The sequence below is a fragment of the Nelumbo lutea genome, chromosome 5 (genome assembly GCF_056320005.1).
Source record: "Nelumbo lutea isolate HS-2025 chromosome 5, American lotus-T2T, whole genome shotgun sequence".
NCBI classification, from domain to species: Eukaryota; Viridiplantae; Streptophyta; class Magnoliopsida; order Proteales; family Nelumbonaceae; genus Nelumbo; species Nelumbo lutea.
This window is the reverse complement of record NC_142688.1, coordinates 55,357,719-55,420,387: the sequence shown is the minus strand read 5'-3', so window position 1 is coordinate 55,420,387 and position 62,669 is coordinate 55,357,719. Positions and strand designations below refer to the sequence as shown.

Genomic DNA, 62,669 nt, shown 5'->3' with positions numbered 1-62,669 from the left:
TAGCTATTTGGATTTGAATTTAGATATGACCTAACTTGATTTGATAAACATCTAAATTCGATCGATTATTTAATTCTTATATATAATAAATAAAATATTTAAATATTTTATATAATTTATATATAAAATAATTAAATTATATAAATAATTTATATATTTATATATTTTATATACATATTTAATTATCTAAAATAATTAATTGGTCAAATTCGAATCAAATCAAGTATTCGAATATTTAATCAGATTTGGATTCGAATATTAATTTTTAATATCCATTGCATATCAAATTCGGATATTGAATTTTCTAATCGGATTTGAATTAAGATATTGCCTAACTCAATTCAAATTCTATATGTTTACACCCTTTATAAAACCCAAGAGATTTTTCACTTTTTGTGATACTATATCCAATATTTAAAGGGCATGTCTTTTTGTCTCTTGATGGACTAACCCACTCTTAAGTTACTAAATTGACCCCAAGCCTTTAAATTTTTATTCAATTCCATTGGAATTTAGAAAGTATCATCAATATGGATAAATGGCCCAAAATAATACCTATACCTAGCATTTTTTTTCTCAACTTCAGTGGGGTCAAAATTGATTCCACTCGCACTCGCATAAATCTAGCTCTGTCCCTGCCTACAACAGCAAAATAGTCTTTGGTTCTGTTTGTTTGTAGTGCAAATCGAAATCCAATGCAAACTTTGCATCAGGTTTAATTTTGCATTTGTTTGTTTTTAACCATTATGGTTTGTACTCTTACCTGATACCAAGTTTTCGCTTTTGTCTCATTTTATGTGCATTCATTGGAGTGCAAATTCAAAATTTGCACCACCTTCTCTCTACTAATGTAGGGATTACACCATTTTTCCCCTAATTTGCACAGGTGCAACTCCCAAAGATAATCTTCTTACTGCCTCTATTCTCTTTCATATAAGGTGGAGGCTACATTATTTTAGGGTTCATTTGGTTCACGGGAATAGGGGTCTAGAATTCGAATCAGAATGGACCATTCTGATTCCAATTGTTTGGTTGGATAGAACTGGAATCCTATTCTCATTTGAGGGAATGACCATTCCCTCTCTCTCCCTTGGGAATAAAATCCCATTCAAGCCGATTCCAATAACTCAATTCCCATTCCGATTCTAAAGGATTTTGATTAGGATTCCAATTCCAACTGTAACCCTTACTTCCTATTTTACCTATTAAAAGAAAAATAGAGGCCAACGTTAAGCAAAAATAAAACAGAATTAAACAGCCCATTTGCACTCCCCTGCATTACATTGGTGCAATTGAAATTTGCACTGAGGACAAATAAATATAGCCTAATGTCTAAAGATAGTGGTCATCAAATCAAAACAGAGGAGGCCACAAGTTGACCTTGCAAATTTTCTAGAATGCTCAAAGAAGACGTAACAATAGGGAGCTCAACAATAGGTTGTGATGGGAGAATATAGAAATTGATATATGAAAAGGTGAGGGAATGAGGACTGCATACTTGATATGTTTCTTATATGGTCTTAATGCTGCAATTGGTTGCAGTGTAAATCTGAACCACTTACAAATTTTGCACCTGTTTCAATTTTTTATCTGTTTGTTTGTAACTATGATTTTTACTCTCACCTGATATAAAATTTGTATTTTGGCTTAATTTCTGAAAGTAAATACAATTTTATTCAGTGCGAAACCTTGACTGCCGTATGTCTAAACCTTATATTTGCACTCTTTTCAAAATTGAGCCTCTGTCTCAGTCGCACTCATTTGGCAGTGTAAGTTTTCCTCTTACCTCAATTCTCTCTCATATAAAGTGGGGACCTCATCATCCTGGTTGGTACCTCACTCCTAAACAAATAGCCTTCCTCCTACTTCCATTCTCTTGCATATACGGTTGGATCATACAATTTTACTTCCTATTTTATTTTTCACAAATAAATAAGACAATGTCAAAATGTTAAATCTGAAGTTTGAAGTAAAAGCAAATCAGACTTTACACTCGGCTTCTTTTACACTCCCATGTATTTACAGTTGGATTGGCCCAAATTGGCATTTTATACTGATTTGTACTTGGGCCATCGGGCCAGACGCAGTGAAATTTTGACAAATTAAAACCCCAACCCAAAGCCCAAGTTGCACCCGTAGTGTCTCTTGCAGTCATAAAAGTTAAAATTGTAACTCTATTACCAATAAAAAAAAAAAAAAGTTAAATTGAAACTCCCCCCCATTAAAAGTGACCCATAAAAGTCGCATGCGGTTTGAATTGTTTACAAGCTTTTTTGAAGGGGTGGTGATTGAACACATCAAAATTTTCATGAAGAGGTTCGAAAGTTACTCCTAAAAGTAAAATGAATAAGTATTGGTATTTTTGCTTTCTAAAAAAATTTAAGAAGTGCCAAAATCAAATATGTAGGTTTTCTCATCTCAGCTATAACTTCTATTTCTTTTGTGGCCAAAACTTTATTTTTTGCCCTCTTAATTATTTTGACTAATACACATGGAAAAGAAAACAAGTGTGATACAAATGAAGCCTATAAAAGAATCCATACACCATGAAAAGAATATAATTATATAATAGAGAAATTTTAAGCAAACAAATTTGTTTCTGTATGCCTTGCAAATGCAATATACACCACAATATTGAAACATTGTGACAATTCAGGTGGCTTTTCCCAATTGTCATTAACCTTGTGTTTGGTATAAAGGATAAAGTAGGAAAAGGCAAGAAAATTTTACAAACCTTTACAAACCTTGTATAAGTTTCCTTATCTTTTTCTTCAAACCAAATATAAAGTAGAGTCCTATTTCTAGGTTTGTCGTCAAGTGTATGATGGATTTGTGGACCAACCCAATCCAAGGTTTTGCATTGATTGGGGTGGATTTTTTGGGACCTCAGATGGGCTTAAATTAACTCGAGTTGGGCTTGGGTTGAGGTCATGGGTAGATTCAGCCCGAACCCATGCAACTTGAGCCCTATAAACCCAAGCCAACTGACCTATAAAATTTTATCACATGTATATATGTTGTTTTTTGTAATGTATATATGATTATGCTATATTTACAAAATTACTCTATTGCAACCCATATCTGCACTCCCGTGCAAACATGTAGACAAACTCACACACGCATTTTCTTATGATAAAACAAACTGGCACGCATATATATTATTGATCTATCTATCTATCTATCTATTAATGAAATTTGTAAATATTTTTTATTTTTATTTCTAAATTGGGCTACAAAAGAATTTGATTGGTACATCGACGACCAAATGGTGATGCAGTTTGTTCGCTCTCTCAAGTCTAAAGAATTTGATTGATACATCGACCTCCAGCCCAGCTCCATTGATAGTTAGGACCAGCTTGAGAGAGAATTCCTCACTCGCTTTTACTTACATGTCGAACAATTGGATTTCCAGAACTCTCCACTACAAGGCAAAGAAATGATGAGTCCATCATCGACTACATCGAGCGGTGGAGAAACCTCGCCCTTTAGTGCAAGGAACAAATCAGTCAATCCTCTACCATAGACACATGCGTCCAAGGGATGCACTAGGGACTACTCTACAGCCTCAAAGGAAACATGCCTACCACCTTCGAAGTGTTAGCTACTCGAGCTCATGACTTGGAGATCCAGATAGCCAATGGGAATTCCCAACTAAGTGATCATCATGAAAAGAAGGAAGGTAAGAAGAAAGTCAAAAAGGACCTTAAGACTTCCTCCTCCTCCAAAGGAAAGGAAGTCATGAATATTACCACTGCACCAGCTAAGATCTCCAACAAGAAGAAGAAGACGGAGATCAAAGTGAAATCTTTTGCCAACCAAGACCAAGAGAAGTCTAGGCCTACTCTGAAGGAACCAAAAGAGAAGGAGTATCCATTTTCTGACTCCGACGTTCTAGAAATGCTCAACCATTTACTCCAATCGAAGTTGATTGAGCTTCCACCACCCAAGCGACCTAAAGAGCAAGGACGTGTGACAAACCCCAAGTATTGCCAGTACCATCGGATGATAAGTCATCCAATTGAAAAGTGTTTTGTGCTGAAGGACAAAATACTTCATCTCACGTTACAAGGAAAGATCGAGTTAGATCTTGGTGACAATTTCGCTACTACTAATGTCACCATGGTGACTTTTGGGTCTTTTGACCCAGTACCATTGCAATCCTCTACAAGACCTTCTTCCTCTGCTCAAGCTACACTGCGTGTCCAGACCTCAAGGAACTTTACACCCACAAAAGGGAATTCAACACCATAACACAACTCAGTAGATTCTCCTCAAATTATGGAGAAAAGGGGCAAGGTAGCTGGACCCCCAACGGTGTCTTTTCCTACGGTATCCCTCCCACAGGGACAGTTCCTATCCAATTTATTGTTGATCAATAGGTGACCACTGTCTATGCCTATCCTGACATGCCAAGGCTTAGGAATCCCAACATCCCAACTCTCTATGAGTTGATGACTGATGACTTAGACTACTGGGAAGAGTCATTTATTTTAGAAGATGAGATAAAAGATGGGTAGTCCACCTTCACTAGCAAGAAACTCAAGGAGAAGTACGCTACTAACCGGAAGGAATCATTTCGAATGGGGGCAAAACTATCTCCATCTACTCTAGAGACTCAAAAACATCTCCTCAAGACGAGATCGGATGGATTGTCGTCTCTCGGCATAAGAACAAGGCGCCTCGTCTCGTCGTCCCTGGGCTAACCAAACCAAAGCGAACTAGAAGACGACGAGTACACAATGCCTCCAAGAAGAAGAAAGTGCCAAAGAAAAAAGCACCTCAAGTACCACAAGCTAGTGAAGAAGAAGCACTTCAACAGCCTCATCCGACTCCAATAACCCTTTGGGAGTTCATGCTAAGAGAACTTTTCCCAGATGAGTGTATAGTAACAAACATGGTGATAGTTGACGAAGAGGAAACATCACCATCAACAAAAGAAGCTTCATCCGACGAGGACGAAGACATGACAAGGCTTCTTCAAGAGCACCCCATGTGTGATGAAGAAGTAAGAAAGCAACTAAAAGAAGTTTCATCCCACCTGAGCCTTACCCAAGCACTACAACTACCATAGAAGGTTTGCATTGCAATGGCAAAGACCCTGATTCTCCCCAACAAGTACCAAAGCAAAGTACCAAAAGGGGACGACTGCGCGGATTGCATGGCAACAATTACCTTCATAGATGGGGATCTACAACTCAAGTCACGTCCACATAACAGACCCCTGTATGTTGTTGGATATGTTCATGAACAAAAGATGTTATGCATCCTCATTGGTTGTGGATCTATCGTCAACGTCATGCCAGTAACCACTATGAAACAACTTGGGATTGACAATGATGAATTGATAAAGAGCAAGTTGACAATCCAAGGCTTCAATCAAAAGGGACAGCGTGCTGTATGCATGGTGTGTCTCAAGATAGAAATAGGGGACTTAACAATTTCGGTCCTTCTACATGTCATCGACACCAAGACATCCTACCAGCTACTTTTGGGACATCCGTGGTTGCATGAGACAGGAGTGGTTCCTTCAACATGGCACTATTGCTTCAAAGCCGAGCTTAAGCCTTTCAACAAAGCCGAAGCGCATTTTGCTGATGCGAGGTTCTATGCTGACACGGTCATCTTAGAAGCTCTTCCAGTCTCTATGCCGAAACCTTCTATAAAGAAGGTCTGGAAGGAAAAGGAAGACACAATGCATGAAGAGGAAAAGGCATCTTCAAGTGGTGACAAGAAGCCTCTACAAAACCAACATGCATATGCTACCTTGCCAACAACTCTACCATTGATTTCCTCTCCTTGTAACCAATTAGCCCCCATGCTTCGTTACACCCCAAAGTCGAGGAGAAGGGAAGGGCAACTACCTTTTGAGGTAATGGCTGCACCAAGCACTGCACCAATATCAAGGAGTGACATTGAAGCTCTTGAGAAGAATCTTGTGCTCCCAATCTCCGCAACATCGAAGTCACTGGTTTTTGAACCTCCACTAAAGGGATTTGTTAGAGCTCCATCAACCAATAAAGTAGGGAAACATCAAGAAGGGTGGTTTGACCCCAACGCTGAGAAGCTCCTCAAGAAGGTAGGGTACAAAGAAAGTGAAAATTGTCAGTTAGGGGACTTTGAGCCAGTTCTTACAAGTGGACAAGCCCATGGCTTAACAAAGACACAAAGAGCTTTACAAAGTGGAGGCTCCCACATCCCTCAGCAAAAGGTTGGCTTAGGATACCATCAAAATCCACCAACTCAAATTTCACAGAAGAAGGCGTCATCCAACCACATCACTATAGAAGTGGTGGACAAGAAGGAAAAGAAGCATAGACAACAGAGTTTAGTATTCAATTGGCTAGGAGAACCAAGAGAAAGACAATCAGTGTTCGACATGCTTGGAGGACTATATGCTGCTCCAACGTCTTCTGCGCAACTACAAAGGACTTCGGTACTCTCCCACATAGGGTCCAAGGGTGTCAACAGACTATTGCCGTCACATCTCCATCATCTTCTCAATCAAAGTTAAACCTTCAACCAAGACAAGACGTGGAATAGCAAAATGAAGGGATAACTAAGGATGAAGACATTGTCTCAGTTAATCACATCTCCATTGAGGAGGAGGAGGATGAAGATCAGTCAAACACTTCTTTAGATGAAGAACTTAAGCCTGCTCCACCTACCTTTGAAGAGAGAGGCCAAACAATAGTGGATGACTTGAAGGAGTTGAACCTTGGAACTAAAGAGGAACCTAGACCAATTTACATCAGTGCACTCCTTATCCCTAAAGAAGAAGCCAAATACTTCAAACTACTTCATGAGCACAAGGATGTTTTACTTGGACATACGCGTAATGCAACGAATCTTCGATGACATTCTTCACAAGAAGGTCGAGTGCTACCTCTCAAATGTGCATTTGGAGCCATCTTAGGCAAGTTCCTCGGGTTCATTGTTCGCCATCAAGGGATTCAAATCAATCAGTCAAAGATTGATGCTATCCAAAACATGCCAAAGCTGCGGAACCTACAAGAGTGGAAGAGTTTCTAAGGACGATTGGATTACATTCGATGGTTCATCTCCAACCTGGTAGGACGTTGCCAACCATTCAACAAGCTGGTGAAAAAGGATATTCAATTTGAGTGGGATAAGACCCACAAAAATGCCTTAAAGAGCATAAAGCAATACCTTTTCAAACCCCTAGTACTTGTCGCACCAATTCCTGAGAAACCGCTTATCCTGTACACCGCTACACAAGAGCAGTCATTGGGAGCCTTGTTGGCACAAGTCAATGAGGAAGGGAAAGAAAATACACTCTACTACCTCATTCGGACACTAATAAGAGCCAAGTTGAACTCTTCACCCATAGAGAAGACTTGTCTTGCTCTCATTTTTGCCACGAAGAAGTTACGACATTACATGTTGGCACATACTGTCCACCTCATCTCAAAGGTAGACCCCCTCACATACATCATGACACGACCTATCCTTTCAGGGAGACTAGCTAAATGGGCTCTCCTCTTCTCAGAATTTGATATCATCTACATCCCACAAAAGGCCATGAAAGGATGGGCACTAGCAGACTTTCTTGTAGATCACCCTATTCCAATAGATTGGAAACTCTCCGAACACATTTCTGATGAAGAGGTTTTCTACATAAACATCTTACCAGCATGGATGATGTTTTTTGATGGAACAACATGTAAAGATGGTGCAGGTGCTGATGTTGTATTTGTCTCGCCACAAAGAGAAATCCTCACATACTCATTTGTCTTAACTGAGCTTTGCTCTAACAACATGGTAGAGTATAAAGCTTTAATCATTGGCTTAGAAATGGTCATTGACTTGAAAATCCACCACCTCACAGTATATGGGGATTCAAAGTTGGTAATCAACTAATTGAAGTCAGAGTATGAGATGTACAAGGATGACCTAGTTCCCTATCACCATTGTGCAATCCAATTACTGAAAGAGTTCGAGCATGATACCATTGAACATGTACCCAGAAGTGAAAACAAGCAAACAGATGCCCTTGCCAATCTAGCAACAATCTTAGCACTCATGGGTGATGAAGTAACAACAATACCCATTTGTGCAAAATGGGTTCTCCCCCCAAGTCACCTCAAGAACAAATAGAGCAAGAAAGCAATGTGGCTTCTATATTCATTATAGATGTTGAGGACTAGAGACAACCCTTCATCGGCTACTTGTAGCATGGGAAGTTGCCTGAAGGTCCCAAGCATAGAGTTGAGATACGGCATCGAGCACCTCGTTTCCTATATTACAATGACAACCTTTATAGACGCTCCTTCAATGATGTCTACATGAGGTGTACCCATGGAGACGAAGTCCAAAGTGCACTTGACCAAGCACACTCTATAATTTGTGGTGCTCATCAGTCAGGACCTAAGCTTCATGATCGCCTTAAGTGAAAGGGCTTCTATTGGCCAACAATGGTACAAGACTCGACCAAATACACCAAAAGATGTCAGGCATGTCAATTCCTTGGGGACTTTATTCGCCAATCACCAAAACCTTTACATTCTACAGTTGCATTGTGGCCATTTGATGCATGGAGACTTGATGCGGTTGGTCATTTGCCTAAGTCTTCTCGCTAGTATCTTTTCATCCTAGCAGCAACGGATTATTTTTTCAAATGGGTTGAAGCGGTTCTTCTTCAAGAAGTAAAGAAAGAAGATGCTGTCAACTTCCTTCGGACTTACATTTTCTACCGCTACGGTGTTCCACGTTACATAATCACGGATAACGGGAAGCCATTCTCAGCAGCACTGGTGACACAATTTTGTAATAAGCTTGGCATTAAACAGAGGTTTTCAACCATGTACAATGCAATAGCCAATGGACTTGCAGAGGCCTTTAACAAAACTCTGTGCAAATTACTTGAGAAGATTGTGTCCAAGTCAAAGAGATATTGGCACGAACGCTTGGATGAGGCCTTATGGGCATATCGAACATCTTACCGCATTGCTACAAATGCAACTCCTTTTGCTTTAGTATATGGTGTAGAAGTTGTACTTCCCCTAGAGAGACAAATGAACTTTCTAAGGATGGCTATTCAAGATAGAATTACAGAAGATGAGAATTCAAAGCTATGACTAATTGATCTCGAAGCGCTAAATGAGAAAAGGTTAGAAGCTTAACAAATAATAGAGTGCTACCAAGCTCGTTTGGCTCATGCATTCAACATGAAGGTTCGTCTTCGCTCCTTTTAGAAAGGAGATCTTGTCCTTGTTGTTCGATGACCTATCATTCTCTCACACCATTTAGGGAGGAAATTTGACCCTAAATTGGATGGGCCTTACGTGGTGGAAGAAATCTACACTAATAGTGCTTATCTTCTTGTCATGCCAGAGGGTTTACGTCTTGGGCCCATTAATGGAAAGTAACTTAAGAGGTACTACCCCTAGTCTTTTGCATTGTAATGCTCTTAGCCCACATGACCCTAAATTGCGAATGGCAAAAAAAAAAAGTCTTTTTCATTGTAACGCTCTTGGCCCACATGAGCCTAAACTGTGAAAGGCTTAAAGTAAATGTCAAATATAAAGGTTTCTTCTTTCTTTTTATAGATAGAAAAAGGGAACTTTAATTTTATTGCTCAAGTACGGCATTTACAATGCAAAAAAAACAAGAAAGAGGAAAATTGTCTCTCCAAAACATTCCCTGCACTTGGGACCTTGGTGAATCCAATATGCTTCCGAGAGAGCTTCAAATGCCTTTAGAAGTTCAGCCCTCATCTTGTCTATTCCCTACACTTCTTTGCTTTCAACCTTCGCTTGCTTTAGGTCATCATATCGAGCCTTTGTAGCTGCAATTGCCACCTCAGCCTCTCGTTGGTCTTGGGCAAGAACACTATCTCGAGATAATAAGGAATAATGTTTTTCCTCTATTTTTTGCCTCTCATCCTCAAGTGTTTGAAACTTTGCCTTGATTTAACATTGTCCATCTTCGACAATGGCAAGATCTACTTTAATTTGATTCCTTTGACTATTGATAGAAAATGTGTTCTTTGCATGTGCATCCACCTTTGTGGATAAAATTGATAATTCCTTCTCCTTTTGCTTTTCGGTTGGAGCATTCTTAATGGTATCTCTCTAAGCATGGTAATCTTATACGCATGATAACAATGAATCAACTTTTTGAATCAAGAGAGAAGTATTAAGGTGGAAAACGTCCTCAAGGGCCTCTACAACCGAAGGAAACTCGGTTGTCCGCCAACCCTTCATGTAATTGAAACCTTTCTTGCTTATAGGCTCCAATTCATCCTTCAGGAAGCTTTTTATTCCTTCCACTTTAAGGAAGCATGCACGTGCTGCATAATCTCCAATAGGACTAGTTGACCACTTGGAATAACTTGAAAACTCTGGCACTACTTGATCTGTAAAAGGACTTTTTGAACAAGGAGAGAAAATTTTATGAGAATTGGAAGATGTGACACTATGAGAATGGTGGGATGAAAGGGATTGTGCTTCCTCAGTGTGCTCTCTACCTTGCATATTAGAATATGCATGCCAAGTGCTTCATCGTCAGGAAGAGAAAAGTCATTGATGTTATCTCCTAATATATCCAGTATATTCTCTATGACATCTGTGCCGATAGTGTCATTATGAGGTATCTTTGGGAATGGCTCCAAGTGATGATCCTCTAGCACGGGAAAAAAGGCTGCAAGATAGAGAGGCTGCATTAGTGAAAAAACTAAGGAAATAGAAACAAGATTAAAATACAAAGTATAGATCTTACCACTAGCAATGGTACGAGGCGACAGATCTAAGGTAGGAGCTGAAATTAAAGAAGGCGGACTAATCACTGATGATTGGTTAGTTACTGCATCAGCAGCTACTTTAGTCTCTTTGTCACGGGTTGCTGTGGAGGAAGTTTGTCTGCTTCCTAGATTCTGAGAAGCATCAACATCTGTGAGTATATGTTGCTAGGATGTTCTCGAAGTTGTTACCTCTTTGGGATCGCCATCCAACTCAACTACATTTTGGGATTGTGAGAACAGTGCCTTAGGTCCATGTATCTTCACTAACTTCTGGCGATGATGCTCACTATTGGAAAGAGAAGTGGCAATAGGGGTCATCATCATGACCTCTCTTTAAAGGAGGACCTGGAGGCTGCTTGCTTGAATTCACTATCTTTCCTTTCCTTAGGATCTTTCTAGGCACCTTTACAAATTTACTGTGATCTGTTGTCCCACTTAATTCACTCAAATATAAGGTCCTCACAATAATGTCCTCTAATGCTTTTCCTACACCTTACATCCACCAACTCAAATAACTAGGGTCACACTGGTGATCAATATGTCCAACAAGCCCTAGAATATAAAATGTAGCATTGGTATTCACCTGAGTAAGGGATAACCATAAGCCATAGAGCTGGTGAGGACTGGCCTTATAAAATAAGTACTTTGGAGACCCCGAAAGTCTTTGATGGAAACCTTACTAACGAGAAAACCTATATGGGCTCTACATTTCCAAGAAACAATGAGACGCTTGATGCAACATCACATAGCTAGGGCGAATGTTGAACATAAATTCTCTAAACTCTATGGAGCAAGAATCATCGCCTAAATGATTTCCAAGATTCTGAACATTATATTACAATTTTCTGGGTCTCCAACTAAAGTCATTCTCTGACATGGCTCCACGAATGAGGTCTCGAGCTGACTTGGCCTTTGCCTCATAGAAGAAGTAGGCATTCAAGAGACCTTTGAACATCTCAACGAGAGGTCATCCGTAAGTCGACAGAACATCAATGAATACACATTTAACAAAGTATACTCCAGCCCAAGCATACAAGTAATGTCCAGGAAATGCAAACGTCGATGCCCCAAGGGAGTTAGATGACCCCTTTACTTGTGCATATGTATCGGAAAGGCCCCGATAAATGCTTGTTAGCACAAGAAGAACTAAGCTATATGTAATGCCATGAGACATTCATGATGTTTCCTTGAATGTTCCGGGACAAAGAACGTTGAGATCATTTGAGGGCAAAACAAAGCAACACAACCACAAAGCTAAGTAGGCTGCTATCCAGGCTTCATTCTCAATTGCTTGATCCTTAGGAAATCCTAACCTGACAAATGGATTTTCTTTGCACCTCTTCGAGCTGACTTGTTTTCCTCTCATTTGCAAAGGCCTATTAACTTTCCTGATTGCATAATATTCCTTGGTCTTCTTGTTGAAGTCATATCCAAACTTGGCGTCTTTATAATCCTGGAGAAAGTGAGGATTTGGAATCCTTTCATTTGTTGTATACCAGAACTCGAGCCAATCTGCATGAGTAACTCAGTCGGATCCTTTTTTGAAGGCAAGTTGAGCATAGGCTTTGAACAAATAATGGCATGAACGAGGCAAACCATGTGGACTAGAAGACATTATCTCCTCTAAGCTGGGAATCACTTCCTCATAATATTCTCCACCAATGTAAAGGCCTAAGATCGGTTGGATGTCCCAAAGAGATATTCCGACTTCACCTCGATTGGTCACAAAAGTGTTTGTGTCAAGGCACCAAACCTCACATAGGGCTCTATAAATGTTGTCAGGCTGACTATACACACGAGTAGCTGCATGGACCACTCGACTCAATTCTTTCATGTTCCCTATGTCTCGAAGACGGTTGAATACTTCACGACCCCAATCCCAAAATTGGCTAAGATACTGAATCTCCCCTCTTGGGCTCAAATTAAAACCCCATTTCATGGACCCTTATTGTATCTTCTTTACAATATAGGGAAATGGATGGTTATTTGTAGCGGTATGGTGGAAAGGATGTTTTAAGCATGGTTGCCAAGGCATAGTAATATAATCCCCTTAGTATATTTCATGGCACCCGGGGTACCAACTAATCTCTATCAACCTTGAAAGTGGTTCTGGTTTAACTCCACTTCAACCATAAGGACCTATCATCAGAAAGTACGAGCTCAGTGTGATGAGCATTCCTTGACCCTTGAGGTTTTACCAGTATGCTAGGAAAGCAAAGGAACTGTCCCTTCAACGCGGGATCCACATGCTCCATCACCCACCCTTCTTGAGGTAAACTCCTTGACAGAAAGGGTGTAGGAGATGATGAAGAGACATCGTGACAAGGTGAGCCAGAGGAAGCCATTACCTGCATAAGCAAAGTAAGAGTGTTAGTACCATATGAAATGTTTACCTTAAACTGAAGAAACAAGACATTTGTGGCACTCTCTGGTGAAGAAGCTCTATGCAAGCTAACCCTTAAATCCAAGAGACCTCGGACCCAAAAGTCTACAAAGCTCTGGACCTAGGGACCCCAAACCATTGAAGGTCTGCGAGGGCTCGCTAATGATGAAGCTTCACATGTTGTGGCTCTCTGGTGAAGAAGCTCTATGTAAGTTAATCCCTAAATCCAAGAGACCTTAGACCTAAAAGCCTACAAAGCTCTGGACCTAGGGACCCCAAACCATTAAAAGTCTACGAGGGCCTACTACTGATGAAGTCTGAAGTCGTATAAGTGTGCCAATTGAGTTAATGTACCAAATCTATAGTCCTGTAGGAGCAAAATTACAATTATGAGATTTCATCTTGCTAAGAGGAGAAAAATAACAAATATAACTAATGCAAATATCACCGATGCAAGTCCCTAACTAATTTTAAAGGAAGGGAATGAACATGAAATACCAAAATCTTCTTACAAAAACAGTCATTCACCACAAGACCCTTGTTCAGTTTCGAACTCAACTGCAATACAAATTTTCTACTGCCAAGAAGTCCATAAACAAAAAAAAGGGAATTGACACCTTGCACCAGGTGACAAAAAGATGAAGTGAATGAAATCTTGATGAAGCATATCCTTGGAGAAGGAAATGCATTGTCAATACCAGAGCACAAGAACACCATGTATGACAAAAGCAACAAGTCACTTCCTTTTCATTGACACAAAGTGACTACCTCGAAGGTTAAATCCAATATTACATTCGGTTTCAACAACTGAAAAGGAGCACCATGCCAAGAGAGTCCAGGCATTGTTTATACTGATGCTAGTATCAAGTGGGAGCTTTAGTATGGCGATATGATGACTATCTATCATTCTGTTAGATGAAACACCTAAAACGTCTATAGGAGCTTTAATCAATGTGTTTCCATTATGATCATTTCTGTTGCGATTCAAGTTAGCCAAAAATAAATAAATGATACACAATATTGGTATAATTGCTACCTATGTATTGGAAAGAGGCTTAGAAAGTGACATGTAGCAAGTCAACTTCATACAAAGCAAGGCATACATCATTTGCCAAATGAGTCCATGCAAGAAACATAGCTCCGGAAGGACAATAGATGCTATGCTATGTATGTTACATCCCATGGTGACGAGGTGACATTTGGTTAGCAAGATTTCAATGTGCCTTTAATGCTCCATTTTAAAAGAAGAATGCCAAAGAAAAAAGGAAAAAAAATCATAAAAGCAAACAAAATTTGGTAAAAAGCAAGAAGAGTCATGCCTCATTGCATTGTTGAGTCTCAATTCGTTGGATGTGCAAGGTCAACTGGTTGATTTAGAAGGAATCAAGGGTAGAGATAACTACATCACTTCTCAAGTTACTCTTGCTTATTGTCTTAAACATCATACAGGTCATTCTCATTACCTCAACAACATTAATTAGCAGCTCAATTTCTTAAGGTATAATGGGAGAGCATCTATCGGGCCCTAGAGGAAGGAAACAAAAACTAACCAAAACAATATAAAGAAAAGGAAGAGGACAAAGAGTGCATGTAAACCACATGGTTAGCTACATGGTTGAATGGATATCTAAGTAAGAAAGTCAAATACCTAATTTCGATGGTAGGCTACCAGATTTGCAATAGGAGAGCCCACTACGAGTACTACCCAATGGCCCCAACTATATTTCAATAGGAAGTAACAGTTGAAAGCACTAGTGTAAGATCTGATGGTTTCGATGAACTTGTAATCTTCACAGCAAAAGACGATAACAAGGAAGACTTTTGTGGATCAAAAAGGGAAAGTTTGCTTCAAGACTTGCGGTCAATAGAAAATAAACAAAGATTCGATGGAAGGTTGGGTATTTATGAAGAAGGAGATTCGTGTTGTACTAAGAATCCAATGACCTATGAGACTCTGATACAATAATAGAAAACCCCAACTAATGGATTGACTAAGTAGCTAATAGAGTAAGAGAATTAGAGAAGCAAAAGAAGTCTATGGAAATCGAACATTACATAAACCAACTTCTGTAGAAGGAATATTGGTTATGAGACTTGCAAATTCTTTTGGGGTTTAGTTAACCAAGGTTAGCCACATGTCATGACATCTCCTCAATGCCTACAAGCTGAACAAAATCTCCACAAACATTCAAGTCAATTTACCATCCAACATGGATATCAACATTGTTGAGGACATCGGCGTCGCACCGAACTTCGTCACCTCGTCATTGAGGGGCATTTGTAGACATGTGAATTTTTTTAAGACAGATAAATGGGCTTAATTTACATGACAGCCTCTAAATAATATGGGCCTCCATGGGGCCAAGGCCCAAGTCTACATAAATATGTCTTGGTGGCTTAAGGTTCCAAGTGTATTAAGTCCAATTTGACCCATCTCCTATTATAATAGGGTCGTCCCATAGGCAAGACCACTAACTCCTACATAATGGTGCATGTATAGGAGTTAATGCTAACCCAACACCCCACTCACATGGGATTGGTTAGCTAAGTGGGTTGAGGTGGCAACCTTAACCCTTGGCTATAAATAGCCTTGCCTATGAAGAAAGATGGTTCTTTTTCCTTTTTGGAGAATCAGATTGCAAGAAGCTCTCACACACCAACACTTGAGTGTTGCAAGCAACTACAAGCTCCTACAAATTTCAACAATTTCAAGATCAAAAGAGAAGAAAGAAGGGAAAAACTTCTTAGTTCTTTGCAACTCACTTGGATTCAAGCTCTTCAAAGAAGATCAAGCCACCACAAAAGGGCCTTCTTAGAGAAACATCCTTCACAATTGATCAAGTGCGAAGCCCGAAGTGAAGAAATCTACATCAAATCTCCCGAAGCACCAAAATCAAGGAAATCTACGTCAACACTTCAAGAAGTATGAGGAATATGTCAACGGCCCTCATCTTCACCAAATTCGACCTTCAATCACAGATTGCTCACATCATTGAGCAGAAATCAAAGAGAGTTCAAATCCTTTGTATTTTTTATTACAAATTTATTTTTGTAATTTGTCTACATATTTTGTGTTAATTGAAATACACAAAATTTATGTTGATACTAAGTTATATTGGGTTTAGCACAGGTCAAACTTTTTTTTTATTTGCTTGGCAAACACAAAAAACATTCTTTCAGTTCTTTGAAAAGTTACATAGTTCCTCACTTCCTCTACTAACAAATGAGTGCAAGATAGATTTCCCAACCATTCCTGAGGATTGGTCTGAGACCACTATTTTATAGTTGGACACATGGGCTTGGTTTGAGCCCATCATTAGATCCAACCAGGGTTCCGATGGTAGGGTGATTCTTCCCTCTGGTTTGATGACATTTTCAGAGAAGTTGACAAGTGGCACGTTGGTCGGATGTAGCTGCTTTGGAGTCAGCTTCATCTTCTCAAAAGTATCGTAGAAGATGATGTCAACTGATGATCTACTGCCAATGAAGATTCTCTTCATCATGAAATTGGTGATGGTCATCGACACCACCTATGTATCATCATGGGGGACCTAGACCCCCTTTAGGTCATTGTCCTGAAAGGAGATGACCTCGTCTTTCTTTGTCTTCTTGGGAGTTGGCCCCTAGATGTTGAGTTGCCTAGCGTAGGCCTTTCAGGCCGATGCCAAGGCTCCACCCAAGGTCGTGCCCCCTACAATAACATCGATGACCCCGACCAAGTTGTTGTGGTGTTGTTGTTGCTATTGTGAGGACAAGGCGTCGGCATCACCCTCTACATACTCCTTCATGTGACCATGGTAGATGGGGGACTCGATTTCATCTTTGAGGTCGTAGCAATCCTCTATGTTATGGCCAATGCCGTTGTGGTACTTTCAATACTTCATTGGGTTGCCCCTTTTGGGGTTACTCTTTATCTTTTTTAGCTATTTCATGTAGTCCTCCTTCCCTACTTGCATGAGGATTTGCGTTCGGGTGGAGTTGAGTGGTGTGTATTTATTGAAGGATGGGGTTGGTGGCTTCTTGTTAGAGTCCTTGTTGTTGTTGTGGCCATGGCCGCGACTGTCTCTATCCTTTCTTTTCTTCTTTGACCCCCCTCGGCTAGGGTTAGCTTCACCTTCCTAGCACTTGCTAGCCAAGGCCTCCTAGGCGGCGATGTACTTCTGTGCCTTCTTCAAAAATTCCACCTTGGTCTTGGGCGGTCTTGGCAACGATCACTTGAAGGGTTTTGGCATGAGGCCATTGATTGCTACATGCATGTAGACCGAGGAGTCGAGGTTTCATACCTCAAGTTCTTCCTTCTTGAAGTAGTCAATGTAGGGCCGCAAGCTCTCTCTGCACTTCTGTCGGATGTTCATGAGGGAGACGACTGTCTTCTGACACCTAGTGCAGTATCATAATCGAGTCTAGGGGTCGGGTGTAACTTTCCAGTTTTACCCATCAATCTCCAAGGTCCAGGGCAATACTGAAAATGTGGTCCAGTTCAAAGATTCAATTAATCCTACACTGTATGTGCCTAGGGTCTCACCCTGGCAGCTGAGACAGGCCACCCCAACCGACTTGGTGGCACAACAGTGTCAGCCTTATCAGGATAGGTCTCCCCAGACCGACCCACTGGCTGTGAACATTCTAAACTAACACGAGTCTCATTAAGTGTCCAGTTTAAAGGTATTACACAGAAACATACCAAGGGAGCATGAATCAAATATGCACTTTTATTCATTTACAATAAACTCATAATGTACATCATTCTGATTGAAACTAAGGGCATACAAAACTGTCCAACACTTATGGACCGAGGTGGGAGCCTGAAGAATCATCGGCAGGTGGCTCCCTTGAAGGTCGCTTGGAAAGCTTAATGCATCAAGGCACCGGAATACCTGTAAAGATGCATGAGCGCTCGAAAGATTTCAAGGTGGTCATTCAGGTCGGTGGTTCTATCGTACATCTCTAAAGTGGGAGCCTTAAAGTGAGGTGGAAGAGGCTCCGATGTGGTGGAGTTCATGAAAGCGTCCATTTTGTTGGACGAGGGGTTCTAACTTGTAGAGGCATCACCTCATCCCTCCTTAACCTGCCAAAGTTCATCTTGCATGGCGTTGATCTGCGCCTGTTAGTCAACAATCCTATGATTGATGGGAACCTGGGCCTCATCTTGGTCCTCTCAGACACAGAACAGGTTGGATCCGTTCCCAAAGTTCTCTAATGCATGCACGTCTTGGTTCCTTTGGGCCTGTTAGTCGTTGAGGAGGTCGCAAAGGTCTAACACATGTGAGGGAGAGGCGTGGCGTCGGCCTCTAGCCCTTGGAGAGGGACTATAGTGGCCAGAGTGTCCGCCTTCATCCCAGGGGCTCTCCACTTGGTAATGTTGTTCGTGGTCCCGATGGTTGTCGCGGGACCTTGTTGGATCTCCCCCCCCTATCAACTGTGGGAAGGCAAGAGATCTTCAATGGCTGGCTGGCGCATCAGCTGCTACTATTGGATACAGAGGGGTCGGCTTTCTTGGGGTCGAAGGGGCATTGAACTAGTGGAGCATGTGTGGAATGTCCACTTTGATGCCCATGGTTCCTAGTAGGGTGGCTACCTTGAGGGCAGCGTCCTACAGGAATCCCACCTTGTCTAATCGTTGAGTGATGTTGTCGAGCTAGTTGAGGACCATTTTGAATTGGTCCATGGTGACCATGTTCTGAGCGTTTTGAATGTTGTCATGGTTATCAACCATTATGTTGGAAGTTTAGTTGTTCATAAAGCAAGTGTTTACTTAGGAGAAGTCTTAGCAATTGTTCCCATAAACAATGCCAATTGTTGCTGCTAAGGATGGGCCTAGAGCAACAATGTAATTATGCTTTAGTAGACGATGGCTAGTTGAGTCTGAGGGCTAATGGATCCGAGGGCTTCTATGCCCGACTTGTAAGCAAGGGAACACGTTAGAGGTTTCGGGTGTTATCCTAGGGGTGGAGACTCCAACAATCAAATTAGTAAGTTAGTAGCAAGGGGTCGGATGAGGCCTGAGTAAAGATAGCTGAAACGAGGTCATGAGAGAGTTAGGGAGCTTAGAGTAGTAAAAAAATATATATTATATATTTTGTTACCAGTAGACGGCCAGGATAAGATCCGACCCATGTACATCATAATATATATTATAAAAAATATATAAATATATAAAATATTATATTTTAAATAATAAATAATATATTATATATTATAAATATATTTATATATAATGCATATATATATATATATAATATGAAAATATATGTATACGGGTCGGTTCGATTAATCGCCGATTTTCTATATTGGTTAACTGAACCAATACCTTCGGTTCGGTTCGGTTTCGATTGATTTTTCGATTCGATTCAGTTTTTCGGTTTTTCTTTGCTCACCCTATTTTTCATCGCAACTCCAATTCAAACCGTAGTGACCCCGTTTCGCGACGCTCAGAGGCGCACCTGAACGAATTTGCGAGAGGTGAATGCCTCAACCCAAATCCGCAGCTCTGTACCGCTGAATTCTCATAGAGAGGAAGAGGTTTGTTGTAAGTTGTAACATGGGAGGCGATCGTAGCAGCAAAAGCAGTAAATCGAAGAAGAAGCATTTGGACGAGGCCAGTGGGTCTTCATCTTCATATTCGAGCTCAGAAAGTGATCGAAGTTCCGAGAATAGGTCGAGTCGACACCGGCATAAGAAGAATTCGAGTAGGAGGGAGAAGGAGAAGCACGAGAGGGAAGAAAGGCGCTGGAAGAGAAGAGAAAGGAGGGATAGGAAGGAAAGAAGGAAAGAGGAGAAACGGAGATTGCGGAGAGAGGAACGAAAACGAGCTGCTGAGAGAGATGATTCAAGTTCGTCTGAGAGTGATGAATTGGAGCTCCCAGAGTCTGAGAAGTCTCCTGAGGTCGTTGTTCGATACATCCTGGAAAAATTTCCTGATGTTGCTGATGACCTGAAACAGGTACAGTTATGTTCTTGTTCTTCATGTTATTTTCTTTTAAATTGAGGGCTTGATTAGTGCTCTGGTATTGATTTCGTGTTTGGTTATAACATTTGACACATTTCTTATCTATTTAATATTAATATGCAGAGTCTTTGATAATTTTTATTGGCATGCCCAACAATGCTTATTGGTTTACAGTCGGTGGCGGAGCCAGGAATTTTCTTTTTGGGGGCCAAATTAAACAAGAAAATGAAATAGGGAATAGAAGAGGTAGGGTTTTGAAAGGTATGGGACGGGAAGGTTTGGGTCTATTACAGTTTTTTTAAAAGGAAAAATGAACTTTTTTTTTTTTTTTTTTTTTTTTTCAATTTTGGGAGTTGGAGGAGTGTTAGAGAGTATCTTAATATTTCAGTTCAAGTTTGTCATTAAGATTGCTAATTTTGGGAGTTGGACCCTTGGGTGATTTTTTTTTTCTCTGTTAAAAGAGAGTAGCAGTACTATTTGAACCCTTGATGAATTCAGTTAACATAACCTCATTGCCTCTTCATATAATTTTGAGGATAGATATTTAACTGAAATCTAATTAGTCCATTTGATTTCAGTATAACATTATTTTTGGTCAGTTGTTATTAAATAGCGATAGATATTGGAGGGTTTGAAGCGAGGTTCAAAATAAGTTAAACTTGGCATTACTAGTATGATCTTGATTGTAACCTTTGTTATCATTATCACTTCCTGGTGCTGGGAAAACAAACTTTTTCTTCATTTTCTGTCAAAAGGCAGTTCTTTCCTGATACTGTCACCATGAATTAGAGTTACAGTTTCAAAGAAGAACATCTTCAAGAAACTGGAAGAGTGACTCTGACTGCCAGTTGCAAATGTTGAATACAAAACTATGATTTGCATTTTTTTTTTTTTTATGTTTTAGATGAGCAAAACTAGGATTTGCATTACGAGAAGGTATCATGAATTACAGAACATCATCAGTATCTTTTCTTCTTTGCATTACAAGTACTAGTTCTTACTCATCTTTTGGGTAATGGACATATTGTTGGTAACTTCAACTGAAATACTTTTTTTGATTGCTGTAGCTTTTACAAATGATTGATAATGGGCAAGCTGTTGATACCAGGGGAGTTTCTAATAGGTCCCTGGTTAAGCTCTTGAGAAAGCTATTTTTGTCCTTAAGCCTTAAAGAGAATAATGTAGGAGTATTCTTACTGCCTCCAACAGTTTGTCCTACTTTGGAGGTTGTTGGGCCTATAATCTCGTCAAGGACAGATCAGCAGAGTTCTCATTCTGGATTGCAAGATAATACACAGTCTTCACGATCACTACTGAAGGATGACTCTCCTCCAAGAAGAAGGTGATAACACCTCTGTACTGTTTATTTTCTTTGTTTAATTTTGGAAACATGTGCAACACTTACCATGCTGAATAGATATTTTTTTTGTTGTTTTGAAACAATTCTGTCATTATTTCAAACAATATGTTCAGAGAGCATTTCAGGTTTACAATAGGTCCTATACAATGAGATGCTATACGTAGGAGAACCACTGACATTTCTGTTTCTTTTAAGACCATATAAAAGTCATATGGCATATGCAAAGAATAAAAAGTGATACTCATAGGTTTGGACTCCACCAAAATCCTTATCAATGGAAAACCATGATGAGATTGAGCCTATTGTCTTTCTTATGACCATATCTATAGGAGATTGCTTATTTTCAGATACCCTGGAGTTTTGCTTGGACCAAATTGCCCAAATTATGGCAGGAGGTGCTATCTTGCAAAGAGCCTGCCTTTCTTTCTAAGCTTTATCATGTACCATCCTTTAGTAGCCTGCTGTACAGACTGGAGGAAACACCTGTTTCCTGAACCCAAAAATTTCTAGGATGTCAGATCAAAGCTGTGAGCTGAGATTTCTATGCAAAAATAGGTAAATATACACCCTTCCATAAAGCACGCAACCAGGATCTTGATGCCCATGCTCTGATTAATAGTTTTTCTCTGGTGAGGCACTTATTAAGTTCAAATTCCAAGCCAAAAAGGAATCTTTTGAGGGAGCTTGGGGGATCCAGCCTTTGCCTGGAAAATCCCGCCCTTCAGCATTATAGAACCTTTGGAAAATGATTTCATTGTGAACGATTGAGAAGGATCCCATTGCCATACTTTGAGGTTACCATGACCATTTCTAGGTAGGTTATTCTCCAGTTTCAGCATAGGGATCAGGCAGCTCTCTGTGGGATCAATTTGTAGCACTAGTTTATCAATGCTTCACTAACTCTACAAATGCTCAAAAGGGATGGAAACAACTCTAGAGGCTAATTGTTGCACTGCACCACAAGGGCCTTCCAGCATCTAAGATGCAAGGCACAGGTGAGGCATAAACCTTTTTTCAGCAACTGTAACTTTCAATAAAAGTAAAGTAACAGTAAATACAAAGAGTATGAGACTACTTGGAGATAAAAAAGCTTATCTCCAAGACCGAGTTTACAACTGAGCCCAAAATAGATGATCTCTCTTCCAACCCCTTCTTTTGCCAAAGAATCATCCATGCTGTTTGCTGTTCTTTGCACCCATTGTATTCTAACATCCATTTCCCTAGTTATCCGTTTAATACATTTTTCTACATCCATAACTCATTTCGTTTGTGAGTCACTTGATTAGTAATTGTGAGTCACCTTCAACAATCAGTTTATGCACATTCAGCTCATTTGCTCTAATTACCCATTTGATGACTGCCAATATTTCATCTAGGGGTGGATTCGAGCCGAGCCGAGCCGAACAGTACCAGGCTCAAGCTCGAGCTTGGTTCGATCCAGAACCTTGAGCTCGAGCTCGGCTCGAGTCAAAAGTTTATAAGCTCGAGCTTGGCTTGGTTCGGCTCGTTTTATATTTTATAAAAATATTTATTATATATTTTATAAATATTTTATTATAAAAATAAAAATTATATATAAAAAATTATTTTATATTTAAAAATTAAGAATTATAATCATTAATAATTATAATATTTTTATTATATATATTATTTTCTAAAATTTTATTATATATATTATTTTATATTATATATATTCAAGCCGGCTCATGAGCCTCACGAGCCAAGCTCTAATAGGCTCGAGCTCGACTTGTTTATTAATCGAGCCACTAGATTGGGCTCGAGCTCGGCTGAAACCGAGCCGAGCTTGAGCAGCTCGTGAAAAGCTCGGCTCGTTGCCACCCCTAATTTCATCCTTCAAAGAATTGGCAATGCCAATCAGATCTGAATACAATGCCACTACATGTCCTAATTCATTCCTGAAAATTCCTCCTACACCCAAAGGGCCGGGGTTCCCTCTACTACTTCCATCAAAATTGAGCTTTATGTACCCTGCATCCGCAGGTTTCCAGCATCTACTGATCCTGATTGATGTGTTAGCCACTTCCTAGTAAAATTTCCCATCGAGAAGTCAGAGGTACATGCCTTTTTGAAGCAAGGTGTAAATTTTTGCAAAAATAAAAAAGGTAATATATAATAATGCAAACCTTAATCCAAAGTGAAAATTTGGAAGTGAAAGCAAACATATGTGGATAATATTAAAGTGCTTCATGCACTCAACGTTTCATGCATGTGATGCATTCAATTTGTTTACTTCTCATAGTTGCATTACTTTAAGTAGCTAGAGTGTTGTTAGACATCTTGTGTTCACACTCCTATGAGATTGGCCCTTTACCTCCATAAAGGCCACTTGAGGTAAACCCATAAGAAGCCAATGTAGGTGTTTGGGATAGTGACTCATCCTACTTTTTTGGCCCATATTATGTAAAGAGATCGGTTTTGTGATTTTAGTAGCAATTCTTTCTATTTTAGGATTAGGAATCAGATATTAGTTGTACTATTGTTGCTTTTGTAGTGGAAAATTTCTAAGATAATTTTTTTTTTGATCAGCAAAGAATTTATTTGTTTGTTAAAATTAAAACAGGTTGCAGGTTCTTTAGCTGCTCTGCATTCCAGAGGTATAGCAATATACAAAAGTCCCATATTACATGGAACAGCATCCTACTGTTGTAATGCAGCCAGCTACAGTTTTGCCCAAAAAATAGTAGGTCTATGGACCCCCTGTTTTGCCAGGGTATCTGCTAATCCATTTGCTGTCCTTTTAACCCACCCAAATGTAGAGTTAAAACTCTTAGAAAGAATGCCTATCTCCTTGAAAGCAAACTTGTATTTATGTGGAGCTGAATTTACTTGCTTAGCCCAAGAAATGACCAAGAGTGAGTCCCCTTCTACTTCCAATTCTTTAGCTTTTAATTGTTCTGCTAATTTCAGGCCCTGTAGGAGTGCCATTGTCTCAGCCTGAATTGAGTCTCCATGCCCAATTGTTTGAAAAGTTTTTATTAAGATCCTCTTTGAATGAACTAAGGTTCTACTTGTTTGAAAAGCTTTTATTTTTTCTTATTTTAATAATTAATTTTTTTGAAAAGTTTTTTTGTTCATTTTAATAGTTAATAGACCATTACTAGTATACAAACAGCAATAAATTAATTTAGAAGTTGATAAACTATCACAAGGGCTATAATGGCTCTTTGGTTAAATCACTGCACATATTTGATCAATTTACAAATTACAACTAATGATATCATCATATGTTGGCATTCTGTTGCTAACACATCATCATCAAGGGGCCCTACCATGTTAACTTGGCATCCACCAATGCAAAATATGATCCAGATGAATTTTGATAGTTGTAGTTTGGGAAATTCTGGATCTTTGGGGATTGGAGTATTCAGAAGTTGCAATGGAATATTTTGGTAATCTTTTCTGGACCTATTACTAATGAAAAGCAATTAGAAAGACATGAATCCACAGGAGAAAATGCACATTAACAAAGGGGTTATAAGGTAACTCATGCCCCTCTGGAAGATTGAGGCAAAAACGTTTGTCTTGGGAGAAATTTGGACAAGAAGAGGAATTACCCTGAAGGTAGTGGAGCTGAGAAAAGCTTTGCTGATTCTTGAAGAGAAAGCAATCTCCTGGTTTTAGGGATTCCTGGAGGGAGTGAAGAGAACTTTGAGAACAATAGAATGGAAGTGTAGTCTTGTGGAAGAGGGAAGAAGATATTCTGATGAAAGAAGAGAAAACAAAAAAGCAAGATTTGTGGGTATCTACGATTATTATGGAGAAGGTCTAAAACAGTTCACTTGCTTCCCTGAAGGGAGAGAAGCCTCGGGTTGGGGTAAACTAATACAAGCAATGCAGGACTTTCTGGTGTTAGTGTATGAAGATGAAGTTCTCCAATCAGAAAGGAAGAGGGTCAGAAGAAACTTCAAGAGAGGATGGAAGAAACAGACTGGAAGGAAACAGAAAAAAAGGGAATCAATACGGATAAGGATGTTCAGATTGATGCAAGTTTAGGGTCCATGAGAATGTGTATCAATAAATCCAAAACAGAGTGGGAGAACAAATTAGTTTTATCCACGAGTAAGGATGTTACAGATTGGAAAACCATGGGTGAAGAGATTCAACAAATTTTGAAGGTATCAGAAATTTTGCAGATTATTCCTATTAATGGGCAGAAGGCTGTTGTATCTTGTAGAAATCACTGGCCGGATTTTGAAGCTGTATCGGAAGTGTGATAGAACAAGAATTGGAAGAAATTGATTTCTTTCTATTGAGAAAATAGTACATATATACAACCTTGTAGATACTAAAAAGGAAGAAAATCATACAACCTTGCAGATACAAAAAAGGAAGAAAATCATACAGCCTTGTAGATACTAAAATAGGAAGTAAATCAAAGAAAGAATAATTCTTATAATCAAGCTATTCCTAATTGGGCAAATACTACATATTTACAGCCTATAATTTCGTAACACTCCCCCTCAAGATGGAGCGTAGATGTCAATCATGCCCAGCTTGTTACAAATATAAGAAATCCGAGCTCCATTAAGAGCTTTTGTAAAGATATCTCCTAACTACCCTCCAGTCTTCACATATGCTATAGAGATCAAGTTTTGTTGAATTTTCTCATGAACGAAATGACAGTCTATCTCAATATGTTTAGTTCGTTCATGAAAAACTGGATTTGAAGCAATATGAATCGCAGCTTGATTATCGCACCATAGCTTCGCTGGAACTGAGACTTTAAGACTGACCTCAGTTAAGAGTTGAGAAACCCACATAACCTCACACGAAGCTTGTGCCATTGCTCTATACTCAGATTCTGCACCAGATCGCGACACCACATTTTGCTTCTTACTCTTCCACGAAACCAGATTACCACCAACAAAAACACAATAGCCAGTAGTGGACTTTCGATCAATCTTGGAACTTGCCCAGTCCGCATAAGAAAAACACTCAATATTACTGTGACCATGATTCCAATACAGTATCCCCCGTCCAGGAGCTCCTTTTAAGTAACACAAGATTTGCTCTAAGGCTTTCCAATGATGCACTGTAGGAGAGGACATAAATTGACTTACAATACTAACTGAGTAAGCAATGTCTGGACGAGTCACTGTGAGATAGTTCAACTTTCCAAGTAATCCTCTATATCGTTCAGGATCATCAAAAGCATCTCCATCCTTTGTGAATTGCTGGTTAGGAAGCATTGGAGTACTGCATGGTTTGACTCCCAGTTTCCCAGTTTCTGTTAACAGGTCCAAAACATACTTCCTCTGAGACAGGAAAATGCCTCTTTTACTCCTTGCCACCTCAATCCCCAAGAAGTATTTTAGGTGCCCCAAATCTTTAGTATTGAACTAGCTCTGCAAGAAGGATTTTAAGGATGAGATTCCCTTCGTGTCACTCCTAGTGATAACAATATCGTCTACATATACAACAAGTAGAATGATGCCAAATGTGGACTGCTTATAGAAAGCAGTATGGTCAGATTTGCACTTCCTCATCCCAAACCTCTCTACTGCCTGACTGAATTTTCCAAACCAAGCTCGAGGACTCTGTTTTAGTCCATACAACGATTTTCGAAGACAACAAACTTTCCCAGACTCCCCTTGAGCAACAAACCCAGGTGGTTGCTCCATATAAACCTCCTCCTGAAGAACTCCATGCAGGAAAGCATTTTTAATATCAAGTTGGTAAAATGGCCAATCATATGTAGCTGCCAGAGAAATAAATAATCAAACTGAAGTCAATTTTGCCACAGGGGAGAAAGTATCAGAATAGTCCACTCCATATGTCTGTGCATAGCCTTTGGTCACCAAGCGAGCCACTGATCCATCAAAATTAAATTTGATTGCAAAGACCCACTTGCATCCAACCGCTTTCTTACCATCAGGTAAATCGACCAGATCCCAAGTACCATTCTCAGTCAAGGCATTCATTTCCTCAAGCATGGCATCACGCCACCTAGGATGGGATAAAGCCTGGTGAACAGTTTTGGGAATCCCTACAGAATCAAGAGAGGCAATAAACGAACAAGAAGTAGAGAACAAACAATCATAGGTAACATAAGAAGAAATTGGATAAGTACACTGACGTTTACCTTTTCGAAGAGCAATAGGTAGATCAATATCACTAGGCATTGGATCCGATGACGAAGAAGAGACCGGTGCCGAACTTGTCACAGGAGGATTAGGTCGTCGAGAATAGACTTGAGTAATAGGTAGTTTTGGTTGAGAAGGTGGTGGTGGGGGTATTGGAACAACACTAGCGTCTGGACCGGTGACATGATACACTAGTAGATCATCATCCTCTTGTGGACACACAGGTGTAGATGGAGCAGTAAAGAAAGGAAGATGTTCATGGAATGTAACATCAGCTGACACAAGATACCTGTTCAAGAGAGGAGAAAAACACCCGTACCCTTTTTGGAGACAAGAGTATCCTAGGAAGACACATATGTACTAACTCAAAAGCATGACTAGCCCTTTTATTAACTCAAGAAACAGACGATAGACGATGATGTTTAGCAAACTGACAAGACTCACAATCTAAAGAAGATACATCATGAACTGAGGAGATAACTTCTTTAACAAAGGTAAAGATGGATGCCCCAACCGATAATGAGCTTCAAAAGGATATAAAGTACTGGAACAAGCAATGGTCTGAGGTTCCTGGGTATCCAAAATGTACAGACCTCCTGATTCTCGTCCTTTACCAATAATCCTCTTCGTCATAAGATCCTGAAACAGACAATGATCAGGAAAGAATGAGATACAACAGTTAAGAGTACAAGTGAGTTTGCTAACAGATACCAAATTAAAAGAAAATTTTGGTAAACTCAATACGGATGACAAAGAAAGTGTTGGTGTGGGATTGATAGTGCCAGAACCAATGACAGAAGAAAGAGAACCATCTGCTAAGGTGACTGAAGAAGGAAAAGTGTGTGATTGGAAAGTGGAAAAGAGACTAGGATTACTTGTCATATGATATGTTGCACCAGAATCAATGACCCACTGAGAGGAAGAAGAAAGAAGACATGTATTGGTTTTACCTGACTCAGCAAGGGCAGTGATGGATTGAGAGGAGTTCTTTAATGCCTCTTGATACTGGGTAAATTTCGCATACTCATCTGTAGAAATTGTAATGGTCTGATATGACGATGGATGAGGAGCATCACTTGTAGTTACAACATGAGCTGACTGAGACCCAGAAGACTTCTGGTTTTTCTTTAGCAATTTCTGGCAAGTCCTTTTAGTGTGTCCTGGTTCATGACAATAGTAGCAAACTACTCCCCCTGTGGCCTGGGTTCCAGCATTCCGACCACTATTACTGCCAGCTCTGTTACTATTCTGAGAACGAGACGAGCCAGTTGATCCACTATTCTGACTGACAAGTGCACTAGGTTGTTGTACAGGTGAGGTATGGGAACCAGTATCTGTACGAAGGACCCTAGTAAAGACCTCTTTTAAAGAGGTAATCTCAGGATTAGACAGAATCTGTGACTTAGCACCATCAAATTGAGGATTAAGGCCAGCCGGAAAACTCGTAATAGTCATCTGTTCACGTTGAGTCTGCTGAACTCTGATATCAGTATTGAAAGGTAACAAGGCGTTCAATTCCTCATAAGTGCGTTTAAAATTCATGAAATAGGTCTGAAGGGACTGATCCTGTTGTTCAGCCCGATAAAATGTCTTGCAAACATAAAAAATACGGGAAATATTTTCTTTACCAGAGAACAGAAAAGCCAAATATTCCATTAGTTCTTTTACAAACTCACAGTGAGAGACATGACCGGCGTACTCATTTTCAATAGAATTGCGGATTTGCAAAAACAATTGAGCGTCAATCCTTAGCCATTCAGTGCGGGTCTCATCAGTAGGAGGGTCCTTAGTCAGATGGTTGTCCTTAGAGATACTCCGTAAATACAAACGAACAGTCTTACTCTAGTCTAAATAATTAGTTCCGTTTAGTTTTTGTTCAGTGATTTTAGGCAGAATGGGGATAACACTAGGCATAGCCAAGTTCTTTTGTTCAACCGCCACCATAAACACAGGAAAATAAACTTTTAACAACCAGCAAAGCCAATAAAACACACTTAAACAGAATCGGCAGGAGATGCACCACCCAAACAACAAGAAACCACGACTGGCAGCACCGAAATATCAACTGTATAAAAATAACAGAGAAGAAAGACTTTCCTGATGGGCAAACAAACACCACATGAGTAACACCAAGGCTGAGGCGATCGTCGGAAAAGAGACCGGTGAAGGTGGGTAGGCCGATCTGGGATTCCGCTTCCACTGGTAGGGGCGGTGAGATGCAGATGTCACTCGGAATGGGTGACCTAGAGATCGCAGCTGCTGCTCACTTGGGCAACGTAAAGAATTCAAAGCTGCTCATTTGGGCAGCAGAGGGAAGAAAACCAGAAATTAGTTTCAGATCGGAATTGGTGTCTCCAACTCTGATACCATGTAATAGAACAAGAATTGGAAGAAATTGATTTCTTTCTATTGAGAAAATAGTACATATATACAGCCTTGTAGATACTAAAAAGGAAGAAAATCATACAGCCTTGCAGATACAAAAAAGGAAGAAAATCATACAGCCTTGCAGATACTAAAATAGGAAGTAAATCAAAGAAAGAATAATTCCTATAATCAAGCTATTCCTAATTGGGCTAATACTATATATTTACAGCCTATAATTTCGTAACAGGAAGTAACAAAGCAAGGAATGGCAGTGGTAGAAAGATGGTTCCCAAGTTGCAATGAGACTGTAAACCCAACAGATAGCATTGAGATGAGAATTCTGGGGCTGCCTTATCATCTATGGTCATACGAGATTTTAAACAGAATTGCAAAGTTGTCTGGCGGGCAACTCTCGACTGTGGATGCTTCAGATCTCTGAGCTGTGCTTATAGAAGTGAAAGCAGCGAAGCCAGAACTCATTCAGCTTGAATTCTAAATTCTGTTACGTTTTTTTTTTTAATTTTTGTTTGTTTAATAGCAGTCTAGCACAAGTAGTATCCATCTCTAAGTACATGATTGGAGTTGAAAAGTAAATGTTTAAAAGGTAAATTTAATATGAAATGTCATATTTTTACATAATATATATAATGGGGCTCTTAGGCTATTTTAATTATTGAATCTAATGTAAATGTTGTGTATGGTTTACACAAGTTTGCCCTTTTCTCTCTCAAGGGTTTTTTTCCGGGGTTCCCCCCTCAGTAATACAATTTCTTTAATTACTATTCTATATTCTCTCTCTCTCTCTCTCTCTCTCTATATATATATATATATATATATACCACTGAGCCTTCATGCAGATTATCCTGGCTACTAAGGTTTTCCTATTGATCTGTATTTTCATGTCTGAATTATACACAAATGCAGAATGGATTATCTGATAAGTTCACATTAGTTGCATATATGTTCTTTTTATTTATGTTCCTATGATGCATAATTCATGGCTTGTGTAGGGTGATTGGTCCTGAAATGCCATCTGCTGAGTTACTAGCTGCAGCAGCCAAATTAACAGAGGCAGAGGCTGTGCTAAGGTACTTTTTAATAAGATCACTTCTTGAGCAACCGCCCAATTGGTTGGAGCCTTATTGTTGCCACACAGACAAAGTCATTCTACATTATGGGTTTTAACAGAGGGAGAGTTTTTTTGGCCCAATTAACCACATTTGACATTTGTTGACACTTTCTCCCTATTGCCATCATTCTGGTTTTGCAAAACCTTTGGGGGTTTTGTCATCACTGATATTTTGCTTCTCTCCTCTCAGGGAAGCTGAGCTAGAGGGTGATGTCAGTGTATTTATAGGCCCTCCACCACCTGCTGTTGTTGTTGAAGCAGAATCAGCAAATGAGGCTGAGCGCTTTGAAGAGGTTAAAAAATCAATCTGTTATGCATATTTATCCTTTTCGGTTGTTGCTGGTGAGAAAATTGATGTCATTGAAATTGTTGTAGTAAATATTGTAGATGAGGATTATGGATTAATGCGATAAGAATTGTTTTCCACCAAGCTCAATGTGGTTAATGGATACAAAAAGAGCATAAAATGTGGTTAACATGGATCCTATTCATGCTGGCATGTTAAATGTCTAATTATTTACCCTAGACTTCCTGCCAGATTTTATATCAATTTCATACCCAGCATTTTCCATAGCTACAGGGGCATGTGGAAACATTTCTTATATATAACATAAAAGCTAGTGACTTGAAGCTGGTTTATCATGGCTTCAATTCTTTTATTCATGGTAAAGGTAAATGAGGTGGTAGATAGCAACTAGCAAGAGGTTAGAATTCCTTTAATCATGGCTGGGCAGTAGAGTTGTCAGTATTTGAGAAATTAAGGACAGCTTAAATTGTAGTAGTAAGGTTATTAGGGAGTATTGGTTTATTTTTCTGGTTGTTTTGTAGGGTGCTTTCTATCTTATCCATTGATTTCATTGGTTTCGAACAGGTCACAAGAATTATGGCAGTTGAAGTTGATTGCCCTTATGATGTGCTTGGAGTCAATCGGAATATGCCGATTGATAATATTAAGAAAAGGTATAAATGGATGGAATGACCCTACTAATAGTTGTGATGTGATGTCTTTATTTATTTATTTAATTTTCTTGATATGTATCTATTGGAAATTATAGGGGCCATTGCTTGGTGCAATGGAAAAATCTTGGGCTGACAAGTGTGAGAATGCGGGTTTGAGGCTAAGGGCAGTTACTTATGTCTGTATCCAGTCTACCCCTTACAAGACCAGTACTGTTTGATTTACTGGAGGTTTCATCAGAACATTCCTGCTTGCCTCATTATGAACAAGTGAATATACCTAATTTATAGAAGGGATTTCACTTCTGCCCAATATCTGCATCCCTGTTATCTCAGATTCAGGATTAAGTCCGTTAAGAAATTCAAAAAAATGGTTCTGCTCATTGTGTTTCTTATACATCTGGGCTTCTTTTTAGATATACAACGTAACAATCTAGTAACAATCCAACTTCTCCTACATACCCTGTAAAATTTAAAAGTATGCCTGAAGGTTTAACTCCCTTCAATATGTAGTAGTATTTTGGTGCAGTTGATAAATCTTGGTGATGTTCTTATGTGCAATTTACTCTTTCCCAATTCTGGGCTGCTTCTCAGGAAATAAAAGAAATTGGCTAGTTTGAGGTTGCATAGAGTTAAAAAATCATGACATGACTGTTTTTTTCTTGACCTCATTTTCTTGTGCCAATTCTTCCATATCAGGCCCAGGAATCTTCCTTGTAAGATTCCCTAGCTTTCCCTTCCCATATATGTATCTTTTCTAATTGTGATCACTCCAAAAAATTGGTTCCACCAAGGCATATGTTTGTTATCAGAAGACAATAACTATTAATGGTACTTCATTTAAATAAGGAACAACCATTAGGTGAATTGGTGATGCTTGAAGTGGACATCTCAATATGTGGATAATAAATTGAAGGACAAAAGCAACAAAAGGGCACTTTGAGGCCCTGTTTGCTTTTCGGAAAGTTACAGGAAACACTTCCCAGGTAAGTGCATTTACCTATGTTCTTTTATTTCCCAGGTGAATAAGACAATGAAAATTTTAGCCATAAAAGCCATTATTAAAAGGGACAATTTTGTTCCATTTAAGTGTTGGCAACTTTCCCCTTGGTGGAAAAGTTACTTAACCCACCTAGGAGATGGGTATTACTTACCGGGTAAGTGATACCTAGGGAAAATAAGTTTCCTGTGGACCCCATAAGTCTGAAAAAAGAACATGGGTATCTTGGTCAATGGGAACCAAAATCCTATTGGCCAACTTCCCCCCTCTAAAAATCCAAAAAACGAATGGGCCCTGAATGATACACTCAATCAAACAATGCCAAATTGATCGAGATCTGATGTTATGAACTCCAAGAGGCATCATGGGGTTGACCAAATCAAGAAAAGAAATGCATAGAGGCGTCTAATATAAAATAGTGGTAAAAGTAATGGAGTAAAAATATCCCCAAATGTTTTAACATGCATGTAGACTGCTACTAGCTGTCTACTCCAATGTGATTTTACATTATGTTCCCCTTGGAATGTTATGAAATGTTCATTCTTTCCAATATATGCCTTTATTATTGCCATATTATAAGCTATTGGAACTTCTAAAATTGTATCTTGTGTTTCATTACTCTCCCCAAACCTAAATCCCCTACGTTATATCGTATACTTCTTTACTCCACATGCCCATTTAGATCTGCTCTTATAAAAATCTTCTCTTCATTTGGAATTTCTTGGGTTAATTCTAAACTCACTTGAGGTGTATAAGCACTAAATGTGTGAGTATTTTTAATTTTCCTCACCTAAAACAAGTTTAATTAAAATTATTCTGTTTTCAATTCTCTTAACATTTGCAATTTCAGTTTTTATATTCTTATCTATTATTATTGCTACTCCATTTGGTTTCTTGTAAGCATGTCATATTAATCCTTCTTTTCATTATGTCTACTAATTTTAATCTTTCTTGTTAATGTGGCTAATTGGTATTTGAGTTACAAGTGGCATTTGTAAGTACAATAATGCTCTTATTATATCTCACATCTTGCATTTCTACAATGTTGACATGAGAGAATATTGTAGCTTTCTTGTGGATTCGGAAAGGAGGGAGGAGTTGGAGAAAGTTTCAGGTGTGGCAGAAACAGTAACTGCCTTTGAGGAGGTGGTGGTAGGAAAGCTTGGTGTGGACCTAGGAAGAAGGAAGGCGACAGGTTCAGACGCAGTTAATTCCGGTTGAAGAGGCTCCCAAGAAACAACGTGGGGCTAGGAATCCTAACATTGTCCATATAACCAAGGTTTTCTCTTGGTTAAAACATGGTTTGGTTGGTGCTGGACCTACAAAAAATTTTAAAAAGGTTTATAAAGAAGAGGGGGGAAGGCTTTAGCATCATCTTTGGAAGAGCATGGGGAGGTGGTTTCTCGGGCACTCAGCAGTACAGATAATAAGGTGGAAGAAGAAAATGATCTTGCCATTAGTTCTGAAGTGAGATTGGTTGATAGAAGTCTTGAGGAGCAGGAGGGGTCTAGTAGAGTCCCTATCTAGGAAATTGTTGAGAGATAAGTTGAGATACGTAAAAGTCTCAGATTAATTTTTTGGAGTGGTGAGGAGTTTTCTAAGAAAGCTTTCGAGGTGTTAGAGAGAAAGAGGTTGGAGGAGAGGTTGAAGAATTTGGAGTTTAAGAGGGGTGAGTGGTGGGATGAAGAAATTAACAGGTAGGAGGAAGGTTTTGAGGAGGAGATGTAAGGAGATTGGGTATGGTTTCTGATTAGGTTTTTTTGAGTTAGGAGTTTGCTTGATCTGAAAGTGTGAAGTCTTTTGTCTTGTTCTGTGGAGTCATGGTTGTAAGTTTGTTAGTGTTTGCTTTCTCTTGGGTGATTCTTGTCACTTTTCTCATGTAATCTCTTTTTCTTTAATGAATGTTTATTTTACTCTTCAAAAAAAAGTGTATGGGAGAAGTAATTAACATTGAAGACAGTTTGGGAGAGAAAAGTTGGTATCCACTTATGGTAAAATTGACATCAAGCTAATGGTGAAAGAACGCCTTCTCTTTGCCTTTCTCCTAACTGGTTTACTCTTTGTAAAGTTAATGGTGAGAGTTGTTACGACGTATTTGTTTTCCTGTCTGATGGTTGTAAGCTTTTGGGAAAGGTTTTTAGTTGTTAGTACTTTTTGGGTGTTGGTGGTCAGTGCCTTTACAGATCAGTGATCTTTTCAACCCAACTACCTTCAGCTTCAGCTGGTCTAGGCGAAGGGGTAGGGTCCTTTGGAGATGTGCCAGAGCTGCATTGGTTTAGACCATTTGAGAAGAAAGGAATGTCAGGATTTTCAATGATAGAGAAAGGGTGGAGGTTATTTGGGAATATATCATCGGAAGAGCTATGCTTTGGGCTAAAACTTAAAATCTTTTCTCCCAGTTTACCTTTGATGATATTTGGTGGAATTGGGAAGTGGTGGAAAATTGTTCAAAAGCTAAGGTCAACCCTATTCTAACCTGGATTGCTCCAGAAGAAGGATTCATAAAACTAAGCTTTGATGGCAGTAGCCTTGGAAACTGTTTTCTGGGTAGAAAAAAGAAGAAAAAGGAGGGAAGAAGCAGAGAAAGGAAGATAGAGGAGAGAAGAGAAGAGAAGAGAAGAAGAGAGAAACAGAAAATGGAGAGGCAAAAGTTGTGTTGGCAGTGCCAACTTTTTCTTATATAATAGGGCAACACACTAATTGAATAATAAAGAGTAAAAGGACCACAATACCCCTACGGCCCATAATACATAAAAAACTAACTGTTTTAACACTCCCCCTCAAGTTGGGACATAGATGTCGATCATGCCCAACTTGTCACACAAGTTATTGTGCCGCAGATGATGAAGGTCCTTTGTGAAGATATCTGCAAGTTGTTCTTAAGAGCTAACATAGGGAGTACACACTTCTCCACTTATGATTTTCTCTCTAATGAAATGCTTGTCAACCTCAATATGTTTGTTCTATCATGGAGAACAGGGTTGGCTGCAATGTTGATAGCAACCTTATTGTCACAATAAAGTGACATGGGATTATCAACAGTAAGTCCCAGTTCACTTAACAATCTTTTTATCCACATAACCTCAGCAACTCCATGGGATATAGCTCTATGCTCCGCTTCTGCACTAGACTTAGTCACTACATTTTGTTTTTTGCTTCTCCATGTGACTAAGTTTCCTCCTACTAAAGTGCAATATCCACTTGTAGACTTCTTGTCATCTACTGCCCCCAGTCAGCATCTGTGTACACTTGAACTTTTAAATTCTCATGTTTCTGGAACGACAAACCAGCACTTGGGAACTTTTTTAAGTATCTAAGAATCCTCTCAGTCTTGGGATTATGCTGATTGAGAACACTCACAACATAAGCAATGTCAGGTCTGGTCATGGACAAATATAGCTTGCCAACAAGTCTTTGGAATTGCTTTACATCTTTTATAGGTTCTCCCTAACTATCACCCAACTTGTGATTTTGATCAATAGGTGAATCAATCGGCTTCACCCCTAACTTCCCAGTGTCCTTCAATAGATCAAGAGCATATTTCCTTTGAGTGATGAATATCCCCCTTTTGGAGCGGGCAACTTCAATTCGAAGGAAATAGCGCAAGGGACCTAGATCTTTCACCTCAAATTGTGTGGCTAAGAACTCTTTCAATTGTTTTTGCAATTTTTCCTTCACCTTTCTTCACAAACAATGTGGTTTGACTGACACTGTTTAAACCCCATTTGTTGAACAACTAAATAAACTTGCTAAACCAGGCTCACGGTGATTGTTTTAGCCCATACAAAGATTTCTTCAACCTGCATACCTTCTGCTCACCACCTTTTGCACAAAAGCCTGGGGGCTGAATCATGTACACTTCTTTTTCTAAATTACCATTCAAGAAAGCTTTTTTTTTTATGTCTAGTTGATGAAGGTCCCAGTCAAAATTAGCCGCCAAAGATAGGAGGACTCTAATGGAATTCATCTTGGCAACAGGTGTAGAAGTCTTTGCATAGTCCACACCATACACTTGAGTAAACCCTTTTGCTACCAATCTAGCCTTGTACCTTTCCATTGTACCATCAGCCCTGTGTTTAACTGTGAACACCCGCTTACACCCCACTGGTTCTTTTCTTCTAGGAAGATCTACCAACTCTCAAGTGCCATTTTTATGTAAGGCATCAATTTCTTCCTTCATCGCATCTGTCCATTCAGGTATAGATAAGGCTTTTGCCACATTCTTAGGGATTGAAATACTGTCAATGGAGGTAAGAAAAGCACAAAAGGAGGGTGAAAATGATCATAGGAAACAAAATGGGAGATAGGATGCTTAGTAATACAAGATCTAACACCCTTTCTCTTAGCAATAGGAACATCCAAATTATTAATAGCAGAATCATCAACATCAATAGGATCAGACATATCAATAGGAACATGAATACCTGGGTGAGGAAGATCTGCCTCTAGTGAGTCTAATGGTATTGGTGGCATACCTTCAGGTTGTTCTATAGTTGTTGAACTTCGCTGGCCCTTATTACAGCGGAAGAAGACATAGAATGGAGGAGGATCAGGAAGAGGAGGGAATTGAACTTGTGCTTGAGCACGTTTTTCCTCCACCCTATTCTCCCCTCGAGGAGAAATAGGAAAAAAGGAACATTCTCAAAAAAGGAAACATCCATGGAAACATAATACTTATGAGAAACTGGATCAAAGCATTGATAGCCCTTTTGAGAGGAAGGATAGCCTAAGAAGACACATGGGATAACACAGGGGTCAAGTTTACCACGAGTAGGGGACAAGTTATGAACAAAGCATCGACAACCAAAAACACGCATAGGAATGGAGAACCAAGGGGCCTTGGGAAACAACAACTGATGTGGAGCCTTGTAGCCTAACATCTGAGATGGCATATGGTTGATAATGTATGCAGCAGATGTAACAACTTCCATCTAGAAACGTTTAGAAGCATTCATGTGCAATAACAACCGACTAGCAACTTCACGAAGATGCCGGTTCTTTCGTTCAACAACACCGTTTTGTTGAGGTGTTTTAGCACAAGAGCTGCGATGAAGATAACCGCATGAGGCAAAAAATTCTATAAGATCACTATGGAAATATTCTTTTGCATTGTCAGATTGGAAGATGTGTGGATCTCAGTCTGAAACTGGGTAAATACCGTGCGTTGAAAATTTTGCACAATCTGTGGTACCTCATCTCTAGATCACATTGGATAAACCCAAGTGTATTGAGAATAATCATCAATCAATGTGATAAAGTATTTATACCCCGTCTCGGAAGGTAGTGTAACAAGGCCCCAAACATCAGAGTAGATAATATGAAAAGGAAAATCAGATCTTTTGTTTCTCACTGGAAAAGAGTTTCTACAATGTTTACTCAACTGACACGTTTGACATTGCAACTCATTTACTGACAAAGACTTAAAATAACTCTGGAAACACAATCTTTAAAGACTCAAACGACAAATGACCAAGACGACTAAGCCATAAATAGGTCTGGCTCTTACTAGAATGACTCATAGGCTCTGAAGCAACACGACCAGCTTTATTCTCCAACATGTAGAGGCCATCCACCATATTACCTCTACCAATCATCCTCCCGGAGGTCAAATCCTGAAAGGCATAATAAGAAGGGAAAAAGGTTACTGAGCAATTTAAGGAATGAGTAATATTGCTAATAGAAAGTAAATTGATGGGTAACTTAGGAACATGCAACACATTAGAGAGAGAGAGAGTCCAAACGGTAGAGAGATGGTTCCTTGACCAGCAATGGTAGAGAGGGACCCATCAACTAGTCTCACCTTGTCTCTCCCAGAGAGGAGGTTATATGCCCGAAACAAATTGGACTTACCCATCATGTGATTTGAGGCTCCAAAGTCAATGATCCAAGGTGACTCAGATGAGTGAGATGGCACATGGAAGGCGGTAGTAGAGTTACCTCATGTAGATGCTAATGAGGTAGATTGTGTAGGACTCGAGTCCATTTGACGAAGTGTCCTACTATACAGTTCCAAATGATCACAGAAGGAATTGATCATCTCTTCCTTTGGATCAGAAACAGTAGGGTGATTCTGAGGTACAGTGGGGGATGAAATCTCTTGAGTTGCCACATTTGTTGTATTATACTTCTTTTGGCTTTGCTGGATTGGCTTCTTATTTTGATCAGTTGATTTTTTGCTCAACTCCATAGCCCACTTCGGCTTCCCATGAAGACTCCAACAAGTCTCTCTAGTGTGCCTAGGCCGCTGACAGTGAGTACACCACAATTTGTCCTTATCCTCCACCCTTTTTTGGGAATCACCCTTCTTAAAAAGGTTGTTGCCATTCACATTAGTACCACTCCTAGCCATCAAAGCAATTGGCTCCCCCTCAGAAGTATTCATCACATTTTTTCTACTTTCTTCTGAGTGCACTAAAGCATAAACTTCTTGGACTGAAGGGAGGTCTTTACTTCCAAGGATTTGAACCCTAATAGATTCATACATAGGGTTCAGTCCCAGTAGAAAAGCAAACACCCTTTGTTGGGAGACTAGAGTCTTGTAGGCTTTGGCATCATCTTCACATTTCCAATTCATATTTTGGTAGTGATCCAGCTCCTTCCAAATTGAAATCAGGTCCGAGTAATATATGGAAAGACTTCTTTCCCCTCGCTTACATGTAGTAGACGCAGCTTGCAGTTGATATATTTTCGCGTAGTGTCTCTGTTCTGAATATGTTGTTTTTGCTTTTTCCCAAATTTGAACAGCAGTCTTGGCCCACATAAAATTTCTCCTTACTTGTGGGAGCATGGATACAAGTAACCACGACATTACCATACTACTTTCTTGGTTCCATTTGTTGTGTTCAGCACTCCCAGATCTTGGTTCTTTAATTCTCCCATTGATGTACCCTATTTTTCCCCTTGCTGTAATGTAAAGCTTAATTCTTCTCGACCACTCCAAATAATTGAGGCCATCTAATGGAACAACAGCCATGGGGAAGGTCATGTCAACACTCCCACCTAGTTCACTATAGCTGGAAGACATACCCGAGGTGGCTGTATCCTCAGAGGTCATGGAAAAAGACAACTGGAAAACACTTCCAACTACAGACCAGATGTCTCAAACACACAAATATAGGTTCTGGTATTGGACAGCACTGAAAAACTTTATCAGAAAAGATTCACACAGCTGGCAGCAATCCAACACCACTAGGAGTGCAACCACAGTGCTAGGTTATCCACCAAAAAACAAATGTCACAGTACAAAGGAATAGGTCCTTCAGTCACAATCAATCATTCAAAAAAGGTCACACAATGACCACAGCCACCAAACTGGACTTACCTCTGTTGTTGCAGTCATCACCAATCATTCTTGATCAGTAAACATCGCCCATATAGGTATAGGAAGGATCACACGATCCATACAGGTGTAAAACACCACCCAAAAACTTCACAGCATTCTGTCACCACGAGCAAACAGCTCTATCTTGGCACACCGCCAAGAAAAAAAACGAAAAAAGGTAGAAAAACCTCTCAGATCAGTCTCGTCTGATTTTCCTTTGATCGATCTAGAAAAACAGCGAAGGAGGAAGAAAAACAAGGTTCGATCTGTCTTCAGGCCCACAAAACCTGCTCTGGTACCATGTTTTCTGGGTAGAAAAAGAAGAAAAAAGGAGGGAAGAAGCAGAGAAAGGAAGAGAGAGGAGAGAAGAGAAGAGAAGAGAAGAGAAGAGAAGAGAAGAAGAGAAACAGAAAATGGAGAGGCAAAAGTTGTGCTGGCAGCGCCATCTTTTTCTTATATAATAGGGCAACACACTAATTGAATAATAAAGAGTAAAAGGACCTCAATACCCTTGTGGCCCATATTACATAATAAACTAACTGCTTTAACAGAAACCTAGGGCCTTCAGAAATAGGGGTGTCTTCAAGGATATGGAAGGACACTTAATTGCTTTATTTTTGTGTCCGGTTGGACTTGGGGACTCTATCTTTGCCAAATTCCGTGTAGTTTCTTTTTGAAGAGTAAAAAGAAATTTTATTAAAAGGAAAAAGATACAAGGTAGAGGTGACAAGCAGGCACCTTGATGATACAAAGCAGCTAAAAACCATCAAAAACAAACTGAACACTACCAAAAATCTGATAAACAAGTACAATCCACTAGATCTCCCCCAACTCTTGACTGCCACTTTATTCAAATACTTGGGTCACCAGATCCAATATGAGACGAGATTCCCAACTAAAGCCACCAACACCTTAATATAACTGAAACACCACCCCTAACAGATCAACACTTCTGAATAAAAGCCTTCTAACCAAGATCTCACCAACGATCTCCTTATCCTATTCCTCAATCCTCTCTAGTTCAGCTTAACAACCTCAAGCTTCTCCCCTCTACCCAAATCTTCTTCCAAAACTAGGAGATTGACTCTTCACATATCCTCACCCAACGTCTCCTCCTCGCCCCCTTCTTCATACCACTCTCTTTCCTTGCCCCTCCTTTCCTCTCTTTTCTTCTTTTCCTCCTCCTCCTCCTCCTCTCTCTCTCTCTCAAATTGTTCAAATGCCTTTCTTGTGAAGCCTTCCCCTCTCTAGAAGAACATACCCAAGGATTTGCCCACTATCACCTCCCTCTCCACTAGCTTGCTAATTTCCGCTTCTCCTTTAGAGATTGTTGCCATCCTTCCTTGTTCCTCACTCCTTTTTTCCTCATCCACCCTCCCCCTTCTTCCTTCTGAATTTTCCTCCTGAATTAATGTTTCATCCCCCCTTTTTTTTCCTTTGGAACTGATTCAGCATTCAACACTTTCCTCTTTCTGTTATATACATTTTCTAGCTTGTATCCCCAATCGTTATTGTTCGAGGCCTTCCTCTTTTTTCTTCCACCCCTCTCGTCTACTTCCTAGTCCTTTTGTCCCCCTTTAAATGAACCTTCTGCAACTTACTCGGTTTTTTCTCAATAAAAGAGTTACTCGTACATACCTCGCTGGCAGACAGATCGACATTCGAACCACTCTCACACTCGAGTTCCCCTGCTATTGTCTGAGGAGGATGATCTTGTGACGAATCAGAGTTTACTCCCCCATTCTGGCCACCAACATTATCAACTTGTTTCGGGTGCTCTGGAATCTCTATTTGCTTTGCCCTTACTGGAGTTTCTTCTTCTCTTTGAGCACTTATCCTGCCTGCGTCTTTACTCTTGCATCTGTTCTACTGCAGCATCGAAATCTGACGACAACCTTAGAATTTCTCGAGCCAATCTCAATATTCTCCTTTCTTCCTACTGTTGTTAAAGGTTCCACCTGGTTAATGGTTTTTTCCTCCCTCTCTTTGGTTTACGTGTTCCTCAATACTTTGCATCCGCTGTTAATGCCAAGCTTCTGACTTTACACCTCAGTTCTAGGAACGATTTGGACTAAGGAGGACTTATTTTGTCCATTGTTGAAGCTTTGAGCTTGCGCCTCACCCTTCTCTTTAGTATCCAGTGTTCCTTTTATGAAGCATGTTTTAATCTTTCTGCACTGTTTTATTTCACCGCTGTCGATTGAGCCAACCTTTTCTCTTCCCTCAAATCTCGCAATCACCCAAACCTATTCATCCGGTGTTTTCTCTAAGCCTGGATTTTTTCGTCTTTTTGTATTCTCCTCTTTAATGGACCTAATTTACCTATCTTAAAAATGCCCTAAAAAATCTGCAGCCGCTTGTGTCGATTGGGCTTTTTGTATTCTCCATGTGGGCCACGTCTGCTTGTCCAACTCTTCTCAATTTGGCTACATGTCCGTCTTTTAAATTCTCCCTTGCCACTTCATCCTTTTCTTCTTCCAATTCTCCCATGGCCCGATTTTTCGACTCCTCCTCCTCAACCCTACGACATGGGGCTTCTTTGCCTGTAACATCTCTCCCCTCCCCCTCAACTCCTTTAAACTTTGTTTGCTTTTCTACCCAACCCTCCTCCCCCACTCGTAAAAATGTCCCATCTTCCCCTCCACGATCACTCTCAAACTATAACTCTCACCTACGAACGTAAGAGACTTCCTATAGGGGATATCGAAGGTATTCACAACCTCGACCAAGATACTTGCCATGTCCAACTTCTCCTAGGAATGATTTTTACCATCGTACTTAATAAAATTTTCCACATCTGTTGCCTATCTCTTCAAATGTTAGGATGCTCCACAACGTCCACGCATGTAAAGGTGTGCTGGTGATCCCTATCCAATTCAAGACAGTTTTGCAAGGGGTATAGTATACAAGACAGATGAGCTTGGACAGTGTTATCCAGAAGAGAAGAAGAAAGGAAGAGGGAAGAGAGAGGAGAGAGGAGAGGGGAGAGAGGAGAGAGGAGAGATTGAGAGTCAAAAGATGATGCTGGTGGCGCTAGCTTTTTTTATTTATACTAGGGCGACATAAAACAAAATAAAAGTGGAAAGTATAATAGTACCCCTGTAGTACTAAACTTAAAAGATAACAGGCTTTTAACACTCCCCCTCAAGTTGGGACGTAGATGCCAATCATGCCCAACTTGTCACATAAATCATGATGTCGCAAGTGATGTAACCCTTTTGTGAAGACATCTGCAAGTTGGTCTTTAGAACTGACATAGGGGATACTCACTTCCCTTGTGACAACCTTTTCTTTGATAAAATGTTTGTCAACTTCGTTGTGTTTAGTTCTATCGTGCAGCACTGGATTAGCAACAATGTTTATGGTTGCTTTGTTATCACAGTATAGGGTCATAGGTCCATCAAACTGTAAATCCCAACTAACTCAACAAATTTTTTAGCCACATAATTTCAGCCACTCCATGAGACATTGCCCTATATTCAGCTTCAGCACTAGATCTAGCCACCACATTTTGCTTATTGCTTCACTAGGTAACTAGGTTTCCTCCCACAAAGGTACAGTAGCCACTGGTCGACTTCCTATCATTCAGGGATCCTGCCCAATCTGCATCGGTATACACTTCAACTTTCAAATGCTCGTGCTTTTGAAACAATAAACCTGCACCTGGAAACTTCTTAAGATATCTGAGAACTCTTAGCTGTTTTAAGGTGGGTGGTCTTAGGGGCACGCATGAATTGGCTAAGAACACCCACTGCATAAGCAATGTTTGGTCGGGTCATAGAAAGATATAACAATCTTCCTACAAGTCTCTAAAATTGTTTCACATCCTTGATGAATTCACCTTGACAGTCACCTAATTTGTGATTAGGATCAATAGGAGAATCAACATGCTTCACTCCCAATTTTCCTGTATCCTAGAGCAGATCTAGGACATACTTTCTCTGGGAAATGAAGATACCCTTTTGTGAGCAAGCAACTTCAATCCCACGGAAGTAAAGGACCAAGATCTTTCACTTCAAACTGGGTAGCAAGAAATCTTTTCAACTTTTGAATTTCATCTTTCCAATCACCAATGATAACTATATCATCAACATATACTATCAGGGCTGCAATTTTCCCTTCCCCTCTTTTCACAAATAATGTGTGATTAGATTGACACTACTTGTATCCTCTTTGCTGAACAACTACATGAAATCTACTGAACTAGGCTCTCTTGGTGATTGTTTCAGCCCATATAATAATTTTTTTAACCTGCACACTTTCTGCTCACTACTTTGAGCTCGGAAACCAGGGGGTTGTACCATGTACACTTCCTCTTCAAGGTCACCATTTAGAAAGGCATTCTTGATATCTAGTTGATGAAGGTCCCAATCAAGATTAGTAGCTAAAGAGAAAAGGACTCTAATGGAGTTCATCTTAGCAACCGGTGCAAAAGTTTCTGCATAATCCACTCCATACACTTGTGTAAACCCTTTTGCGACTAAACAAGCTATGTACCGCTCCATTGTGCCATCAGCCCTATGTTTTACTATGAAAACCCGTTTACATCCAACTGGTTCCTTCCCCTCAGGAAGATTTACCAATTCCCATGTGCCATTTTTATGCAAAGCATTAATCTCTTCCTTCATAGCATTTGTCCATTCAGGAACCAACAGAGCTTCTACCACATTCTTAGGAATAGGAATACTGTCAATGGAAGAAAGGAAGGCTCCATAGGAAGGTGAAATGTTCTCATAGGAAAGAAAATGGGAAATGGGATGTTTAATGGTGCAAGACTTAACACCCTTTCGGTGAGCAATAGGAAGGTTAAGGTCATTAGCAATAGAGGTATCAATAGCAATAGGGCTAGGAACATCAATGGGGATCAAGGTACCTGGTTGGGTAGGATTCACCCTTGGAGAGTTTGATGGCATTGGTGGTACAACTTCTAGGTGCTCTACAGCTTTTGAACATGGCTGGCCTTTGTGACGACGAAAGAAAACACGAAAGGGAGGAGGATCAGGAAGAGGAGGGAGCTGAACCTGTTTTTCCTCATTCCTACACTCCCCTTGAGGAGAAACAGGGAAGAAAGGCTCACTCTCAAAGAAAGAGATATCCATAGAAACATAATACCTCCAAGAGACGGGATTAAAGCATTGGTATCCCTTCTGAGTGGTGGAGTACCCCAAGAAGATGCAAGGAGTAGTACGAGGATCCAATTTTCCACTGTTGGGTGACAGGTTTTGAAGAAAACAACGACAACCAAACACACGAGGAGGAATAGAAAGAAGAGGAGCCTTAGGAAAAAGAAGCTAATGTGGGGTTTTGCACTCTAACCAACGAGAGGGCATACGATTAATGAGACAAGTAGCACAAAGGACAACCTCAAGCCAAAAACATTTCAGGACATTCATATGAATTAGTAACCCCCAAGCCACTTCAAGGTGTTGGTTCTTTTTTTTTGTGATAAATGAATGAGATTTATTAATCAGCAGAGGAGAATAGTACAATGTCCCAATGAGAGGCACGAGATGCAACCTCTCCTGGTTAGTTAAGTACAACTTCCACTATATTATAACAACTTACAAAGTAGCACAAGAAAGGACCTCCCTGGATACCCCCTGTTTAGCCAGAGAATCAGCCATAGTATTAGCTGACCTACTTACCCATTTTACCTCAAATTTCATGTTCCTAGTTAACCACTTTACACCATTTTGTTGTGGTGTTCAGGCACATAAGCTATGGTGAAGTGATCCACGCGAAGTTAAGAACTCTATGAGATCATTATGAAAATATTCTTTGGCATTATCAGATTGAAAAAATTGGATTTCAGTTTGAAGTTGGATGAAGATTATTTGGTGGAAATCTTAGATAATTTTTGGTACTTCATCCCTAGTTTGCATGGGATACACCCATGTGTATCTGGAGTAATCAATAAAGGTAATAAATTACCTGTAGCCACTCTCAGATGTTTAAGTAACAGGGCCCCAAACATCAGAATGAATAATATGGAAAGGAAATTCAGATTTATTATTCTTTGAATTAAAATGAGTTCTACAATGCTTACTCAATTGACAAGTTTGACATGTAAATTTTGACACTGACACTAAAACAACTTTGGAAACACCATTTTTAAGGACTCAAAAGATAAATGACCAAGACGATTGTGCCATAAATAGGCCCGAATTTTACTAAACTAACTCTTAGACTCTGTGACTGTAAGACCAACCTTATTCTCCAACATGTAGAGCCCATCCACCATACGTCCTCTACCAATCGTCTTCCCCGAGGCCAAATTCTAGATCACACAATAAGAAGGGAAAACATCACTGTGCATTTTAAAGAATTAGTGATACTACTAACAGAGAACAAATTAATAGGGAATTTGGGAACATGTAAAACATTAGACAGAGTGAGGCCAAAGGGAAGAGAAATGGTTCCTTGACCAGCTATAGTAGAGTATGAATCATCAGCTGTCTCACCTTGTCTCTTCTAGAGAGGAGGTGATGGGTCTGAAAATAAGTGGACTTACCAATCATATGTTTTGATGCTCTAGAATCAATTATCCAAGGAGAGTCAGGGGAATGAGACAATACATGGAAAATTGTAGCAAAATTACCTGATATAGACGCAAATGAAGTTGAGTGAGGATAAACATCCATCTGATGAATTGCCCTACCATAGAGTTCTAAGTGGTCACGGAAGGAATTAATAATATCGTCCCTTGGGTTAGAACCAAAGGAATGTGTTTGAGTCACAGTAGCAGTAGGGGGCTGATTCTCGTGAGTAGCCATGTTTGCTATAGTGAGCTTTCTTGGACCTTGTTGTCTTGACTTTTTACTCAGATCTAAACCTTCTTACTCAATTCTTGAGTCCATTTTGGCTTCCCATGAAGTTCCGAGCTTGTATCACAGGTGTGTTAGGGTTTCTGGCAATGGGTGCACCATAGTTTGTCTTTGTCGTCCACCCTAAAAGTTCCCCTTCTTAAGGAGATTTCCCCCACCTGTAGCAACATTCCCTTTCATTGCCAACACAACTGCATCCCCTCCAGAACTATTCATCAAATTTGTTCTACTTTCCTCTGACTTTACTAAAGCATAAACCTCTTGGACAGATGGAAGATCCTTGCTGCCTAGGATCTGGACTTTGATGGACTCATACACAGGGTTCAAGCCATTGAGAAAAGCAAATACTCGTTGTTGGGAAACAAGTTTCTTGTATGCTTTTGCATCCTCATCACACTTCCAGTCCACACTTTGATAGTGATCTAACTCCTTCCAGACGGAGCCACGGAGGTCAAGTCTGAATAGTACACAAAAAGATTCCTCTCCCCCTGTTTACAAGTGGATGATTCTGCCTGTAATTGATACATTTTTGCATAGTGATGCAGTTCAGAATAGGTTGATTTTGCCTGTTCCCAAATCTCATAAGCCGTTTCAGCCCACATAAAGTTCCTTCTCACCTGAGGTTGCATAGACACTAAAAGCTAGGACATAAACATGCTGTTTTCCTGGTTCCATCTGTCATACCCCGCACTCCCAGAATTAAGTTCTTTAATTCTCCCATTTATATATCCTATCTTTCCTCTTGCAGTAATGTATAACCTGATCCCTCTCGACCATTCTAAATAATTTAAGCCATCTTGGGGTATGACAGCCATAGGGAAAGATAAATCCATACTCCCACTCATTCCATTCTGTATTGAGGAAACACAAGATGTGGCAGAATCTTCACCACTCATGATCACAGCTTCAGGTCACACTCACAGCTTAAGGAGAGGTTCCATGGTTTATGTTGTCTACAGCTTACATGGTTTTGAATCTTTTGATTGGTGAGGCTGGTGAGAGCTGCTAAACCATAATTATTTCACATAAAAATTGAAAGTAGTAATTTTGCAATTAATTAACCTAGTGGTTTCTCTAGCTAGAATTTTATTCTCTTGTTAATCAAGGAACTGGATTCTGTATGGCTGTTATTTGGGCTTTTCCTTTATATAAATGGTTTTTTGGTATGTTGTGAACTACATAGGTATTGGAAGCTGTCTCTTATGGTGCACCCAGACAAATGTTCTCATCCACAAGCCCAACAAGCATTTGTCATATTGAACAGAGCTTTTAAAGATCTACAAGATCCAGAAAAGGTAAGAGGTCCGTGCTAGTTTTACAATGGGAATTTGGGTCTTCTAATCTTCCATTTATACTTGATTATTTTCTAAACTAGAGTGCTGAGCCTGATATGTACTGCAGTGTACACTCTGTAATGAATACACTTGGGTATTACCATTTCATTGTTCAAGGTGAACCTGTGTGACTGAGGTGCTCCTTGTTGCGTAGTTGCCTGGATGCTGCCTAGGCATTGAATTTTGATAATTTTACTTACTAATAATGAATTTCACATAACAGAGGAGACATGGGGAGCAGACATTTATAAGACTCCTTAGTTGCATTTTTTTTTTCTTTTTTCAATTTAGGAATTAGGATTAATGTAAGCCTGTTTTAAGCTAGCTGATATTCCAATATGGTTCTTTGTGATTTTCTGTTATCATCAATAAAATTCTCATTATTTTTTTTTGTAAATAAATAAAATAAAATTTATTCAAGGAAGGTAGAAGAGATACAAAAAAGGTGATAAGAAATAGTTGCATTTTTACTTTTTCCAATTTAGGACTAATGTAAGCCTGTTTTAAGCTAGCTGATTCCAATATTGGTTCTTTGTGTTTTTCTGTTATCATCAATAAAATTCTCATTATTTCTTTTGTAAATAAATAAAAATAAAATTTATTCAAGGAAGGTACAAGAGATATAAATAAGGTGATAAGAAATAGTTGCATTTTTTCTTTTCCCAACTTAGGACTAATGTAAGCTTGTTTTTAAGCTAGCTGATTCCAATACGGTTCTTTGTGTTTTTCTGTTATCATCAACGAAGTTCTAATTATTTCTTTTGTAAATACAAAGAAGGTGATAAGAAATCACCCACCAACAAAACAATAAAATCAGCATATGGGTGTATTTCTTCATCCTCCTTCTCACTGTTAATTAATGGAGTGTAATCAGAATTTTTCCAAGCCTCTAGAGGGCTGAGGCAAGGGGATCCAGTCTCCCCTAATATGTAAAAGGAGAAAAGGACCTTTAATTTTATTGCCAAATGCGGCCTTATTCCTCTTCCCTTCCCCAGAAGAATCAGCAACTCTATATTCTTCTTTGAAAACTTGTTGCTTAATTTGCATAATTAAATCACAATTGTTTTTTTGAATGACATAATGAAATCACATTTGAATCATGGGGGTATTGAAGTTATCATAGAGGAACTGTTTTAGTTTGTTCTTTGTGATCTAATGGTTGCAGTTAATTTGTTGAACCTAGCTTACAATAATAGGTGTTGACTGCCATAACCCAGTCTAGAGGAGCTAGGTATCAGTTATTGTTTCTGTACTTGTCTTTCTGTGGAGTTGGGAAAAATTTTTGGACAATGTGTCGTCAGAATTAGCTACCATATTGTTACATTTTACAAACAAACACAAAATTTAATTATATCATTCCTTTCTTTCTTCCTTCCTAATTGTTCTAAAGTGGTCAAGCATCATTTGGAGTTTTGGGTCAACTTCCATCCATTATATATATTTTTTTGAAAGACTAAAATATAATTCATTAAAGGCAGAATAAAACTTGATGGAAACGAGGATCCTTCACAGAGGAACAACTTGAAAATATTCAAATTACAATCTGATAATCCCAGATAACCCTATTCCAGTTGACAACAAACAGAAAAATTACTATGCATTATATATTACATGAAATATTTGAATATTTCCTTCACCTTATTCTGTCTTTCAATTATTCAATTATTTTCATACAAAAAATGAGTTTCTGTATTCCGTTTGCTACCGCTAAGTTTTTTTATTTGTTATACTTGTATCATCCTGAGGCTTTTTGTTGACCATGTTCCATTTTTGCAGCGGAAAGCGATGGATGAGAAGATTAGACTGAAGGAGGAGCAGGAGGAGTTAATGGTATGGATCCCCTCCACCCACTAGAAAAAGGAAAAATAAACCAAAAGGAGAAGGCATAAAGCATGTTTTTATTATACACAAGTATGCTGTTTTCCTTATTAGTAAAGGGGTCAGTCTCCTCAATTAGATTTTTGTGAGTGATTAGATTTTAGAAACTTCCTTGCCTGTGTTTATTGTAAAATTTGGAACAAGGATTAGAATTCTTTATCTAAGTCACAAATTCAGCACATTCTTCTGTGCTGGGCTTGGTATGAATAGAATATTTTAATGATGGGGTTATTTCATGATTAATATCTGCTGACTGCAAACTGGCTAATATACTCAGACATGCTAAGCATGCCAAAGTACTTAAGCACCAAGATATTCCACCTGAACCTCTTCCTGATTTGAGTTAAAATTGCAATGATGACCCTAATAACTCCTTAAATGTTTTGAATGATGCCGGCCATAGATCAACCCCAGATGGCAGATCCCCTCTACCCTTTATTTTTCTTTTATTTTAGTGTTAGGATTATTGTTGTCTTTGTACACTAGGTCCATGTGTGTGGTGGGACAGGCCACGTAGTTGGAAGCTTTTTTGTTTCCTTTTTATTTTCAATGTTTTCAGGTGTTAAAAATATTGTAATGTGGCTTGGCCATTCTAGTAGAGTTGGCTGCTCCTGGGGAAAACTAATTAATAACTTATACCTCTTGTATTATTGCTGTAAGTACTGGTTGTGTGATATATCTAGGAGTGAGGCTCCTAGAGTGATTCTAGGTTTTTAATCTTATACCTCTCTTTTTTGTTCCTAACTTCTATCATTGCTGTTTGCCATTTTGAAACATATTTGTTCTAAAGCCTTGGATTTTGGACATATTACATTATGCTACAAGTCTGGATTGTTTTCATATCCCAGATAAAAATTTCAGTTGTTCAAAGTGGTAATCATACCATTGGATAGGCAATAGTACCACTACTCTATTTTATTGAAAAAAATAATATTGCTGCACCACGTATCTACAATATTGTTATCAAGTGATGCCATACTATCATCTTGTGTACTCAATATGGCTACTGCACTATTGAGCAGAATGTGTTGGTTTTAGTAATATTTTGTGTTGGTACCCCATGGAAATGGAAATATGTCGTAGAAATAAGAAATATGTGGACATTTTAAACGATAGTCCATGAAGTAGCAACCCTTATGCACCTCCCCATGGTTCTACCTCTCTTGGTTGAAAGAGAAGGAACTTTTGCAGTGGCTTTAAGATCATTAGGCCCACTCCATCTACACTTGAAAAGGTCAAAGACCAACTCCTAAATGCTAGTTGTAAACTGACAAGAGATTAATAGGTGATATATCAATTTTTCACTTGCAAAGCACAAGAAGCAAATATGGGGGGACAAATACCAAAAGGGTCCTCTTTTTTTGTAGCATTTCATTTGTGTTTATCCTTTGCTGATAGACCTCCCAACAAGAAGCTATAATTTTGGTCACTAGCTTCTCGAAGCATTTAATCAAGGATTGCATCCTTGTTGCCCAACCTATTCCCACATCTTCGCTTTGCCATCAGCAAATGGTAAGTGTTAAGCTTCATTTATCCCTTCCCATTCTCCATCCTCTATAAAGGCCTACCTCATTAACGTTTGTGATTAAGCTTCCTAGGACATAATCAACCAGGATAATAGAAATGGGGACAGTGGGTCCCCTTGTTTCAATCCCCTTTTGGCTGGAAAGAAGTCATGTGCTACTCCACTCACCAAAACAGAATATTGGCAATTCTTCAAAACCTCATTATCCACTTCATCTTAAACCCAAAGTCATGGTGTCACATCACCTCTTCTATAAAGGACCAAGCCACATGATCATATGCTTTTTCCAACTTTAATTTGTACACCCACCCTTTTCTGCCTGATATTTTCATATTTTTCACATGCTCATTGTCTGTTACACATTGATCCTTATCTATCTACCTTGGACAACTGTCCCTTGGTAGTGGGAGATTAAATTTCAAAACAAGGAAAGAAATATACAAAAAATTTATGTACATATGATCTATTACCTACAATACACCATATTACTCAACTATCATCTCTTCACAATCAGAGACATCAGCTCTACATCAGATTGATATCAAAGCTGTTGATCCTACATCACAATCCTCCCAAGACCTTAGATCTCCATTCTTTCCAGCTGATATAGTCTGCATATTTTATTGAATAATCATTAATTTCTCCAATTTCCTAATTAGTCCTACATTAGATCATTAAACCGTGTAATATATATTTTACATTTATGATAACAACAACATTATGATATGTATTTTACATTTCAAATGCAGCATTTGTTTTTCTTCCTAGATTATTTCTTATTTCAATTGGTCACTGATCAAGTTTTTTCTTCCTCTCAGTTAGTAAGGTAATTAATGATTGGCATTTGTTCTTAATTTCCAATATTTTGTTGTCTACTGTAGGCTGAGTTAAATCCTAGATTATTTCTTATTTCAATTGGTCACTGATCAAGTTTTTTCTTCCTCTCAGTTAGTAAGGTAATTAATGATTGGCATTTGTTCTTAATTTCCAATATTTTGTTGTCTACTGTAGGCTGAGTTAAAAGTACAACGTGAAGCTGCACAATGGAGACGATTACAAGGTCAGATATTTCCTGCAGGAGTATTACAAATTTATTAATTTTAATCTTTGATATCTTGTTCTCTAACTCCTAACAACTTGTTTATTTTATAAGCAAAAACACATAAATGGCACAATGTAAAAATGTTTGCAATTTTAATTAGTTAGTTCCATTTGAGCTTGGCATGGTGTGTCAACTATTGGGAAATATTCCCATAAAATCAAGATAAAACATGGTATTATAATTGTGGAGTTGGTCATCATCCTCATGGGTGTTCAATTTTTTTCCTAGAATTGAAAGTGGTTTACCTTTTTGCTTTATCAGTTTTAATACCTATATTTTTATTTGGGCATCTTGGACATCGTTTGTTAGTCCATTCATGTATTGCAGAAATTCCCAGTTACCATGTCCTTAAGTGGATGTTATCAATATCTTTTCCATGGTTTTAAAAACTGACATATTTCCTAATTCCAAAAAATATTTCCATCTCCAATGGTACTAACATGAAATAATATTTGAATATAAGTTTTCTGTAGCTGATGAGGTTCAGACCTGCTTTAGTAAAGAAAAACAGAAAAAATAAGAAGAAAAGAGATGAACAGAAGAGGAAGAGAAGAAGAGAGAAGAGGACAGAAGAATAGAAGAAAGGGGTGCAGAAAATCTAATCTGATCTGCCGCCCCATGTTTCTATTTATACTAATAGAAAATAAAAGGTTACAATGACAGGAATATCCCTGCTGCCAATAACATTAGAAAGTATGTGCTAACAACATAGTTAAAGACTAACAGCAACATAGAAGAAAAATAACATCAACAATAAATTAGAAAGTAAGTGCATACTTGTAGCCTAGTCGTCTAGGCGCTTGCCTAGGTGATGGATTTTTTAGTAGAAAACATATATCCTAAGGTAGTTCCCTAGGTTCCATAACCATATTTCCTTAATTATCAATAATTTTTATAAGAAAAGTATAAACTTTATGTTAAATTATAGAAAATCAACATATTCAAGATACCGCATTTTGATAATGTTTGTGTTGATAAGAAATTAGTATATAAACACACAAAGTGAGAATTCTAGTTTAATAATGTCTATTTTATAATTATAATGTAAAAAAATTAATATAAAATATTTTATAATACAATGTACAAAACTGCTTGGCGATTAGACAAGGCAAGACTCCAAGGGTGCCTTTTCGCCTAGGCATTGCCTTTACATCTATGTTGGATATTGTAATGCCAAGAAGAAGAAGAAGAAGAAGAAGAAGAAAATACCGCATTTTGAGTTAGAGAACCAGATAAAAACATTATTAAGGGACATGGAGGCTGAGTTAGTTTGGCGCTTAGGGCTTGACAGATGCTATTTGACTACTAGAGGAGATCAATCTTAGTTGGGACTATTTTTGGAGCCCCTGATTGCAGTGGCTGTAGTTCTCCCAATTCTCCTGGGTTGTAGGGTTCAATGGAACATTGGATTTTTGTGTTTTTAGTGTTGGATTGACTACAGGTTAGGTAGGGCCAGTAATATCATATTTTGATTTTTGTTTAATCAATGGAACAATCTAGAGGTGAGGCAGAGCAAAACCTAGAGTCGAAGGCCAGTTTGGTTGGGCCTATAGAACCTTTGTTGAATGTTGTGACTACAATCAAGTTAGATGGAACAAATTACTTGGTTGGGCATAATCTTTACGGGTTCATGTTTGTAACATAGGCAAGTTGGGGTATCTAGCAGGTAGTAAGAAGCCAAAAGAAATTGATCCTACATATGAAAAATGGAACAAATTATTGGATGGTTAGTCAATTCCATGTAGCCCTACATAAGTCAGCATTACTTTTGGACTGATTCATCCAGGGAGATATGGGGTAGTGTTAGAAAAAATATTCCAAAAAATTAAATGTTGCTAGGGCCTATAAATTGAAGAATGATGTGAATAATCTAAAACAGGGGAAGAAATCAATGGCTGTATTTTTTCTATGCTGAAGTCCCTATGGCATGAAATTGATATAGTGGAAATTGTTGTGTGGAAAGTACCAAGGATGTTGAGACTTATAGAAAGCTAGTAGAAAGAAACAAGGTATTTAAGTTTCTCATTGGACTTAACCCTAAGTTTGATGTAACCAGATAGAATATTTTGGCAAAGGAACATTGTTTCGTGGAGTAAAATGCATTTTGTAGTGGCTAGATCTTTTGCTGAGGCAGAGTATAGGGCAACAGCCCATGGAGTGTCCGGGTTACTGTGGCTTAGATCTCATTTGGAAGAATTGGACATCGATTATGAGAAGCTGATATTGTACTGTGATAATCAAGCGGTCATCAACATTGCCCATAACCTTGTTGAGCATGACAGAACAGAGCATATTGAGGTAGATAGACATTTCAAATTCATATGGGAGAGAGTTGCTTCAAAGAAAGTTTGTTTAGATATTGTCTTGCGGTACCCTTAGGTTTTCTGACAATTGTCATCGTCGTTAGGTGCTAATGGAAGGAAATGAAATGTCAAATTTGCCCTTCATTATTTATCAAAATTTCAAAATAAAACCCAATTGATGTCGAATTCGCCATCGCAGGTTTAGGGCACTAGTTGTGTGGTGGACGCCCATTGCAGAGAGAAATAAACAAACTTTGTCTCGTGGTGTCACAACCATCGCATGAACTTCCATCGAGAGAGAGATAAACAATGAATGATGGAAAAGAGAAAAGGAGGAGCTTAAACCAGACTCACAGAACCAATCAAGAGTTTGAAGTGTCGACTTATAAGAGGAAGAAGGTGACACTTTTGCTCGATTTAATGAATAAAATATGATGAGACTGAGATGGGGTTGTAGTGGACCTGCAACTGATTGAACTCAACAACTGATCGTCGTAACCTGCGCTTGCTGCGTTCCGAACTGGTTTTGGGTCAGAGTTTCACTACACACTGAACCTTGCTACTGAGGCATTGGAACTCAGTGCTATTGCTACTGATGGTTTGCCATTCTTGGGCGAGGTGGGTCGGAAACAGGAACACAACCTAGTGGAGGAGGCATACCAGGGCGGCGGAGGAGATGGCATACCCGGTCTAGGTGGAGGTGGTGGTCCCCTCCAGAGTGACAGAAATGCAGAAGAAGAAGAAGAAGAAGAAGAAGAGAAAATGCAGGGAATAAGAAGAAGAAAAAAGTATGTGGCAATATAGATTGCAGAACAGTTAGGAGTCCAGCACTTGGTAGTTGAAGGGGACTCTGAGATTGTTGTGGGATGGCTGACAGAACCAGCTTCAGCTATGTGGCGATATAGAGATATGCTAAGGAAAGTCAACTGGATCACAAAAGACATGGCTGTTACCTTTCATTGGGTGGGAAGATCAGCAAATGCCTTAGTGGATGAGTTAGCTAAGCAAGGGGCTTCAAGGGAACATTTATTTTGGGCTGCTTTGTAATTTTAGTTCTGGTTAATTCTGGTCAATTCTGCTTTAGTTTGATGTAATATTTGTTAGAAGAGGTAACAACTCGTGCCTCCTCTTGGGTCTACTGTATTGCCTCGTATTTCTGTTTCAATAAATTATATTCATTCATCAAAAAAAAAAAAGAAAGAAGAAAAAAAAGTGGAGAGAGCAGCGATCATTGTTCACAGTGACGGAAAAGGATGGGCAAGGGTGGAGGTGCCGGTTTCTATCATTTCTTACCTTTTGGTTTAGAGACAAAGGGTCGGAGCAAGGATGGAGGTGCTGGTTGGAGAAAGGGTCTGTAAACCCTTACAGAGAAAAAGAGTCAGAGCAAGGGTGGAGGCATTTTTCGGTTAACAGTATGAATCGTTGGAGTCGGGTTCATCTCCTCCACCGTTGTCAACATCGACCCCCTCTGGCACTGGCACCTTCGTGGAAGGATCGGCGGTAAGTTGGAGATTGTTCGAAGGACTTGGGTGAAAAGTATCGGCAGCAGAGAGCGGTGGTGAGGCCCTTCATTACCAGCTCTCTCAATGGCTTGATCTTCACCATCAGAAGAAATGCCACAACGCCTTTGGCAAAACGATCTAGGAACAGTAATTGAATCATCTTTGTGAGGAATGAATTTCGCTACTAGCACTAAAAGTTCTGAAGTCTCCTAGCAATAGTAATGGAGTTCAATTGTCGTTGTAGTAGATCTTAGTGGATCTGAACAGATCTGGTGGAGCAGAACTTGTAGATGTAGATCTGGTTTCTTTTTGGGAAAGCAGAGCATATGGTCCCGTTAGCTCCTGATCTCACTCGACGGACTCGCTGATTCGGAAACTTTTCTTCAGAAACTCTCCCATAAAACTCTTTTTTTGGTGAATTCTTTAGCGTTTTTGATGACAAAATCACCGCTGCCGCTGCAAGCCTGCAACTTGCAATGGTGATTTCTTCCTCCACCCCTTCTCTTCATTCTCCCTCTCCACCTCACCCCTTCGCATATTAAGAATTCGCCGGAAAACCAGCCCAACTGAGACAACCCTCTTACACAGATTACTTTAAAATGATTATCACTCACCCAGCTGGAAAGCCGCCGATTCCAACAGCGGCAGTGAACAATAAGGGTATTTTAGGAATTTTAAAATGATTACCACTCATGTGATGTCACATGTGAATGGAGTGTAACGGAAAATTAACGGCAAGGGAGGTTTTAGAAAATTATCAGAAAAGTTAAGGGTACTGCAAGACAATATCTAAACAGTAAGGGTACAGTTTGTCAATTTCGTGAACAGTAGGGGTAGTTTAAATGATTTACCCATAAAAGTAACTAGGAGAAGGAGAAAGAACTGGTTGAATTCCCTTCTTCTCCCTTCTTCTCTCACCATCTTCGTTCCTTTTTCTGATTTCGTGAACAGAACTGGTTGAATTCCCTTCTTCTCCCTTCTTCTCTCACCATCTTCGTTCCTTTTTCTGATTTCTCTATCATTTTCACTTTTCTTCTACTTTTCAGATTGGAATACCTTTTATCTTCTGGGTTGATTTACATCTACCATAAAACACAAATTTGGTTGTCAAATTCAGTATTGATTGTATTTACCTTATTACATGGACTTGTATATATAAAGATTCCACAAGCATACTGAACCTCTGGTACACTCAAAACATTAGTTTGGTGTAATTAGAAAGTAGAATCTTGCTGTATGGTTGTGGATGTCAATATATGTAACATGAATTCTGCAGTATAAATGCATAATATGACTGGAGAAATAATCAATCTACCAAGAATATAAGATGACTTTGGGATATGTCACACCTGTTGATAAGCACCTGTATGTGCTAATGTTTAAAATCAAAGAATTGTGCCAAAATAGTTGGGGTTTTGAACTTGGAATTACTTCAATAATGAAAATTGGGAAAACTTCATTCAAGTCATTGATTGTGAAAACTGAATATATTGAAGCTCCAAAATTTGATGGAATTCTTGAAGTTCTGAATTAAGAGTTTGGTTGCATTTTCAGGAATATCAATGCGAGGTGATGATGAACTCTTGGAAGAGGTTAAGCTGCCCCAAAAGAGAGATGAGTGGATGACAACACTGCCTCCTGAAAGAAAGGTAGCGTCCTTAACCACACAAATATATATTATTTGATCAGTACATGATCGGTCATCCAGCCTTTTCTATTTGCTCCTTGGGCCTTGGCAACTCATGTCATTCTTGTTTGTGTTTCATTTTCACAGCCAGGGATGACTATGCAATCGACATCATTTAGCAGGACTACCAAAGAAGGACGTGGTGATACTAGCATTTGGACAGATGCTCCTTCTGACAGGGCACAAAAGGCGAAAATGAAGTACAAATATTTTCTTTGAGATAGGGTGTTGTTGGAGCTTTGATATTTCTTTTTTATTTTCATGTTGTAAGGGTTTGATAACATGTTCAAGTTTAAACTGCAGTTACTTAGAGGCTTATAACGAGGCTTCAGCACTTTCTGCCAGTGAAGAGGCAAAGAAGAGAACTAGTTCAGATGCCGACTTGGTAGACAAGTACAACCAGTCCAAGCGGTCCAAGTCTCTAGTACAAAAACACCAAGAAGAGTTAGCTAGTAGTCGTTCCAAAAAGAAGTCCAAGCAGCAGCAGCAAGAAAAAGAAGAGTGGGTAGGGAAACACCCATGGAAGCCTTGGGATCGTGAGAATGACTTGACAGCTGGAAGACAGAAAGTCAATTTGGACTCAGAGAACATGGCACAGGGGTTGGCTTCTCGGTTTTCATCTGGAGCAGTACAAAGGAATTTCTTATAGGGGATGCAGAAGAAAATAATTAAAACAGGCTCAGAATGATACGTTTCCCAGACTTAAGGTTTCTGCCCGTTACTTTCTGTTTATCTAGTACACCTTTGTCTACAGAGCAGGCAAGAAAAAGGAAGAAAATAGGGTAAAAAGAAGATGGTGGATGTATATCGGACATTGTGCAATTAAGAGATGTATTGGGATACACATTGGATATGTATGGATATGGATGAAAAATTAAGATACACATAAATATGATAGAAAATTAAATAAATCCTAAAAATATATTACCAACTATATTTATAAATTTTATATGATTGTAAATAAGTTATTTAAATGTAAAAAACTATAATTTAATGGTTTATATAAAGTATGACATATTGGGACACAATTTGTAACCGTTTAAAAATGATAGAATAACTAAAATGTAAAATAAACAAAAAAATAAAAATGTGTGTCAATTTTCAAAAACCAATATAATTAATCTTAAAATTTATTAGTATATAAATTTTAATAATTAATTCCAACATTTATTAATAAACACTTGTCATTCATTAAGAAAAGTGAAAATTTATTTAAAATAAAAAATACATATAATCATAGCAAACAAATATGTGTGACTCATTGGCGAGCTTGTGTTTGTTAAAAGGGATAATAGCATATTAGGGCAATTTTTGTGCCCTAATATCAGTAAAAGTAATATTTAAAAAAAAAATTCAAAAATAGGTTAACTTTTGAAAAATAATATCAATAAAGGGCAAAAGCACTGTTAATCTTCTTCCTCTTGCAATCTATTCACCAACATCGCCACTCGTCGCTTTCGCCTATCTCTTGCATTGTTGCTGGAGGTGGGCAAAGGCAGAGGTGGCACTGGTGGTTATTTCTTTATCCAACATCGCCACCTCCGCCCACTAGCGCCGTCGCTGCCTCTGTCTCCACCCACCTCCAGCAACATTGCCAGAGGCAGAGGCGGAGGTGGGTGGAGATAGGTGGAGGCATTGCTAGAGGCGGCGGCGAGCGGTGGTGCTAGTGAATGGATTGCAAGATGAAGAAGATGAACAATGATTTTGCCCTTTATTGATATTATTTTTCAAAAGTTAACCTATTTTTGAAAAATTTTTAAAAATATTACTTTTACGGCCCCAAAGTTCCCCTTATATGCTATTATCCCTTGTTAAAATCAAGTGACTAAGGTTCAATCTTGTTATTGCTAAAATTTGAAGTTTTTAGACTAACAAAACGAATTTAATGAGGGGATCATTAATTAAAGGAATTAATGTGAGAATTTGAATTAGGCGTTAAAATTCAAATTTAAATTTAAATGTCTTGGAGTAATTGACTAATTAATGAAAGAGAAATTAGACTTAAATAAACGACATTAATGAGAGATTCGGTATTAAATATGGACTAATAAAATTAATGATATGTACCAAACTGTATCAGAATGTTTTAGTCCTGTATCGGTCAATACACATCCGAAACAGGCCGATATGGGTCAATACAGATCCGAACAGAATGATACTTATCGGCCGATACGGCCTGATCCGTTGCGATATTTTGAACCTTGTGTAAGGATGACGAGCATGATGATGCAAGTTTTAGACCGAAAGTGGCCACTTTTTTCTTTGGGAGGATTTCAGCCTTTTGATTTATCTGTGTTGACAGCTGCTTTGACGAAGCTACTAAAACAAGCCTCACTAGAAAGTCTATTTCTGTATGGGACCTACCTTGCAAATCCATATGCCGCATAAGCTGTTCCAAACACAAACAGGCACAAAAATTAGTGAAGGTTAGGTCCATATCCAGTCTAGACTTCCCAAGAGACAGCTAGCCCCAACTGTGGATCAGTGAGTATAAATAGATGGTAAAGTGAACTGCGTAAGCAAATGATAATATAATAAGTTTATTAAGTGTTAAAAGGGCTCTCTATATCGCAAGGTTTTAAAAAACGATGACACGGAACCTGAACTGTTCTGTCCACTATATTCTGGGTTGATGATTTGACCGTTTGATTTGAATAGATGGCCTGTTCCAATTAAAATATATAAAAAAAAATTAAAATAAAAAATATGGCAAAAAAATCTTTGAATAGGTTGATGGTTGAACACTTGGATCAGCAGGTCCTTGACCAATTCAACGGTTTTTAGTCAAGGATTGGATTTGGGATAAACAGAATCGGTTACCTAGACAATACCTGGGCCAGATTGCCCGATCGTCCAGGTCAAGGCAGTTCGAAAACACTGATATACTGTCTCAATTCATTCTTATATTATTGTACATATTTGTGAAAGAGGCTCTTCTAGTCCTTTGAAGTGATTTGCACCTAGTGTCCAAAAAGTGTTCCAGTTCGTTGATCAAGTGAATGTCATGGCCTTTCAGTTCGTTAATCGATTTGTGTAGAGAATCAATAGAAGTTGAGCTTTTCAAAGTAAATAATTGTCATTGTTGAGTTTGATAGGGAGATAATGAGTAGAGCTCGAGCCTAAAGCGTTATTGGTGGCTGAGACACTTGTTGAGTTCTGAGAGCTAGAACTGAAACCACTGGATGCTATGAGAATCGATGGAGGCTCTGATACCAAGTTGAAATAGCAGAGTTAATGATAATGTGGATTGATGATGAAGTCCATCACCCTATTTCTATTTATAATAGTTAAGAGTTGTATACATACAAGGAGTGAAGGGATGAGAGATCCATCATATGGTCGCCCAAATCTTGCGGAATAAAGGGGGGCAAATTTCAAAAATTTTTCTCTCCCTTCAATTGGGAATCACATTCCCTATTTAGAAAAGCACATTTTCAAGGATCAATCTTGAACCATAAATTGAACCAGATCTGAACCAAAAGGAGTGGGAGAGAGGTATACCTGATACAGAGAAATATTATCTCTCAATGGAGGTGTTCACGCCCAAGGAAGGACCCAAAGGTTGCTCCCACTAAAGATGGTGCAGTGCAGGATGGAGTAGAATCGGCAGCGTTCTCCAAGAACCTGATCCTTCGCAAGAATAGCTGGATGACACATGAGCACTGCTTCCAATCAGTCCTTTCACAAAGGGCTGCTATCAAGATCGAATCTTGATTTCTCCAACAAAGTTGGAGATCGAACTGGAGGTCTGGCGGCGGCAGGAAGGAGGCGGCAAGAAAGAATTTCGCATGGATTGCAGAAATTCTTTTCCTGTGTTTTCAGCTCTCAAGACTAGAGATCTTGGTGTGTTGTTCTGTCTCTCTAAAGGCTGCCGCCCCTTGTTTTTCTTGTAACCCTAAAGGATCAACTCCTAATCCAATTAGGAGTTGCTGATCCAAATCACATTTGGATTAGACTTCCCTTTTGGTGATAAGGATGAACCCTTATCTTATCTGTAGATTAGATCAGTCCTCTCCTAATCTTATTAGGAGGCTCCTAGATCTAAATCTTATTTAGATTTTGGACTCTTTGAGTGGATAGGGTCAAGGCCCAATCCTATCAACTAATCTAATCCCAGATCCGCCCATCATTTAAACTGATCAAATCAGCCCAGTTCGAAATGGGCTTTACGCCCATTAAGGTTGT

At 39.0% G+C, this 62,669-nt stretch overlaps 2 protein-coding genes across 2 annotated transcripts; both read left to right on the top strand.

The window, feature by feature from the left end:
- Window positions 1–5,086: 5,086 nt before the first annotated feature.
- On the top strand, window positions 5,087–9,095 carry LOC148852517 (uncharacterized). The gene is made up of 4 exons (XM_088945814.1): window positions 5,087–6,433; window positions 6,541–6,832; window positions 7,073–7,866; window positions 8,598–9,095. The coding sequence occupies exons 1-4, from the start codon at window positions 5,087–5,089 to the stop codon at window positions 9,093–9,095; spliced, it is 2,931 nt and encodes a 976-aa protein (XP_088801940.1).
- A 10,409-nt stretch (window positions 9,096–19,504) lies between these two features.
- On the top strand, window positions 19,505–59,395 carry LOC148852516 (DNAJ heat shock N-terminal domain-containing protein). Its single transcript, XM_088946480.1, has 11 exons — window positions 19,505–20,085; window positions 21,159–21,433; window positions 30,933–31,010; window positions 31,242–31,344; window positions 31,923–32,011; window positions 48,337–48,448; window positions 50,264–50,317; window positions 52,902–52,950; window positions 58,352–58,446; window positions 58,572–58,684; window positions 58,788–59,395. The coding sequence occupies exons 1-11, from the start codon at window positions 19,684–19,686 to the stop codon at window positions 59,131–59,133; spliced, it is 1,716 nt and encodes a 571-aa protein (XP_088802606.1). The 5' UTR covers window positions 19,505–19,683; the 3' UTR covers window positions 59,134–59,395.
- The last annotated feature ends 3,274 nt before the right edge of the window (window positions 59,396–62,669 follow it).

Bases quoted from the DNA above. Each gene is read 5' to 3' on its own strand.
- LOC148852517 (XM_088945814.1), top strand. From the start codon at position 5,087: ATGGCAAAGACCCTGATTCTCCCCAACAAGTACCAAAGCAAAGTACCA. The intron at 6,833-7,072 runs GTAATGCAACGA...CCAACCTGGTAG, and splicing joins TGTTTTACTTGGACATACGC to GACGTTGCCAACCATTCAAC. The intron at 7,867-8,597 runs GTAATCAACTAA...TCTTCTCGCTAG, and splicing joins TATATGGGGATTCAAAGTTG to TATCTTTTCATCCTAGCAGC.
- LOC148852516 (XM_088946480.1), top strand. From the start codon at position 19,684: ATGGGAGGCGATCGTAGCAGCAAAAGCAGTAAATCGAAGAAGAAGCAT. The intron at 48,449-50,263 runs GTAAGAGGTCCG...CCATTTTTGCAG, and splicing joins ATCTACAAGATCCAGAAAAG to CGGAAAGCGATGGATGAGAA. The intron at 58,685-58,787 runs GTACAAATATTT...TTTAAACTGCAG, and splicing joins GCACAAAAGGCGAAAATGAA to TTACTTAGAGGCTTATAACG.